This window comes from Medicago truncatula, chromosome 2 (assembly GCF_003473485.1).
Source record: "Medicago truncatula cultivar Jemalong A17 chromosome 2, MtrunA17r5.0-ANR, whole genome shotgun sequence".
Lineage (NCBI taxonomy): Eukaryota > Viridiplantae > Streptophyta > Magnoliopsida > Fabales > Fabaceae > Medicago > Medicago truncatula.
Window position 1 is genome coordinate 21,889,529 of NC_053043.1, and position 72,089 is coordinate 21,961,617.

Below are 72,089 nucleotides of genomic sequence, written 5' to 3' on the forward strand. Positions count from 1 at the left end.
AAAATGAGGTTGTAATAAGCTGTTTTGTATAAATAAGTTGTTTTGAATAAGCGGTTTTTGAAAATGAGGTCGTAATAAGCTGTTTTATATAAATAAGTTGTTTTTGAAAATGAGGTCGTAATAAGTTGTTTTGTATAAATAAGCTGTTTTTGAAAAAGAGATCGTATTAAGTTGTTTTGCATAAATAAGTTGTTTTGAATAAGCTGTTTTTGAAAATGAGGTCATATTAAGCAGTTTGGTATAAATAAGTTGTTTTGAATTAGCGATTTTTGAAAATGAGGTCGTAATAAGTTGTTTTGTATAAATAAGTTGTTTTGATTAAGCGGTTTTTAAAAATGGGGTCGTAATAAGCTGTTTTATATAAATAAGTTGTTTTGAATAAGCAGTTTTTGAAAATGAGGTCGTAATAAGTTGTTTTGTATAAATAAGTTGTTTTTAAAAAAGATTGTAATAATTTTAGTAATGTTTAAAATTGGAATTTTGAATTATTAAGAGGGCAAAATTGTCAATTTGTATGTTTAACCCCCAAAACCCCCCAATTTGGGGGAACTTTAAAATTGGACAAATGAAGCCCTTCAAAACTGTAACACCCCGTTTTCCCAACTTAAAATTTCAAACAATAATCAGAGTATAACATCACATAAACGGGATATCACACTTCTTAAAAATCTTAAATAGATAAATAATAATTTATCCTTCAACATAAATCATCAACGTAATAGCACCGGATTAAATTCTTCAACATAAATTGTCTTGACACGCAGGCCTCATCAAAACACCTCATAAATTCAGTTCAAACAACTTAATCATAATTCAATAAATCAATACGTAAAGGAATAGAAGCATGCAATCAAAGACCCCATCCCGTTACGTATCAGAGCAACCTAAGACTCAGTGAGGAAAGGCCACTCACGACAGCAAACACATCATCCTACTCTTGATCACCTGCAAGTTACTCATACGAAGAGCAACATTTCCAAGCAGAAGGGGTGAGATTTCACAAAACAATAATATCAAGCATATAATTCAACAATTATATTTAACAACATAAAAACATCTTATTATTCATCATAGATAATAATGTATCATAAATCACTTCGTTAACAATTCATATAAGTAATCACAACTTATCATCTTCGACTCAACAAATGCAACTATGCAACTTAGACCTCTTATATGCATGTGGTACCAATCCAGGGCATCAAGCCCCCATCGCTATTGAGTATTAATATACTTCCAGGGCATCAAGCCCCATCGCAATTTGAGCTAAAGCTCCATTGTGTTGAGTACAAAGCTCCAGGGCATCAAGCCCCCAACAATGAAATGCTAATGCATGGACTCGACCTCTTAAACTTCTTAATTCGACAACCTCTTATATAATTTGGAACATCATCATCTTCATCAACTTAGACCGACTCATGCAGCTTAGTTAAATAACAACAGCAACACAGGCTGTATATAAAAACAGCATGACATAATAATATCAAATGCAAGACAACAACATCTCAAATATACATTCATAATTCAAGTAATGCGTATAACATTATATCACATCATAATCAACATCAACATATCTTAAACAACTTCACAAATTATAATTAACATCATCATTAAGTCTTAATACTACTCCAAGGTTCAACTCTCAACAACTCGTGCAACAAAGGTCACAAAAACCTAACAAGACTCTCTGTTTCTGGGTCACTCGCGAGGCGAGAGCCTCTACTCGCCGTGGCGAATTCAGGTCAGAACTCAAAAAGTTTCATTCTAAATCTTTCCAGGTTCAATCTCATCCTACATTCTTTCCTAATCATTATTAGACATGTTCATACACTCAAAAGCATCTAAGGATCAACTCAAAAGTCAGAATCACGAAATCTTGCATGCTCTCTAGTCAAGCTCGCTAGGCGAGTTCATCTGCTCGCTATGGCGAGCTGCAGGGTGCATCTCACGAGGCGGGTAAGGTTTGCTCGCGAGGCGAGCGATGAAGTTCATCACTCGCCGTGGCGAGGATCATGGCTCGGGAGGCGAACGATGAATGTCGCTACGGGCAGAAGTGCAGTTTTTATGAAAAATCACTAATTCTCATGGTTTTAAGCCTAACATTGATTCCAGAATTCATCCTACACATTATCTAAGGTATAGGAACAGTTTCTACATCAACCTAACAATTTTCCACCGTTTAATCATCAATTCTACAATTTTGACCTAGTTTCCAATTCCTCTTAAACTCATCCTACATCATGTTAAACCTAACCATTGAATCACAGACTTAATAGAATTGCAAAGTTAGTCTCACCCTTACCTTATAGGATGAAAATCGCAGCCCCTTTAGGTCTTCTCCCTTCTCTTGGCTATTTCTCCATTTTCTCCAAAACTGATCGTACGTTATGTTTTTCTCTAAACTAGGTTTCCCTATTTATATCTCCTCCATCTATCTTATCTTATTTCTCTTTCTCCCCCAAAACTCTCTAAAATCTCAAAACAACCCCTAAACTCAATAATTATTTTATTTTCAAATCTTATTTTATTAAACAATAAAATAAGTCACAACTCCTCATAAAATCACATAACATCACCTCAATCATATAAATCATATAAATCACACATATATTATATAAATATAATATAAACTCATCTTAATAACTTCTAAACTCAATTAAATAATTCGAAACAGACGTTACAAAAACCACCAAAACCTTTCCCTTGTTTTTTTAAAACCCGCAAATAAGGTTTACCACTCCATAAGTCTTTCCTTCCCTTCCCTTCCTCTCCCCTTCAAAATCCAACTCGCAAACAAAGCCAAAGTTTATCTTTTTCTTATAAAGTAAAACAGTTTGGTAAAAATGTTACGTCTAATCTAATGATTATTTCATTTCACAACAATTTTTTTTTTTGGGTAGCACGGGCTACCCCTCCCTTATACTACCATCCGCCTCTGCAACAAACGGCGCCTTTTTTTCCTTGAAATTCATCTTTCTAATTCACCACTCCATGAACACTACTTCAACCACAAAACCAATCCCATCCTCACTCATAAACAACAACAAGTAAAATCAATGCTTCTTAAATGTTTCGTTCTTCCCTCTTCAAAAAACCCATTCTCCTCTCTCTCACACAACGTTCCTTCCACTCTTCCATTCCTCTTCAATGGAAGCTTCGTCAAGAAACAACAAACCTCCCTCACCCCGAACTCCTCGACCGAATCACCCGCCTCCTCATCCTCAACCGTCCTCAATCCCTCCACAATCTCACCTTCAAATACTCCGACCACCTCACTGATTCCCTCCTCCGTCGCCTCCGTCTCCACCCCTCCGCCTGCCTCTCCTTCTTCCATCTCGCCACACAAAACTCTCATTACCGCCCACATTCCCTTTCCTACTCCATCCTGCTTCACATTCTCACACATGCTCGTCTTTTCCCCGAAGCAACCACCGTTCTCCGCCAGCTTATGGACCTTCATTGCACGAATAATTACCGTGCATACGCGGTGTGTAATCATGTTTTCTCGGTTTATAAGGAGTTTGGATTTTGTTCTGGTGTTTTTGATATGTTGATGAAGGCTTTTGCGGAAAGAGGGATGACGAAACATGCACTCTATGTGTTTGATGAAATGTCGAGGATTGGTAGAGTGCCGGGTTTAAGGTCGTGTAGTTTCTTGTTGGGTAAGTTAGTTCAGAAGGGTGAAGGGAGGGTAGCGGTTATGGTTTTTGATCAGATTGTGGGGACTGGGATTGTGCCGGATGTTTATATGTGTAGTATTGTTGTCAACGCGCATTGTCAGGTTGGGAGGGTGGATGTTGCTATGGAGGTTTTGGAGAAGATGGTGAAGGAGGGGTTGGAGCCGAATGTTGTAACTTACAATGGTTTGGTTAATGGGTATGTTGGTCGAGGTGATTTTGAAGGAGTTGAGAGGGTGTTGAGGTTGATGTCTGAGAGAGGGGTTTCGAGGAATGTGGTTACTTGTACGATGTTGATGAGGGGGTATTGTAAGAAGGGGAAGATGGATGAGGCGGAGAAGTTGCTTCGGGAAGTGGAGGAGGATGAGTTGTTGGTTGTTGATGAGCGTGTTTATGGTGTGTTGGTGGATGGGTATTGTCAAATGGGGAGAATGGAGGATGCTGTTAGGATTCGAGATGAGATGTTGAGGGTTGGGTTGAAGGTGAATATGGTTATTTGTAACACGTTGATTAAGGGATATTGTAAGCTTGGTCAGGTTTGTGAAGCTGAGCGAGTGTTTGTGGGGATGGTGGATTGGAATTTGAAGCCGGATTGTTATAGCTATAATACACTTTTGGATGGATACTGCAGAGAAGGGAAAGTGAGCAAGGCTTTTATGCTTTGCGAGGAGATGTTAGGAGACGGGATTACTCCAACAGTTGTGACGTATAATACTGTTATCAAGGGATTGGTTGATGTGGGTTCCTATGATGATGCTTTGCACCTTTGGCATTTGATGGTGGAAAGAGGTGTGACTCCGAATGAGATCAGCTGTTGTACTATGCTTGATTGCTTTTTCAAGATGGGAGATTCTGACAGGGCCATGATGCTTTGGAAAGAAATTTTAGGTAGGGGTTTTACTAAGAGCACAGTTGCATTCAATACGATGATCAGTGGATTGTGTAAGATGGGGAAATTGATGGAAGCTGGGGCTGTTTTTGACAGGATGAAGGAACTTGGATTGTCACCGGATGAAATAACGTATAGGACTTTGAGTGATGGATATTGTAAAAATGGGAATGTTCAGGAAGCTTTTCAAATTAAAGGTGTGATGGAAAGACAAGCAATGTCTGCTTCCATTGAAATGTACAATTCCCTTATTGATGGACTTTTTAAGATTAGGAAGTTGAATGATGTTACTGATCTCCTTGTTGAGATGCAAACAAGAGGATTATCACCAAATGTTGTTACCTATGGAACCCTTATTTCTGGTTGGTGCGATGAACAGAAGCTGGACAAAGCTTTTCATTTATATTTTGAGATGATTGAAAGAGGGTTCACTCCCAATGTAGTGGTTTGTAGCAAAATTGTTAGCAGCCTTTATCGGGATGATAGAATCTCTGAAGCTACTGTGATCCTAGACAAAATGTTGGATTTTGATATTCTTGCAGTTCATAATAAATGTTCTGATAAGTTGGTCAAAAACGATTTAACTTTAGAAGCTCAGAAAATTGCTGATTCGCTTGATAAAAGTGATATATGTAATTCTCTTTCAAATAATATTGTGTACAACATAGCTATAGATGGACTTTGCAAGTCTGGAAAGCTCGATGAAGCAAGAAGTGTTCTGTCAGTTTTGATGTCTAGAGGTTTTCTTCCAGATAATTTCACATATTGTACATTAATTCATGCCTGTTCAGTTTCTGGCAATGTAGATGAAGCTTTCAAGTTAAGGGATGAGATGTTGGAGAAGGGTCTCATTCCAAATATCACAATATATAATGCATTAATAAATGGTTTGTGCAAATTAGGAAATATTGATCGAGCACAGAGACTCTTCTACAAACTTTATCAAAAGGGTTTGGTTCCTAATGCTGTCACCTACAATATACTAATTGGTTGTTACTGTAGAATTGGTGATCTTGATAAAGCCTCTAGACTGAGAGAGAAGATGACAGAAGAAGGGATTTCTACTCGTATTATACCTTGATCAGGGGTTGTTTGGAAGGACTATACATTATTGGATAGGCAGGGTTTAATCAAATTCTTGCCTGATGCTCATAAAATTTGCTATATGCAACATTGAGCAGCTGGCTCGGCACTTAGTTACAGCACACCCGCAGCACAAATTTTACTATATACAACAATTTTGAACCAACTCCACCAAAAAAAAATCATTTCTTCATTCGAATTTATAGATCGGCAATGGTCAAGTGGTGCTCCTGTTTTTTCAGCCATAAGCGCCGAAGCACCATACTTGAAAATTTCAGAGTTTCATTCTTTGTTCATGAAGTTAGGTGTGCTTCATAAATCTTTGCACTTTTGATCATTGGGAAGCAAAACAAGTTAGAAGGTACTCATATTCCATGTTCATATATAGCTAAATGAGATGCTTTCTGCAAGATTGATGTTATCTATCTTGTCACTTTCTCAGTACATTGACTCAGATGATATGCTGTTTATGTTACCACCATAGGAAATATATTGAAGAAGCTAGATGGTATTGGTCAAGCTGTGGCTTGAATTATGGTTGGAGGCTGAGTTCTCATCGACTCTGCATCAGCATTTCATCGATTAGAAAGGGAAACAGACCTTATTTCTAGACAAAGCATTGTATTTTGCGACACAGACTCGCTAGGTCAATGACCCTTCAGGCCTTTGAAATATCTTGAAGACAGACAACTTCTGCATTCTAAATTGTCTTGAATGAAGTCATACGGAAGTGCTACACATTAACAAACAGGTAGAATTGTGATAGAATTCAGCTAAGTTTATGGGCGGTTGTTGGATAATATAAAATTATAAGAACAACCCATTCATCATAGTCAATAAGCAACACCAATGCTCTTCCGCTCATGAAAACTGCATGATATGGATTCGAATCTGAGAATCATCCATTGGTAGGAAATTTGTATTCACATTGTAAATTATCACCGTGATGGGTGATTTTCTCTAAGCTTAGAATGGGGAGAACTTCACTCACCTTAATCTTTTTCGTTTGCCCAAAAATGTTCCTCGTCATTCTTTTGATACACATAGTTTGGCCAGCAATTATTAGAATTTGAGGCTAAACCACATAGATAGCTTTCCCAATGCACTGATTTTTTTTCCCATAAATTATTTATTACTGTTTTGACTTGTTAAATAAAAGTTCATTTTTATAGGCTCGATGTACCAACATTATCATTGGTTACCACTACATCACTACTATTTGTCAAAATTAGGACAGTCCTAGTTTTCTGTATGCTCACTGGCTCAGGTTCTTGATATTGTAATAACTGTGTATGTTGTGATTGATAACCCATGCTGTTATTATTTTGAATGCCCTGCAACAAAAGGGAGCATTTGTTGGTACCTCAATACTTTTAACTCCAAAATAGAAATTTGTCATATACCTACTGTCTGTGGTTACAATTTGAGTATTTCCACCTATGGTTTTAACACGATGACTTAGAAAGGCCGTTAACAGGATTACAATTGTTTGTAGAACTTATTGTCTGTTGACATTTTTGAACTGCCAAGGGCTCTTTCTGTATTTGATTTCTATTCGTAGTGGTTAGGTTGAAATGAAGCATTCATATTTTCATATTTATTTTTCCCGTGTATCCTGTTTGTTGGACTTGTTTGCTGAATAGAAATTGAAACTGGGATTTTCCCATGTCGTTTCTGTTCATCCCCTGTGGTATGTAGTTCCCTCATGGATGTAAACAAAATTAAGGGTTTTTGCTCTTGCATTCAAAGGGGGCTTTTCAGGCATGCCTGAATTTGGTCTGTTTCGTAGTGGACTAGTTTTCTTGATAAAGTAACAGAGCTTAAACATTGTTACACATTCTCTTCTTTTTGTTGCATTCAAGATTTTCAATCATCTACTAAGATACATTTGGTCCAAGTATTGTCCTCAAAATCCTTAAGCTATAAATCTTATTAGTTATGTGAATCAAGCATATTAAGGATGGGTTTCTTTGCTGATGGCTACTGGATTAGATTAAGGTACCTTATGATTAATAATAGCACCTTTCACATGACTGTTTGTCATTGGGTGTGGGTAAACTATTTTCTTAAATTTATTATCCATTTCCTATCTTTGAGATTCTAAGGTTAGTTTATAGAATAAACATCCTGATCAGATTAGTTTCATGTCTTTCTATTTTGATATTATGGATTGGACCAAGTAAGCTCTACGCAACTGATTCTTTTGTCACGTCCAATTATCAGTTCCTTTTATTTCCAAGCAAGGGCTGCAAGGTGTGTGATACCTTTTACTCTGGTTAGTTCTGTGATGATTTTCCTTTCTATTATGAATGATATGGTATTTAGACTTTCAATGACTTCTAATAGATGTTGTTTATAGTTCGTCTATCGATGCGTTTTTCTTCTTCTTCAGATTATGACAAACCAAACCATTCATTGGCTTCTTACTCAATTCCAATCTTTAGACGATATTGATCATAAGTATCATAATGTATGCTTTGCTTCATGCCTGTGGCCATCAATTTTCTTGCATAAATCATTAATTGTGTCATTTTAGATGTTAATATCCAAGAAAGATGAAATGGGCTCTTCTATTTAAACAGATAATCTTTCTCATAGTTCATAACAAGCTTTGCAATCTTTATTAATGTCCGAGCAGTTGAACTTCATATATATTGTATAATTAAAGTTTTGGTCTTTCATTGGCCAAACTCTGCTAATTTTTGTGAATTTTATAACTAAAGCACACACCCATATCTTGAATTATGACATGTCTTCATGCCTCCTTGCTTATGTTAAACATGAATGCAACAGCTGAACCCAAACAGAATCCTTTCAGATCTCACTAGTCATGTGAGTGAGATATGCTTAATCTGATTTGATTTTTTCTTTATATTGTTATTGCATGCTGAGGTATATGTATATTTGATGTTGTATGCGACACTGCAGGTCATGGGCTGGACCATGAGATTGGGACTAAATCTGATTCTCAATTGCTGCTTACTCCCGTAACACCTGAAAGGGGGCAAAACAAAGAATTAGAAGAGCCCCTTAGTGGCCTAAGGATTATGCATTAGCAGGAAAACGGTTATCTCACCTGGATTCTAGAGAACCTCCTTTCAGTTAGAACATTCCTCAATTTATGGGACACCCCACATCTCACCTTTCTGTTATTATTTATTGTTTATCCTGCTAGCTTTGTATTTGGATTTTTGCCAATAGCAAGAGATCCTAGCAGCAAGGGAAATCAAGTCTTCACTATAAGTCATCACAAATTCCACTATTTGCGTTTACTTCGAAAGTTCCCAAACTTGCGTTGATTTTAGCTCATCTCTTGTAAAATTGGAAGTCTCAGTTTTCTGCTTGAAAGCCGAAATGACGTTAAAGTTTGAGCTACGTAGCAGGTATCTTCATTTTGATTATACATTGAAATTTTTCAGCTTTGACTCCACCTGGTGAATTTAATCAAATACTATTTAGTTGTTGTGATCGAAGATTTTGTTGGTTTTTGTAAGTATTAAACGAGTGTATAAAGATTTATAAGTGAGTAAAGAGAATAAATTTTATTGGTTATTCTCTCAATTAGTAACTTTTGAAGAATACTAGAAGTCTCACATTGACTAGAATGAGCTAGATTTCTTGGGCAAGAAATTTCAAGCTTCCGAAAAAAATAGGTAACTCCCAAGCTTAGACCCATGCAATGGGCCAACTCCTAATTTTCAATGGTGTAGACATCTCACATTGAATACTATATGGCCCAAATAATGGTTATAAGTAGGGTGTAATCCTCGTCTTATAAGCCGATTTCGTGAAATTGTGAGGTTGAGTTAGGGTTAACCCAAGTTCCAAGAGTAACCTTACTAATAAATATATTATTTTCTCTTTAGAGGTGGTCATCCTTTTGGTATGTTAATACTTGATATACACTTTCAGATTAATGAACAATTATTTGATGTTGATTATGATGTTCCTTTAGTTCAGATATTTTTATATTTGATGCTATTCAATATGTATTGGAGAAAGTTTTTCCTTGCAATTATTAATATCATGATGGATTTTAATAGTATTACATGATAGAATACTGCTTTGTTTCTTAATAATTTATGTGCAGGTATTTAAAAATACATAATTTTGAAAGTAAGTTGCATAGTATTTTTTTGGGCCAACAGTCCATGCTAAATGATGTGCCCTTATTTTTTTTTTTGACAAGAATGATGTGCCCTTGTTTGTTTGTCAACTTATGAATTTCTTTAGAGTCATGCTAACTCGTGCTCTAAATGTATAAGTTAAGGAGCTAAAAAAGGAATTAAAAGAGAAGTTTATATTCAAAAGATAAATTTTTAAATGTTTAAAATATTGAATGCACAATTTCAAAGAAAATACTTAAATATTTAATTTCTTTAATTGTACCCTAAGGGCACAAATTAGCATTTGCCACATGTAGATATTTTAGTAATGATATTTTTGGTTCTATTATTACCTGGAAAACAAACAAGTTTGTGGGACATTAATACAAACGTAACATGTACATGATTGACTTTATGATGTTGGTGGTCTGGAACTGGTACACTGTCTTTTGATGAACAAAACCTAGAAGCTACATTGCTAGGATTGTCATAATCTCATAGAGGTACATTGCTAGCTAATTAGAGACCAAACTTTTAACTATATGATGGCTATAACTATATGATGGGTATATACACTGCACAGTGCATGAGAATGGAGACAAAAATTGGGAGGATAAGTCAAAAAGCACGAAGGAAGCTGACAGCAAAACAGAAAAGAGATAAACACATAAGTAGGGGATATAAATGTAATACAGGAAAAAGAAAATAAATTTTATAAATAAATAAATAAATAAATAAATAAAAGAGATAATAAGTGAAAGAATTACTAAAGTCTGGAGAAGACCAATGAGAAACACCCAGACGCAGTTGGTGCAACCATGCAGAAAGAACAGAGTTTTGAGGGTGTAAAAATAATAGAAAACGAGAAACGTAAGAACACAGGTATCAAAGGAAAAATTATAATTGCATTTCCTTTTGTGCTTTTCTTATGGTTCATAACTTTACTATCCATGATATCATCAAATTCATAATTTTCTGAAAGTTTTGTTAAAACCAAAAAAGATGTATTTTTAGTTAAAAACCATACGAAAAGCACATACGGAAATGCACCTAAATTTTGTCCCAAACAGTGAAACACAAAGACAAAAAGTTGGCAAGTATTACAAGTTACAAATAATGGGTGGTTGTCGAGTCCTGCATCCCTTCATTTGTGCTGTCCTTTATTCATGTTTTAAACAATTTGATACCTATGTCGTATGAAGTATGAACTATGAGTTTCATAGGTTATGAGTTACTAACACATCAGTAAAAATATAATGACATATATCAAAGATTTACCGGTCTCTACAACACATATTGCTAAGCATTAGTGATCAGAAAAAGTAATTTATCCTGCTGGTTGAAACCAGGTAATAATCATTTCTAACACTATGCCACTTAATGTAAGATGTAGATAGATCACTAATTCTTTTGGCATAACTGAATCAATAGTATACAACATTCTTATGTGAATGGAGAGCATTGATAATGGACGACATCAAGGCACCAAATGGAAATCATATGTTAATGCACTCTTTTTCCCTTTTTGATATAAGGTGATGGAAATAGAACCTCAAGCTGTTTTTTGGTGATAGAATGGAACGAGAGCTCATGGTAGTAGTACTATGAAAATTAGTGATGATACTTGTAAAGAGAATCACAATTTTGTGCCTCCTATCGGTTTGTTTTGGTCATTCAGTGGCTTATCCTCTGCATACATGTAACCAGGTTGAAATTTCTTCTATGCTATAATTATATTACCGTACATGTATGTTTATTTTAAATTTTTAACTTTCTGTTATAACACCTCTCAAAAAAATAAAATAAAATCTGTTATACCTCATCAGTAGTTGGTATTAAGTTAGGGATTGAGATTTTCTGTTGGTGTGAAATTGTGTACTTTATGCATGTTACATTGTGGAGTGTTCAATTTTAATTGGACCACTCACATATCAACTGCATAATTATGGATAAATTGTGTGATTGAATTTTTAGTTGTTTGGTTGATTAAACATTTCACAATGCACGACTGTTTTAATTTTCCTAACTAGATAGAATCCTGATCCCCTATTTTAGTTTTCGATTGATAGTATGTTTGGTTGAGATTTTTCCCAATGAAAAGGGAATAGTTTCTCCTCTCAATAGACTATTTACGCTTTGTAAGATGGTTTTTATTAAAGCGTGTTTTCTTGCGTTTTAAGCCTCTCAAATTCTAAAACAATTGTTTTTCTTGTAGCTGATTGTAACTACCTATCCTAATCTACTCACTAAGTTATTGGTTTATTTTCGCTCATATTGATTAACACACACAATTCGTAATATTCATCTTAATACCTATAAACAGGTTTTGAAACAAATTCGTTGGATGTGAGTGGTTCCAAGGAAATCCTTCTGGCAGTATGGCTAATCCAAATCAGGATTTAAGCATTGCCCCGCTTAACCTGCATTATTGTGTCCCTTCTTTAGAAGGAGAGCTTCCTCTGTTATCGGAGGTCACCCTACTAATCCACAGTAGTGTGATTGATCTGCCTTTCATTATACAACTAGCATCTATTATCTTTATTATAAACTGTACAGGAGTTAAACTTGCAACTGACAGCCATTAGTTTCATCATACAGTACATAGATATGTAAATACATCTGGCAGCCATTACCATATATCGATAGCACCAACATTATTAACTTTGCATTAACATAATCAACCCTAGTAGTAGGATCAATTCTACGCTCATTTGCAATGAAAATTGCGTTTCTGATGGTTCCTGGCGCCTGAACTCCAGCACTGGCTCTCTGCTAACCGGCACCTAGTGCCTTAACCCTGGCACCTAGCACCCAGGCTCTTCCTTATACTGACTTCATGAAAAATCTGTTGATATGTTGCTTAAGGTATTTGTTGAGAAAGGGATGTCCTTTAGTTCGGATATTTTGATAAAATTTTAGATATTTCAATATTGATACTATTCAATATGCATTGGAAAAAAAGTTTCCTGCAATTATTAATGTCATGATGGATTTCATAGTACTACATAATAGACTAATCATTCATTTCTTTGTTATTTATTTGGCAGGGTATGGAAAAATAGACAATTTTAAATGTAAGTTTAGATTCATAGTATGGTTCATTTTTGGGCCAACAGACCATGCTAAAGATATGCCCCTTGTTTGTCAACTTATGAATTTCTGTAAGGATCATGCTAACTTGTGCCCGATGCAAGTTATGGAAGTAAAAAAGGAATTAAAAGACAAGTTTTGATGTTGAAAATAATTTTTTAAACTTTTAAAATATTGAATGCACAATTTTCAAGAAAATATTTTTATATTTAGTTTCTTTACTTGTGCCTTAAGGGTATTACATTTCCGTCATTTAAATATTTTAGGATGATATTTTAGGATCCTATTATTACCTGAAAAACAAACAAGTTTGTGATGATGTTAATAGAGATGTACAATGTACATGATTGACTTGATGATGTTGGTGGTCTGGAACTGGTACACTGTCTTTTGATGAACAAAACCTAGAAGCTACATTGCTAGGAATGTCATAATATCATAGAGGTACATTGCTAGCCAATTAGAGACCAAACTCTTAACTATATATATAATATAATGGCAATATACACTGCACCGTGCATGTGAATGAGCACAAAAATTGGGAGGACAAGTCAAAAAGCATGAAAGATGTTGACAGCAAAACAGAAAAGAGATAAACACATAATAAGACTAGCTACAATGGGGTGTTGAATATGAGATTCAACATGTTGAAGCCTTGCAATGGAGGGTGTTGAAAGAAGGAAAAATCTGAGTTGGAGGAGGGAAGTGATGAAAGAGTTCAACTTGTTGAATGCTGCCACGGGGGACAGCTGTCGCGCGCTTATTTGTTGTGCCAGGCGCGTGCGCTACACGCGCGGAAGGAGAGAGTGGGCGACGCCCACGCGGAGAGAGAAGAGAGGAAATGGATAAAGCAAGACACATGGCATTATGTGATTGGCTGCTTGGATTTTTATCTTCTTAATAATTTGGACTCAATTATTTCATTGCAAATAATTTTTTTTTTTTTTTTTTTTTACCAAAATTCGTAATTTTTTTTTCTCTATAAATAGAGACTTGGATCATTTGATTTGGACACAGAAAAAAAATCAAGTTTTTCACTCTCTTAATCTTATCATTAGCTTTGTATTAGCCTTTCTTTTGAAGTTTTAGTGTTTATTTAGTGAAATGGATCCCACTAACAATCAATTCAACACCCAAAATTCTTCTGATTACCATTTTAGCTACCAAAATCCAAACAATTATCAACACCCAAATCAATTTCCCAACCAACATCCTCAAAACCCAAATCAATTCCCCAACCAACATCCTCAAAACCCAATAACTTATTTCGAATCCGTTAGTGTCGTCCACACAATGTACTTATATATAGGGACTCATGTCTACTTCCAATATCACAAATCTCATTCCTATCTATTTCCAATATCACAAATCTCATTCCTATCTACTTCCAATATCACAAATCTCATTCCTATCTACTTCCAATATCACCAAAGACTATCAATGGATCCTTTTGATATCGAAACCTACAAACAAAAACGTGATATTGAAGACACTTATATCGTCAACCGATTCATTCAGCGTCGAAAAGAAATAGAGGAAGGTAGTGGATCTCGTAGTAGAAAATATCTAAATAGAGATCATGCAGCGGCAAACCAAAGACTCATTGACGACTACTTTGCCAATGAGCCTACATATGACGATGCAATGTTTCGTCGTCGGTACCGGATGCAAAAGCATGTTTTCCTTCGAATCGTTGGAGACCTTTCAATTACTGATAACTACTTCACCCAGCGAGTTGATGCCTCCAACAAAGAAGGTATATCACCGTTAGCAAAATGTACCACAGCAATGCGAATGTTAGCATATGGCGTGGCAGCAGATGCGGTCGATGAATACATCAAAATAGGAGGTACTACAGCATTGGAGTGCTTACGTAGATTCTGTAAAGGAATCATACGATTGTATGAGGAAGTGTACCTGAGAGCACCAAACCAAGATGACCTTCAAAGAATACTGCATGTTAGTGAAATGCGGGGGTTCCCAGGGATGATCGGGAGCATTGACTGCATGCATTGGGAGTGGAAAAATTGTCCTAAAGCATGGGAAGGTCAATTCACCAGGGGGGATAAGGGAACCACCACAGTTATTCTTGAAGCAGTTGCATCTCATGATCTATGGATCTGGCATGCCTTTTTTGGATGTCCAGGAACGTTGAACGATATCAATGTTCTAGACCGGTCACCGGTGTTTGATGATGTGGAACAGGGAAAGGCTCCACGTGTGAATTTCTTTGTGAATCAACGTCCCTATAATATGGCATACTATCTAGCTGATGGTATCTACCCTTCTTATCCAACTTTCGTCAAATCAATTAGACTTCCTCAAAGTGAACCTGATAAGTTATTCGCAAAACATCAGGAGAGCTGTCGGAAGGACATCGAACATGCTTTTGGAGTGCTTCAAGCTCGATTTAAAATCGTCCGTGAACCAGCTCGCTTGTGGGACATAGCCGATTTGGGTATCATCATGAGGTCATGCATCATATTGCATAATATGATTGTTGAGGATGAACGCGATACATATGCTCAACGTTGGACCGATTTTGAGCAATCTGAGGGAAGTGGATCTAGTACAGCGCAACCATACTCGGCCGAGGTGTTACCCACTTTTGCAAATCATGTGCGTGCTAGATCCGAGTTGCGTGATCCAAATGTTCATCACGAATTGCAAGCAGATCTAGTGAAGCACATATGGACAAAGTTTGGAATGTTTCACGATTGAAGATGATTTGTATCGTACTAAGTAAATTACTTGTGTGTTGTGTGCTTGTTTGTTGTCTTACATTTTAAGCTATTTGTGTGACCCGTACTTAGTTTGTTGTATTGCATTTTATTTATGTTAAGAAAATAAAAATAAATTATTTAAATAAATTTTGTTTTTACAAAAAAAAAAAAATTGTTAAGTGTTTCTTCATTTTAATTTAATTATAATCGATAATTGTAATTTTATGTAATTATAAAAACAAAAATATAAAATTAAATAAGAATAAGAAATAAAAGGTGGTGGGGTAGGGTGTTGAATGAAAAAACCATTGGAGAGGTAAAAATTGAATGGGTGTTGAATTAAGAGAGAGAAAATGATGTGGAGTGTTGGGAATTGAAAAAGTGGGTGTTGAAGGTTGTTGAATATTGATTACCATTGTAAATGGTCTAAGTAGGTGTTACAGACAGATGTAATACATGAAAAAGAAAAAGAAAATTATCAAAAAAAGAAAAGAAAAAATAAGTGAAAGAAGAAGACCAGAAGAACACCCAGACCCAGTTAGTGCAACTATGCAGAAAGGATACACAGAGTTTTGAGGGTGTAAAAATAATAGAAAGCGTGATACGTAAAATCAAATGCATGACAATGTTGTGTCTAGTTCCTTGTTTTTTAGCAAATAAAACACACCCTACATCACCGTTAGATATAAATAGATCACTAATTCTACTCTCTCCAATCAATATTATAAGAAATCAGAAAAATTCACCATTTAAATTCATTGAATAACTAATGTATTCGACCTAATATAAATCAGATACATTAGTTATTCAATAAACCTTAAAAATTAGTTTTTTTTTTTTTTTGTTTATAATAAGAGAACAAAGAGAGTATTTGAAAGACTGAATAGCCAATGAACAACATTCATATGTAAACGGATAGTATGGATGATAATGGAGGCCATCAAATCACAAAATGGAAAATCCTATGTTGTTGTATTCTCTTTACTCCAATTTAGTATGAGGTGATGGAAATGGGACCTGAATATAACTTTTGGTGATTGAATGGCACGATAGCTCATTGTAGCAGTAACCATGGAAAACTAGTACCGATGTATGGTTGTCTGTAAATATTTTACTTTCTGTTGCTACGTAAGTAAGTAGTACTCCATCCGTTTCAAAATATAAGCAAAATTCACTATTTAGGTTCATTCATTTAATGATGTATGTGGTCTATATTATGAACCACATACATCATTAAATGAATGAACCTAAAAAGTGAATTTTGTTTATATTTTGACACGGAGGGAGCAGTTGGTATTATGCTAGGGGGTTGAGATGACCTAGTTGGGAAATATTGTATTTGATACAATTGTGCATTTTGGGGTGTACGGTTTTGATCGGACGGCTCACATTTCAACTGCATAATTAAAGATAAATTGTGTTATTGAAATTTAGTTGTCAGATTGATCAAACATTCCACGATACACGACTGCGTTAGATTTTCTCACTACATAGAATCTTCATCTATTAAGTATGTTTGGTTTATATTTTTTTTTCAATGCAAAGAGAATAATCGACCTTAATAGACTACTTACGATTAACGCTTATAATTAGGGTTTGGAAAATACTTTTCATTAAAACACGTTTTTATTGCTTTTAATTGATTTTTTGTTGTAAAATAATTGTTTTTGTTGTAGATAATTGTAACTACATGACTTGATGTATGAGTGATGTGTGCATGCTACATATCCTAATCTCCTCACTTCGCTATTGGTTTATTTGGAATAACAATGATATTTGTACATCCATTTAATGATAATTTTGGTGATAACCTTGTATTTCTCTCTTCTTATTGGTCGAAAACAATGAAAAGAGAAAAAGGAAGAGAGAGGATAACAACATAATGTGAGTATGAGAAAGAAAGTTGTCACAAAATGATTGTACAAATATCATTTCTCTATTTGGAAATAGATTATCTCCATTGAAAAAAAAAAAAAAAACTTGACCAAACAATATGAAATGTTGACCATTGTCTCTAGGTTATTTTTTTTCTCCAATGAAAAGAATCTTGATCCAGTCTATTTTTGTTCTTTTTCGATTTAAAAAAAAAAAAAAGTTTATTAGATGATAGTGAGAAAAGTACTATGAGTACTCAACCCACAACACAGATATATGTACAAGGGATACTCAACCTAAAAAAAACACCTTGCACTAATTGTTAAGGCAATACAATGGATTTGAACACCATTGATAATATAAACAAGGACCCCCTTTCATCCACCAAACCCTCCACATCCGAAATCCTTGAAGAAAAAACAACCCCATCACGCGCTGTCCTAATCTTCCAAATAGTTGTATGCCAAATAAGAGTGAGACATTTTTGGTGTTTCTTGTTGAAAGAAGATGAAGATAAATAGTAAGAGATACCATATTTTCAGGTATAATCATCAATGTTTTGATCCATTAAAAAATGGTATACCAAACTCTCATTGCAAAACCAAATCACAAAAAACATGATCCTCCACATCTAGATGTCCCGGACACCAAACACAATCCGAGATTAAATCTCCCACCAAAACACCCCTTTTAACTAAATTCTCCTAGTGAGAATCTCCCACCAAAACACCCCGTTTATTTTCGTTCTTCTAGTATGGTATCAAACAGGACTTAAACAAAATCCATGAATTTTCAATCATTGTGATAATTTGATACACTAAATTTAACTCCCTTAAAAGCTCTTAAGCTTCAAATTAAACAATTATTTAGGCTATAGAAGTGGTGGAACCTACATAAATTTCATCCTATGAGAGTGAATATTATAGTGAATGTTGAAAATAAAGTGTTTCTAACATTCTTCTTCAAAATAGTGATTAGTTTAGTCATTATTTACCGCAAATTACAACTTGATCCATATACAACTGGTGTTACCCCTTGATATAAATATCTTTAGCTAATTTTAATTATAAAACTTTTTATTTTTAGTCTTGTATGTTTTCTATTTATGACCCTTGAACTATCAATCAATCATAGTCCAAAACAATTATCTCTAGGCTTATAATTATCAACACGCTCTATTTAATGGTAAAACTAAACAGTTTTTTATGACACGACAAGTAGGATAATAACAAAATATAGAGAAGCACATACTTCCAAATCTAAAAGAGTCAGTCAAGAAGGTAACAAACATATTTTGCTGAAGAATTAGTGTTTGCTCGAACTGACAATTGCAACTTGCAACTTGCAACAATGACATTGTGTTTTATCACCTTTACACTATTATACTTGCACGGGGTTACCTTAACTTGTAATCAATCTTATCTAAGTATTGAAAAGTAGTCCAAAATATCAATAATATAATTGTCACATGAATATATAGGCTGGATAATTTGATCTAATAGGTTGATATGAATGGTATGCATTTGAAGCCAGATTGACAAGATCACTCTATGAGGCCTGATGGAACGTCAATATAAGTCCTATGAAGCACAATCTTACATACAAACACAACATTGACACTGACACGACTACACAATTTTGAAAAGATGACATAATTTAATGTAATTACAAATTCGCTTTCGTTTGATGTCGAACACGATAGATGTCGGGTATCGTGACACGCCTTCCATCAGAAGTGTCTATGCGACATTTTTTTTTAAAGTTATTTGGGGTTTGAACACCAGATCTTGCATATATTATGCATTGTCCTTACCGACTGAATTAAGTTCACGGGACATATAATATAACTAAAAGGTAAGTGATTGTATTTATCTATGATGACTTATTTAAAATCATTTGTTTTGTCCCCGTGAGCATAGCTCAGTTGGCAAGGACATGCATTGTTATGTGCAGGGGTTGAGTTTCGAACTCCAGACACCCCACTTATTCACCTTGCAAAAGGTGAATTCTAGCCACCAGATTATCTAAAGAAAAAAAAAACAATCATCCGTTTTTAATTGGATATGTTCCCTACTTCCCTTTTTCTACCACACCTAGTAGTTGAGGTACATAGTTAATGTCTGCTGAACTGTGTTTTTGGACCACCCGCATATGCAAACCATGTTGTGGTCCAAAAAAATTGGACAATTCCTTCATAATTCTAAGAACACATGTTATCAATACTAACAAATGAAGTATGGGGATCCTTACTTTTTCTCTTATGCTCAATTCATGGTGAAGCTTGAACCAAAAAGTTACGTGAGTTTAGATAAATTTTAATACAAATCAAATCTATAAATATTTATATTTATATTTATATTTATATATTAATATTTAAGTTGAAATGTTAGAAAAAAAGTTGACAATAAAAATAAAACTAAAGTAAATGACAAGATATTACTTTAAGTGGTGTTAATATGCACTCTATGAATTATTTGAAATAATCAATAAAATATATAATTGGATCAAAACTAAATCTTACAATTGTATATTCTTTTGAAGGTGTAGTTCAATGATATGAGTGAAATGCTAAAAGAGGTCAATATTTCAATCCCACTTACAAATTCTCTATAACTCACCAGCTCACTACTAGCATTTGTCTATAAATTATTTTTTCCTATAACTCTTTTTGTAGTTTAAACTATCATTCTAATCAACCAGAAGCTCAATTTGTTCCACAGTTTAATTTTGATGATTTTTATTTTTAATATCAGAATATTTGTGATAAAGCAAAATAGTATTCGATCAAGTAGTAAACTTTACGGGTGTGTTTGGATTGAGGGTTTAAGAGGGGATGATTCATTTTTATTTTTTAAATTACGAACAATGTAAAATGTTTTTTTAAAATAGATTAAGTGTTTTTGAAGTATTATATCATCATCAATCATTTTGTTTGTTTGTTCCTTAAAAAAAAAAAATTAATCATTTTGTTAATTCAATTTTCTAAAAATCATTTTATAAATGTCCGTAATTTAAAAAAGAAAAATGAACCCTCCCCTCCCTTCCCCTCCTAAATCCTCAATCCAAACACACCCTAAAAAAATGTTGCTATCAAAACAAGTATAGAATTCGAACATAGTTGATAAATTGTTTCTTGATGGGCATCAATAATGAATATGTCTAAGATGAAATTGCAAATTAATCATATTTTTTTCTCATTGAAACCCACATAACAATATTAAAACAACGATGCAAATTCAAAATGGTATATATGACTTTAAGACACATGTTAATGAACTAAATATAAAAATATTGATTTAAAAAGTTATGCGGTCGATATTCAAAAATTAAAATATTATTATTTTAAATATAAAATTACTAATTTTTTTATTTCTTAACATATACTAAGTTAGTAAGACCTATTTAAATATCGAAGACCCGATTATCATTAGGTCACACTTCCTTAAAAAATCATTAGGCCACACTCTTGGTTAATTATTATAGTCTCACACATGCAATGTATTGATTATTAAGGTCTCTCTAAATGGAAATATAAAGTAACAAAGCTTCTGAGCACAAATCAATTTAAGGCATGCATTGTCCCCTATAGAGATATCAACCATCTTTTCCATCACCTGCCCCTTAAACAACTTTATCTTCATCCATCCATACACATAAATCCACACTTCTTACATTTTCATCTTATATTCTATCTATCAAAAGCAACTATCAGAAGTGACAACATCTCAAAATATACACACACATACCTTATAAATGCATTTTATCCTCTTATTATTTTTCCTCATGCTTCAAATCATACACTCAACTCAACTATCATGGCTCTACAAATTCATATTAAAAACAACTTTGGCCCTACATTAAAAGAAAATTAAAAGCATAATGTAAAAAGGAAAGGAAATAAATAAAAAAACATTGAAAGCATGATGATGTCTGTAGGGACTTCCAATTCCAGCTTATGCATCTTTCCAGGTAATGAAAGCAATCAAGTCTACACACTATATTCCACTATATGCATTCCCCATCACTTATCACTACTAGATAATAATCATTCAAGAAAGCCAAAAATTGATCATTCAACAAACAAATAGCAATAATAGAAAGACTTTGTAATTAAGCAACCATCATCATGCTTTTCTACTTAAAATAACAGTTTTGGACAAACTAGTTTATATAAATTAAGCTCAACCAACAAAAGTTGATTCAGTTGATAATCAGTCGTCGACTCATATGTTACTAACAATCTTAATTTAAACTCCATTGTCAATATAAAGACCCTCGTTAGTGGTATAAATAAGTAAACATGTCGAAGTTTTTTTTAGATTTTCTTTGACTCTAATAAGCTCTCACAACCCAACTCATCAAGAAATGCACAAAAAAATTTAATTCAAGGTATTTTATTAACTAACTTGTTAACCTATATCTTTAGAAAACTTGTTAAGAAATAAAAAATTGGCGAAATAGAAGTTTTCTTGGGTACAAAATATAATTAGTTTTATGTTGGAATTGGAGAGAACAATTTTAAAACTATCAAAATTGAATACACTATTTTCAACAAAACACTTCTATATTAAATTCTTTAACATAGACGCTTGCATATTAAATTTTTCTAAGAATTGAAAACACTTATTTTAATACAATATTTTTATATTTAGTTCTTGAGTTAAATATTTTTTCAAAGACGCTTACATTCCCCATCACTTATCACTAGTACTAGATAATACTAATCATTAAAGAAAGCCAAAAATTGATCATTCAACAAACAACTAGCAACAATAGCAAGACTTTGTAATTAGGCAACCATCGTGCTTTTCTATTAAAGTTAAGCTCAACTGGATTTTTTTTGGTGGCCGAGGTTTGAACCCCCTGATCTTGCATATACTATGCATTATTTTTATCAACTGAGTTAAGCTCACGAGAACTAACAAGTGTGGATTTAATTGCTAAGGATTCGACTCATGTGTTAATAACAATCAAATTTAAACTCTACTGTCAATATGAAGACCTCATCGGTGGTAATAAATAAGTATACATGTCAACACCTTTTTAGATTTTCTGACTCTAATAAGCTCTCACGACCCAACTCATCATAAGAAAAATGCATAAAAGAATTTAAATTTAAGGTATTTATTATCCGTCTTGCTAACATATGTTCTTAGAAAACATGTTAAGAGATAAAAAAAATGGAAGAAATCAAAGTTTATCTTAGGTACAAAACATAAGTTTTATGTTGGAATTTGTAAGAACAATTTTAAAGCTATGGAAATTGAATACACTACTTTCAACTAAATATTTCTATATTAAATTCTTTAACATAGACGCTTACATTTTGAAAAAATTTAAAGAATTGAAAGCATTTTTTTCAATACAATATTTTTATATTTAGTTCTTGAGTTAAATAAACTTTTTGTCCCTACAAAAATATAATTTTATTGTTGTCTAAAAAAAAGCCACTTTTTGGTCCTAAAAAATATCTCCACAAAAATATATATTTATTGTAATATGATATAAACTAAATATGAAAATTTTGTACAATGAAAAAGTGTCACCTTTTATGGGTACGAAAAACCAATTTAAAGTATAAAATTTTATTTAGTCCTCTCTAACAAGTCTCTTAATTTTTATTTATTTTTTAAACAATCTAACAAGTGTCTTAATTACTAATTAGTGACCAAGTTAGTATATATTATGAGGCATTAAAACCTTATTTGAAAAATATTTGAACACAAACAAATAAAAAATTTAAAAGAGAAATAATTTAGTCACATTTTATTTTACTATTTGATTTTTTCTCTTTTAATTCGTTAGTATTCAAATATTTTTTACTTGTTTTCGAGAACTTAACTCAGTTGGTAAGGACAATGCATAATATATGCAAGATCCGCAGTTCAAACCCTGACCATCAAAAAAAAAAAAATTTTTACTTGGGTTGTGAACAATGAAGATTTGGTCACAAGATTTTTTTTGGTTAACTATGGCAATAACTAGTTGAAATATAATTTTTTCAAAAAAACTATAAAAAAATGTTCATAAAAAAAAGAAATTTTAAACAACTAAAGCATAAAGGAAGAGTAAAAGGCAATCAATGGCTTTTTTCACGAATCACTTTTTCCATTTCTTTATTTATTTATTTTGGTTCAATTAATATGTTATATTTCTTCAACTCTATATATAAACACATGCTACACTTTGTTTTCGCCGGTGAATTTTCCGGTCAGTAGAAAGAAGAACTGATCACCGGATAAACTCGCCGGAAAATGGACGAGTCATGGAGAATGCCAATGGGATTAACATCTGCACTTCCTCGCCGGCGATCCATGGAAGACAGGTCATCTTCACGGACACGGCAGTCCATCTTCTCCAACACCAACCTCTCCGTAACGGAAACCTTAGACCCCGACGACTTCGCCGACGTCTTCGGAGGTCCACCTAGAAGTCTCCTCACGCATAAATTCTCCAGGACCGGTTCTTTCTACGAAGAAATTTTCAAACAGCCGGCGTTTGTGTCTCCGGCGCCGGCAAAAAGTGGCCGGAACTTGCCGGTGTTCAGGATTCCGGCGAAGAATGATGCGTTTTATGGAGATATTTTTGGTTCCGATGATGATCGGAGATCGAGAGAACGGTCGGGGTCACAATCGAAAGCAAAATCAAAGTCGAATTCTTCGTCGGTGTTGAGTTCCGAGGAGCTGAGCCCTCTCCGGCCGGCGGTGAGTGATGACGTGGCACTGTCAGCCTTTACTTCAAAGCTAAGGTAGTTAAACTGAAATCCCAACTAATTAACTGTTTGTGCTTCATTCTGTTATGTTATGTTATGCTATGCTGGGAATTGACTGTTATGCCCTCTGATATATTTGGAGAAGTACTCTTGATGTGAAAATGTTATACAAATTTGTCACAATTTAGAAGATATTTTATTTTTATTTTGTTATGTTTCAGATATAAGATAATGGTTTGAATTGCGGTCATGTCGTGAATCGCGATCTTTGATGTTTAGAATAAATCAAGATCAAATATGACTGATGCGACTTTAATTTGAACCACTTATTAACCGGCAAAAATCTTGATATTGCGATCCAAATTGCTTGATATCAAATTGCTTTGGTGGATCCGACTCCTCTAAAAAAATCACTTGTGTGTTTGTTTAGTAACGAATATCAAACATTGATAAATAAACTAATATATGCTGTTTGATATCATATGCACATGCATAACAAATTATAGACATATTAAAATATCAACACATGATTTTCTATTTAATGGTTGAAATTACTTATTTACACTTAGCTTACTTTGGAAGAGCCAAATCCAAATCTCCTAGTTATTGCTATTCTAAGGTTTCTTTAATGATGTTACATTACAGGCCAATCAAAGTTCCATATAAATGGAACTCATCTAGTGTGATGTATGAGGAGCACCCAATTAAACAAAAGAGACATTATCCTGGAAATCAATCTTTTGATTTCCAGGATAATGGGTACTCAAGAAGAGTCACATCCCCGGAAACAATCAGTGTTGAATCCAATTCATATCAAAGCATCAAAGTATCATCCACATATGATTGGGAACTCAGTCCCCCATTTTCTGCCGTCTCTGGAGTTTGTCAAGAGCCTGAGCCAAAATCATCGGTTCATGATCATGCGCTTCCAGAACTAGTTATAGAGCAGGATGATGATGAAGATGAGGACGAAGTTATGAGTTCCTATGTTATAGAGATTAACTCTAACCTAAGAGAGGAAAACTTTGGAACTGAAGCTATCGATGAAGCGATTGCATGGGCCAAAGAGAAGTTTCAATCGGGAACTAATGAAGAATCGGATTTAAGAAATGATGGCGGTGTGCAAAATACAGAAATGGAAGGTGATTGTTTTAACAACACAAATAGGGAAAAAATTGTCTTATGCAAATTAGTGTACAATAGGTCTTTTGAAACAGACAAATGCAGACACTTTATATTTACCTCTGATCATCTATGCAGGAATGCCTAGTGCAGACGAATACCATGATGATGGACTCGGAATGGTTGAATCTCCAGAGGTAATACATTTTGTTGGACTAGGTCTAGGATAAGTGCATAAATAACATAAGATGCACTTGGTTTGTTTTTCTGTTTCCATTTTTAGTAGATATGTTCTCAATAATAATTATAAAAATGTCTCTTGATTATTATTTTGTTTCTTATTTTGCTGTTTTTTTTAAAAGAATACAAAATAACATATCGAAAGCACCCTAAATAAGCATATGCATGTGTTTCTTTGTAAACAAAGTTATCTTCCACACCAGATAATTGAAATCCTGGTAAGCAATTGGTCTCTCTCACCAAATGTATTTTCATACGCACAGGCCAAGGGTTCGAACCCTTGACCAAATGTTTATAGTACCCAAATATCTACTACTTGTGTCAAACCATGTTGGTCATGGGAATCTGCATGCTGTTACCGACAAAATTCTTACAAGGATAATGCTCCAATTTTCATATTACTTTACATGAAATGTTTGATAACAACACTTCCATTTCAAAAGAAATTAGTTCACAAGATTATTAAAACACCTGTTCAATGAAAGCAGTGGTAAAAAAAGGTTTATTCATATATGCATGATGTATAGTCATCTGGCAAGGTAGTAAACAATTTGTGCTTCTGCAGAAGTTACAGCCAGAAACAGAGAAGTTGGACACAGATATTAGATTGTGGTCATCTGGCAAGGAAACCGACATCAGGATGCTGCTTTCGACACTACATCGTGTAATCAATGTTTTCTTTTTTGCTGACCTTTCATCATTGACAACTTATTCAATACCATTTCGATGATGTATGCAGTTAATAACAGGAGAATTGACAAGGTTGTATGTTTTCGTTTGACAGATTCTGTGGTCTCAGAGTGGCTGGTCTGCAGTTCCTTATATGAGTCTAATAGAAAGTTCGCAAGTGAAGAAAGCGTATCAGAAAGCAAGATTATGCCTCCACCCTGACAAACTTCAGCAAAGAGGAGCAACGCTCTTACAGAAGTACATAGCAGAGAAGGCTTTCTCCATTCTTCAGGTTTGTAAAATATGCACATACCAGATATATACCTAACATAGCCGAGAAGGATTTCTCTCTTAGACCAAAGATTTAGAAATTGTAACAATGTGATAGAAATATAGAAACTGATGTGGCAGCTGTATGGCGTGCACTTCGACATTTATAGATTTGTAATAGATAGATATTGATAAGAGTAAGGATTAAAGTGAAAATTAGGGCATGATTAATTTCTAACAACCTTTTCAATTTTCATTTTTAAATTCTATTTTCTCTATGGTTTGCTGGGATGACAATTTATTATGAATTTTTATTTTGAATTGTGATAGTATTAGTAATAACCAAAGATAATATGAAAATAATATTTTGAAATTTATTAAGAATTTTAAATAACACTCATTGGTTTATAAAATGCATTTTGAAAAGCAAAAAATAATATTAGAAGTAAATGGGTCCTTAAGTTCACGTTTTCTATTTTGTAACAGGATGCATGGACGACATTCATTTCTGAAGATGTTTCTTTCTATACAGTAAATCACTCTTAAATCCGGGGATTACGCAGTTTTGGTTTAAAGCATGGGAACAAACACCAAGCATTCAGAATGATGGAAGTGTTGGTTTCCATGCAGCAGCAAGTACATGTTTAAGTACATTAGTTTTGATTTTGAAAACAGAAAATCCTTTGTACAAATAGTTGTCTGATGGAGCTTCAACTGTTTTATTTCTGTTTGTATCATCATATGTTGTTGATGCTTTTGTAAGTATTGTTTTGGAAGTATTTAAAAAGTTTTTTGATTGCTTGTATTGACTTGTATATGAGGACATGGAGCCCAAGAAATCAGTTTTTCTATTTAATTTTGATCTCATTCTTATCTACTACTACCAGTACTACAATCATTTAAGGTTAAAATTGTAGTTGCTTTGTGATCATTGAGATTACAGAGAATCACAATTTTTTTTTTTTGAAGAAGCTAAATTAACCCCCAAATTGGCACCGGAGGGAATCGAACCTTAGATCTTGAGGCGGAGCACATTCCCAAATTGCAAACCAATACTATCAGGCCAACTCAAGTGGATTTACATAGAATCACAGTTAAAATCGCAGTTGCAGTTTCTGTGATCATAGAAACATGACAAACTTTGACACCATGGACATGAGAAACTTCGACACCATGGCTCACACCGTGGTTGCAGAGCTTTTCTTAAATATGACACCAGGTTTCAGCTTCTACCTCCATTTAAATTTATACTCTTACACCTATTGTTGAAAGAAGATTAAGGAAACTTCTCTTACCTACATATACTAAAAAGGGCAGTCGGATGCACTAAAGCTCCCGCGTACGCAGGGTTCGAGAAAGGGTCATGCTATTTCCAGTACTTAAACTCTGACTTTTCTGTCACGTGACAACTTTACTGTTCGCCAACAACTAACTTGGATCATGAAATTCAAAGTTGCATGGAAAAACATGGAACTACTTATAACTTGTTCCTCCTAAATTTACATTTCATCTTTATTTGCTTCCCATATGCATCATCAAAATAGTAAACAAAACATTTATGTCACTTGAAGGAGTCAGTACAAAGAAAGTGGAAAATAAATACATAGAATATAAACATTTTCTCGAATTTTCTTTACTTCCTTAGGAAAGTATCCATTCACATATATATTACACATAAAATAATGCTCCTAATAATACAATAATCATCCAGCCCCCTTCTTTATCAACTCCCTAAATTCATCATCAGTACTTTTAAGCATCAATGACAAAGGCAAATTGATCCCACTTTCCACAACCTCCATGTGTCTAACCTTTATCCTATTTTCCAAACTAAAAGAGAAATACTGAGGAAACTCTTTCAACTCCTCCAATTTCCCCTTCATTTCCACAGAAAAATACTCAAACTTAGGCTGAAAATTATTCTCAATACTAAAAGTCAACAATGCAGGACACCTCAACACCATACACCTAGCCTCTTCTTTAGTAAATCCCAGACTCTCCAAATGCTTAAGTTTAGGAATAATTGTCCTTTCAACATTGGAAACCAAAAGAACACAATCTTGATAAGCCAATGCTTCTAAATCTCTTAATCCTAATCTGTTAAGATAAAACAAAGCTGGTTTAAGCTGATCCACCACACTAGAAGTAAGCAATCTTGGACACTTTTTGATAACTTTTCTAAAGCTATGATCAGGCACTTTAAGATCATGTATGAGAAAATCAAAAACTGGGTTAAGATCAGTTTTGATACTTGATGTGAGAATCTTAGGACACATGCCAAAGATTCTTGGAAGGTCTTTATGTTGGATACCTTTAGAGACAAGAAATGTGATAATGGAATGAATGGATTCTAAGGTAGCTGTATGAAGGTTAGGGTTTTGAGAGAGTGCTTTACCTGAATCAATGCCCATAACTTCAAGACAGAGAATTTTTTCTTTGAATTGAAGTGAGAGTTTTTCATTAGTTGGTGTGTAAAGTGGATGGTTTTGAAGGAGACTTTTGGGTTTGGGAGTTAAATTGGTTGAAGGAGGTGATGATGGTTTATCAGATGAGACTGAGCATAGAGATGAAGAGTGTAGAGCTATGGTTCTAGCAGCTGGGAACATGGTGTTGGAGGGTAAAAGAGTGTGTAGAGAAAGATGCATAGTGATGAGGATGTTATTGTGTTATGGGGATGTAATTGCATAGCATTGGAACATGACACGTGGGGATGTGTTTTAAAATTTGATTGGCTATGAATGGATTTCAGAGATTGTTATGAGATTGAGTATGATCCACCATGCAACAAGCTGCTGTTATTGTTTTTTTTTAATTTTTCACTTTAGCCCTTTTTCTTTTATGTATTTGTTTTCACTTTTTAATTGAGTTATAATGATATTTTGTTATTTGTAAATATATTATAGTTAAAATGCAACTAGAATATTTTTTTTTTGAAAGAAATTTTAACTAGAATATATACCGTATAAAAATTCATGTAAAACTAAAATAGTAGAAAGTATTTGTCACAATTCACAAAGTACAGTTTTAAAGATAACAAGGTGTAGTATCTCACAAACTAACAAATTATGAAGGATTTTATTTTAGGGTATGTATATAAATCCTTTTAATAAAAAACAACTATATTTTACTAGAGATCACTGCAACTAACTTTAATTTATAAGTTTCAAGTGAACTATTTGCAGCACATAAGAAATTTATTTGATGATTTGAACAATTTTCCAAACATTGTTTCTCTAAATTTGTCAATTGAGTTAGAGAGTCTTTAGAAAAAGGAAAATGATTCAAAGTTAAAAGTGTACAGAATATAACCCTTCAAAGATGGATTCTATATTGTCCCATCAAGTGTGATTTTTATTTATTTATACAAATCATATATCTCCTACAGAAATTGTAAAAAGTTAATCTCTCATATCGAACCACATCATGAATCCGTAGTAATACTGAAGAAGACCCTAACCATCTCATTCAAATGTTCTTTAGAATAGTTTAGTTCTTGAAATTACTCAGTGGGACATAATTGTGTTCTACAAAATACAAGTCCATAAATATATTATTCAAGAAAAGGACCAGCAGGAGAGGTGGAATTGATGTTGTGTCTCACAGAGCATACAAAAAGATAAAAATTTCACCAAAGTTATTGGACAAATAAGCTATATCAAAGTCTATTTTACACAATAGACATATCATACAGAAAAATGTTAGAAATCTCTTACTTCTATTGAGCCAGTTTTTCTTTGCATTTGTAATGTTTGACACAGCACCAAAAACTAAAATGTTGTTTGATATGCAAGTATCAAATAAATAAAAATCATATCCAAGGAAAAAAATTCAAGCTATTTCCCACTCTTACTCAATAATAATAATACACAACAAGTATGTGATTGTACTTTGTACAAAGATGAAGACTTGGGTCGGGTAACAATTATTTTGAGGTACTGGCACCTGTACATACAAATTGAAAGAAAGATTACATTAGAAGTCTGAATTAACAAAAAAATTGCTGCAAAAAATTAACAAAAAATGTGTTAACATGTTCATTCACATTAAATGGATTGAAGTGCATTAATACCCCACGCGAACAAAGTGTTGTTTTTCAAAACAGAGATAAGAATAGTGTAAGTTATGCATCTTACAATAAATGTTAACGTAGTTTGCTCTAAAATAATAGCTTTTGCAAGTTTAACTTTCTCTCTTGTTTCGTGGAATGTTTCTCAAGGGTTATTTCGAGTTCTGCCTTGACTTTTATGCTTTGGATGTGGAAATGCAAAACTTATCCTCCAAAGTATGTCAAAGAACTTGAAATTGCGTTTTAAAGAAACCACTACAAGAACATATAATCTACAGAACTTCCAAAATATCATTTTTCCTTGTACGATTAAACTCCTTCAGAAACTACTTATCTGTAACTAAACCAAATAAAACTTATCAAAAAACTCTAGCCCCAAAGAATTTCGATAGTATCCTTCTCACAGTATAACACATGGTGGCAGACATAGAGACAAACAAATCAGCAGGTTAAACTCCTAACGTTTGAAACCATCAATAAAATAATGAAATGTATGACGTATTGATGCCAGAATATTCACAAAAATGTTTATAACCTCCAAACGAAAAACAAAAACACACAAAAGAACATGCTACCATCAAGAACGATTTTCCATTGCCAAATTACGAAAAATCCTCACTTTGTCTATTCAAGTATCAGGATTGCTAGACTAGAAAACTAACCATCATTTTCTTCAGCAATAGGATCTGCTCTCCAAACAATATCTTTCAGCCCAGTAGTTATACTTTTGTAGAACTGCAAATAAAGACAACTTAGTCAGAGCATGCTCATAGACTAGAAGGTCTTGGACTCAACATGTATAATCAGCTTCTTGCAAATGATTTACACATGTATAACAATAGGATTGCCAACAATAGACCCATAATGGATCTAACCATTCCCAAGACACTACAATGTCAGGATGACATTGTTTGACTAGCTTGCATGTATACTCCAAGATTTTTCGGCCTAACTACAAAATCGACTTGTAAGTTAAGGATTGCAAAGCTTTACAAGGTCTATTTAGTGTTCTGAATTGAGCTTACCTTGTGAAATTCCAGAGTATCTCCTTCAGACTTTCGCATCTCAACCATGTAAATTGAAGGGGCTACCTCCAAGATCTGGAAAGCATTATTTACAAAAGCATTAGAAACAGTCCCGAGTCCGGAATACAAATAAATTAGCATGAAGGACACCTGTGATCATGGAAAAAAGAAATTAAAAACATATACCTCAGTAGCTACAGATAGATGACCTTTCCGTCCAGTCTTTTCCCCATAAATCCTTAACTGAAATGCAGAATAAGATATACTGTCAAAAATAGAAATTTAACAGCAAATCATTATACTCACAAATTGGCCCTTACATGCAATCTGACTATGAAGGAAACAAGTAATATAATGCTTTTCAGAATGCACAAGTGACGTGTAAATAAGGGCATGGGGTGCATCAAGTACAGATATTTTAACATCATACATTTCTCTACACTGATTGAAACTTTTTTTTTTTTTAAGAAACTGATTGAAACCATAAATACACTAAATATTGAAAGATTGGAGCGAAAATTAAATGGAAGTAAATATGGAGAGAGAAAAAAAGCATTGGTTCTTTTACCTTGCAGTTGTTCTTCTTGACATCAAAACCCAGAGGTCCTGCAGTTTTCTCGATTTTTGAAATTATCTCATTCGCTGAACATTTGGATGTAAATCTCGTTTCCCTTTTAACAAGTCCCTATTTACAACAATATACAGCTATCTTTAACCATGCAACTTACAATCAACAAATAGAAATACATAAAGTTAACAAAGTGAAATACAAAGAAATGTGATACATGTGATCCGATCATGATCTAACTTGATAAGGTCCTTGTAAGACAAGTTTAGTTTTCATTTCCTAATTCCATGTCAAACTTCTAGGATAGGAAGCCCTAATAAGCGTAAAGCAAATAATTCATTTTTTAAATTAGATACTCGTACCATTTGCTTCTCAAAAAGACTACTAAGGTTGAGGCCCTGAGACTTAGAGATAAGTTCAAATGCATTCATGGTCACAGGTGCAACAGGCCCCTCTTCTTGCCTCTCAACAACAATATTATCTGAATCCTGTGCACCACAGAGAACATCGGGATAAGTCTAAAATCCAAAGCTTAGATGAACAGAATTTAATCAAGATAACCAAAATATTGAAAGACTTACCATATAACCATTGAAAATAGAATTTACATCATCAAGACTAACATCAGCCTGTTCAAACACAGGAGGTTTATATCCCTTCTTGAACCACTCATTTTCAATGACCTCGGCAATTTTAATCCGCTGTTACAGATCAGTAAGAGAAAGAAAAACAGGTTGGTTTCAAATATTCAATTTCAAATTTAAAGAGGAAAATCTGAAATTAAGCAAAACTAACAAGTTACACATACTGTGATAGGACTGGGATCGAGAATTCTTTTGATTAGTTTCTTTGCACTTGATGAGAACCATGGAGGGCAGGTGAAGTCAGCCTTGAAAATCTGTCCCTCATAGGAAAAAACCCCCACATTAGGCAGCTTTATTATGAAACATAAATATATAGAACTCTTTTTAAGAAAAGATGCAAAAATTACTCTAGGTACAACCTCTTCATAAAGAGGTCCCTCCAATAAAATATCTAATTTAATGAAAGTATTTGCTGAACATAACAATTTCATGTCAGACAACCCTAATGTATTTGTATAGTATAAATTCCATTTGTCAATAAATGAAATAGAAAAATGATTATGACAATTAAGAGAAATAGAATAGCAATTATGAGCATGTGTATAGTCCAAATAACAATTTCATGATTATTTAACGCTAACACACTGCTACAAGGCTTGATCTTTTTGGCTTTTAAATATACAAGATTACAAAGACAATAAAGGTTCAAGGATGTCAATATGTCATGTTCCCCAATAGTAACATCATACACTTGAACTGAGGACAATCAGAATGATGGAAACAGAGTTCAAGTGAAAATCACCTTTTTATACAAAGCTACAAGATTGTCTTCTTCAAAGGGCAAATAGCCAGCCATTAAAACAAAAAGAATAACACCACATGACCAGAGATCTGCGATTGCACCATCATACCCTTTGTTTTGGATCACCTAGATAATAAGATAGCAAAGATTAAAAAAAATTGAGTAAAAGAAATGGTAAATGGCAGGTAGAACTAAAATACCTCTGGAGCAACATAATTTGGTGTACCACATGTTGTGTGAAGTAGTCCATCTTCCTATTAATAAATAATTATTAACATAATAATCAGCAGTTGTTTAATCATAATTATATTTACTCATTTCTAAAAACTAGCCAACAAACTCACCCGAACTTGTTGAGGCAATGCACTCAATCCAAAATCCGATACTTTGAGCGTTCCATTAGTATCCAGCAACAAATTCTCAGGCTTTAATAGATGAAACATAGTAACATGTTAATTTTTTATTCTTTTTTCCAGGCTTTTATCTCTTTCACACACACACACACAAGCTCTTCATGGTTAGGTATAGGATGTTATTCAAATGAAAGATCTCATCGAAAACTTACAGCAGCTTGCTAAACAAAAGCTAAGAGAAAAAAGAGTAAGGGTATTACTGGCATAAAATCTACAATTGGATTCAAAAAAGCGTAGGCTTCAAGTAATTTCGCCATATTCCTTCTGGGGAAAAATTAATTTTTTACTGAAATTATTTTAAAACATGTAATTTGAAGCCAACACCAGCACCCCATCTCCTCTTTAAAAAAGGAAGCAAAGGAAAAATGTGAAGGAGAAAGTAATACACACCTTTAGGTCTCTGTGGCAAACACCTCTACTGTGACAGTAATCCACAGCACATATAAGCTGCTGAAAATATTTTCTTGCTTCATCTTCTTTCAACCTCCCACTGCGAGCCTGTCTCAATTTAATAACAGAAAAAATCAACAAAATAAGAGGTAATAGAAGGACAACACTAATATAAGGAATTTAGGCCTTCAAAGCACACACGAAGGTAAAAACCGCCTTACAATTTTATCAAACAGCTCCCCACCAGTCACGAGTTCCATTACAATGAATATCTTTGACCTGTTAGCTATTACCTACACAAGGAATTTGTAGTTTACAATACAGAGAGCAGTTAGAAAAACTGAAAGAATAAACTGGGAAAATATGAGAATAGAAGCAAACCACACAAATGTAAAATACATGGAAGCAATCATTTACTGCCTACTAACCTCATGCATGCGTATGACATTTGGGTGTCTAATCAGTTTCATTGTTGATATTTCTTGTTTTATCTGCATAACAGTGAACAACAGAATATCAGCAAAGACTAGAGTATTTATGCTTCAGAAAAACAAAATAAACCCCAAAATTTAGCAGAAGTTGTTCATACTAAGATTTATTACGGTCAAGCAAACCATGCCTACGCGAGGAGGATTTCAACAACAATGTTTCATTGAAATGTAACTTCAAAACTATAGACTACTAAACGTTTTCTCAATACCACACAAAACACAGTTTAAACTCGAATAGCTGCCATGTTTAACTGTTGCCAACACATAAAATAATTAGAAAGCAAGTAATTAATTAATAATATTAAGAAATGTCTTACAAATAATTATATGAGATATAATCAATCAAACAAATACTTTATATGATTAATCAGCACCTCATAATAAATGGCGACTGAGGTGGAAAAGTGAAAAGAACCATCCCAGAAGCATAGACCACTTTTGCTTTGGTCAGAATGATGAGATAAATAAATAAGGTTATGGTTAATGAGGGGTAACCTTGGCCCAACTGGTAAAGTTGTTGTCATGTGACTGGGAGGTCACGGGTTCAAGTCCTGGAAACAGCCTCGTGTAAAAACAGGGTAAGGCTGCGTACAATACACCAAATGGTGGGACCCCTTCCCGGACCCTGTGTATACAACAACAACAACACCCAAGCCTTTTCCCACTAAGCCTTTTCCCGGACCCTGCGTATGCGGGAGCTTTAGTGCACCGGGTTGCCCTTTTATGGTTAATGAAATGGCAAAACAGACTTCGGTTATTCATGTTCGTCCCTGGTTTGTACTGTCATGGATATGTTTCATGAAGACCCCACTAGTTTCTTTTAATTGAATGATGATGGCACCCATTAGTTTTGTTTCCTTCACAGCAATATTCAAACTTCTAGATTTTTCTTTTGTCAAAGTTTAAGTTATCAGAGACACTAGCAAGTAACTGAGAGTTTCGATGTAACATCCAACACGTTTAGGGAAATGTCTTAATAACTAACATCTTTTTCCCTAATTTTATTCATATTTTTAAGCTAAATTCTGATGGGAAGTTTGAAAATCCAACACACTTTCTCTAAGTCCAATTTCATTATTCTTGACATGTTTATGATTTCCATGCCTCGTAAGTCAGAAAGTGTAAACTGTTTCTTTTTTGCCTAGTAACGAGGATACTGATGAGAAGAAGAACCTTTTTGAAGTTTTATAAAGAACAAAGGTATAAACAAGAAACATTTTTGCGGCTATCAGCAGTGTATGACGTCTCTTGGTTGGAGCACAATGTTATCACCTTTGTCAGTTTCGTATACGGATATTCTTTTGAATTCTCTTCAGTAATCTACCCAAGAATCAAGACGCATTATTGTTTCAACAGAGATAATCTCATAAATTTCAATGACAGAAAACTATTCCAACGAGAAAAATCAGATAATAACATTCCCTACACATAACACTAACAGAACTTGACACCAAAACTAAGAAAACAAAAAAAGAAGTCAAACTCTTTAGTGTCTCCAATGATGATCCGTGTTCGAATCTCAACTCTATCTTGGTCAACCCTAGTATTCCACACTTAATCAATTCATTTTCATATTTACATTTATTTTTTATTTATTAACTTTCCAATGAATAAGATCATGGTTCTTGTGGAAGAACAGTTCTTTCAGTTGACATCCACAGATGAACTTGCTCCAGTAGTCAAACCGGAAAAGAACAAATTATCATCGGTAGGAACCCATTTAAGAGCCACAACCAAGGATGGCTAATTCAATGAATTTAAAAAGTTGTTTTTCTTATAAATATGATCGGAGGGAGTATCTATTAAGCCTCTATTTGGTTCTGCAGCAAATTTTCCCGTTAGCTCAAAACCTCGACAATATTTTCAGAAGCTCTATTTTCTAGATTCTAAAAATCACGGCAACTTTGCATTGATATCACTGCAAACGTATATATTCGATTATCAAACATGCAACCAAACAAGTACTAAGTTTGTTCTACAACATCTTTTCTTACCAGCCAAGAAATAAAAAAATCAAACCAAAAACACACAAAATTAAATTAATAATTCCATTAAAATAAGTAAATTAATAGTCAAACCCCAACACCAGCTTAAAAACTAAACAAAAAGATAAGTTAATAAACAGTGGTAAATGATCAATTAACATCTCTAAACGAAGATTAGTCAACGCTTACACAACAACAGTAGAAACTTCGTATCTATAACATAATAACCCAGAAAGCTAAGATATAAAAACAAATAATTGATTTAACAATTAAAACAAAGAATTAACCTGACGAATCATTTTATGCTTGAGAATTTTCTCTTTATCAAGTATCTTGATAGCAACATGATCACCAGTTTCAATGTGTCTCGCAAACTTCACCTTCGCGAAATTACCTTCACCTAACGTCCTACCCAGCTCATACTTTCCCGCCTTCGCTCGTCCGCCGTTGCTGCTTCCTCCGCTGATATGCGACGAACGTGACGTCATCTTTTTTTTCTCTCTCTCTTTTTTCTTTCCTTTTCTTTCCTTCCTTTTTCTCTCTATATTCAAACTATTTCACTATGATTATATGATTATATGATTATATATTAGAGCCTCTTCTTCTTACAAGGTTGCCACACTTGAGATTTTGGGAGTCTCATTTTTTCTTCTTTCTTTCCTTTTTTGTTGTTTCTTCTCTATCCAACCAAACAAAGGAATCAGAAATGGAAGAATCTAAAAGATTTAACGTTTGTGATTGAGGTAAATGGTCGGTGGTTGATCGTTGACCGTTGGATCAAAAGAGAAAATCATGATGATGTTTCAGCTGTGTGGAATAAAAACACAAAACAAGGGGAAGGAATTGAGAGAGAGAGAAATAATACTAAGATTTTGATGGTTTTGAAAGAAGAAGAAGAAGAAGAGAGAATGGTCAATGAAATGAATGAATGAAATGAATAAGAGGTTTATGTGAGGAAGGCTCATCTAGCAAGGTCACATGTGTCATAATTGTCAAAATCGAATATGCCATTGGATTTGGATTTTTATCTTTTCAATTTAATGCAGTTGGATTTGGATTTTGTCTTAGGTTGCATTGAAATTATAAAATTGTAGTAGATCCTCCGGTCACTAATATAAGCAAAAATATATTTTTTAAATATATTCAATTAATGATGTATATAACATATAATAAAGACCACATACATCATTAACTGAATGTATCTAAAAAATTAGATTTTTGCTTATATTAGTGAGCGGAAGGTGTATTTTTTTACTACTATATTATAGAACACGTATTCCCATGACAAATATATTAATATTTTTATTTTTATTTTTTTGATATTAAAATATATGTTTTTTTTTTCTACAATAAAATAAAATATAAGTATTTATAATATCAATCCACCCATTCTTCAACAAAGAAAATATCATTCCGCCAATGAAAGTCTTACCAATGTCTTATACCAAGATGCGGACCATTGAATCCAGCAAACAAAACCAGTCCAAATGAAAAGCAAGACAAAACAAAACACATGGGTCATTGATTTTTTCTTAAAAAAAATAAAATTATACCTATTCTTTTTAGAGGAACTACTTACAAACCCGTGCTTCAGCACGGGTTGAATAACGTATCTTGTAAAACAATTGTACAAAAGGAAAAATGAACAAATTATGGAAAATAACTACATATTTCTACAAATTTCCTACCTTTTAATTACAAAGCTTTGATGCATTAGAAGAGCATATCCTAATTAGGAAAACAACATTATAATTAGCATGTTTTTAATTGGAACCAATGAAGGGACCAACGATATGTCATTACATAATAGGCTTAATTACACTTTTGGTCCTCGTGTTTTGGCCTACTCACGAAACTGGTCATGCCCTTTTAAAACAGAACAAAACGGTCCTTCAATTATCATTTTTGTTGCATTTTTCGTCCTACCCCCCATTTTATTCTCCAAAAACGCAAAGAAATGATAGTTTTAGACCTAACCTCTATGCTCAACTATGAAATAAACAAGGAATAAAGCATGTGGGTACAAAGAATTCACTTTATTCAACACACTAACCAAAAAAACCCTAATTTCTAAGATATGTTTCAAATTATGGTTTTTTTTTTTTTGTTAGTGTGCTGAATAGAATAGATTCCTTGTGCCCACATGTTTTATTCCTTGTTGATTTCATGGTTGAGCATAGGGGAAGGTCTAAAACCGCCTAAAACTGTCATTTCTCTGCATTTCTAGAGTTTGAAAATAGGAGGTAGGACGAAAAATGCAACAAAAATGATAATTGAAGGACCGTTTTGTTCTGTTTTAAAAGGGCAAGACCAATTTCGTGAGTAGGCCAAAACACGAGGACCAAAAGTGTAATTAAGCCTACATAATAAGTGAAGATTTATCAAAAAGAGACTAACCAAAAAGGGAACTTTGCCAAAATTTACATCAGTCAAAAGGAAACAAAAGAAATGGCATCCCTACAATAGAAACTGATGAGCATCTACAATAGAAACACCACTCTTAAATACTCCCTCCGTTCCAAATTGTATGACGTTTTGGCCATTTCACACGTATTAAGAAATGTAATTAATATTGTGTGGGGAAGAGAAATTATGAGTTGTTTTACAAAATTATCTTTAATAAATGGTATGGAAAAGATAAATGAAATAATTGAAAGAAGATGAAGTAATTAATAGTTAAGGATATAATAGGAAAAATAACATTAATATTTCATTGGTATTGTAAAGCGATATATAATTTGGGACAAATTTTTTTTCCAAAGCGACATTCAATTTGAGACGGAGGGAGTATAAAATTTCTTTATACTACATCAATGTTTACTAATTTAACTTATTCCAAAAGTGAATGTAGAGTAATTTACTCATTTTGAAAGTAAACTAATATGTTTGGATCTGCTTATGCAATTCATTTATCACTTTTCAAGACACATTCTTTCTCTTTAAGGCCTAAGAAAACTCATCATGTTCAAAAGAGGCTAGATTGGACAACCCCATCATCCCAATATCTTGTTACACTACCTAGAAGCTGAACCCTTGACCTTCTCAACTTGCTCTTCAATTCGGGCAAACATGGCCTTCTTCTCTTCGTCATTAGCAGCTCCAAACTCCTTTACCAATTCGTCCAAGTCTTCCACTATACCAGCCTATATAGAAATATCAAGTGTGAGCACAATGCTAAATGCAACAATTTGAACTCTTTATTTCTAAGTATGATTATTCCTTTATAACAAAATATCTAAAATTTGAAGTAACTTGTGAAAAGCCAATAAATTTAGCACATTAGTATTCTAAATGTGGTGGGAAATAAGTCTCAATGCTGCTACATCCATTATGCATACGAAAATACATTTCAAGGTTGTTGAATTAGTTTTTCTAATAAAATGGTGTGATTGGACCGTATGAGAACTACTTTACTTAGGGTCTATTTGGTAAAGCCATCAAACGAGCTTATAGCTTATAGCTTATAAGCTCGTTTGAGATGCATCTTGTGTGACATGCATAGGAACACTCTACTATATTAGTTAGTGCACATAAGGTTTAGCATTTTCCTTTCCTAACATAGTTGCAACTTGCAAGCATATGCTATAATATCAATATCCTTGATCTCCAAATAACCCAATCTTCCGTGAATATTATAAACCAAAAATTATATATAGATAGTAGACTTCAAATGAGCAAATTAAGGGAAAAATATGCAGGAAAGAAGTATTGCACACGGATGATTAATTTTAGGACGCACATGTCTATTTAAAAATATCACCAAATATTTTTGTTTTGTGTTAACCTCTGATTTTTAAGGGAAATGAGACCGGATAATTTGGAGTTCAGTCGGAAGGTAGATAAAAGTCTGACCAGTAATTTTTTTTGGTGAAAGTCCAGACAAAAAAATTTCACCCAAAAATCGAACTCAAATTCATCTGAACAATTCGTCATTTGTTGCCACTCATTAACCACGTGAGTCTAATTGTTCGGTGTATCACAATTTTTTTATAAAAAAGATACAATATTTAGATAAAAATTTCCTTATATTCACCTTAAAGGCATTAGGGTTCTACTTAACCTTTCAAACGGATTAGAAAATAGAAAGCAAAATGGAATTCATCAGACATCAATGCCTATCGGCTTAACATTTTTTACTGGTGCTGCATAAGAGTGATGAAATCAGATATAGTTGCTCACGGAAAATTGAAAGAAAGTTATATTATCATTCTTCTCAAAAATTGAAGAATAAGATCAAAGATAAATACTCAATTTATATAGATAAATGTTCCCTAATGAAAACTATATTACTTACATTTAAGGCACGAATGTTGAGAAAGAAAAAAAACAACACAGCACGATAGTCATTATTATTTATGTTTAGAAATATAGTGAAATATTTAGCCAAGCAATGGTTGTATATGTCTTATAGTTATATATATATAAATTGTAAAGAAATTTCATAGCACAAACACGGCCGAATCTTCAACCTAGATAGACTTCACTAAGCTGTATATACATCATGTGATTTGTGAATCTAATCTAACAATCACCAAATGAGTAAAAATCAAAACTATTCTGAAATATCAAGAGTGCAAAAGCTAAATTAGATAAATAAATATTAAATCAACCAACAATATCACACTGAAACCGTATACTTCAATGTAGAATACATCTAACAATGAAAAATTAGATAAATCGCAACATTAAAGGACTATATTAGAAATTGTCAAAACTAACTACAATTTAGATTTATGATGCAATATAAATAAAATGTACAACCTGAAATATACTGAGGGAAAATGTTTCTAGGAAAATTCCACATATGATATTATCAAATAAGAAGCCTGAATTAATTTAGAGTTCAAAGCAGTGGTAAAATGATTGGTCGAGTTTTAAAAGCCATATACATTAAAAAGTAAATCATGTGCTTTTTGAAAGTAAAACATAGGAGAATGGGATCTGTCAAAGATTCCTTGCTGTCATTAACATTTGTAGCTGCTGAACAAATCTTGCTTACTTTTTTGCTACAATGTTCACCATGATATAAGAAACATAATTGCAGATTCACACATTAACATCAACAGTACTTCATTTTCTGCATGTATGAGTGTCAAGGCATGGCAGAGCATTTTGAATATGAATCAAATAAAAAAAAAACAATAAGATGAAAAATATAATCAGTCAAGATGAAAGAAACATTAGTATGACTGTGAAGGCATGGCAAGGTAGGACATTCATGAATAGTATATGCAGAGCTCTTGACACAGTTTATCCCAAAATATATTCAATTAATTGCTTGACTGATCATCCAAGAAATTACCATTTCAAAATTGAACACAGTTATTTGCATCCATTCGTCTTTATCTCCAAGTATTGTCCTTATTTTCAACATAAATAGATCAAAGCATATATTAATAATAGAGGCTAATCCCAAGCACAAGATGTATTCAAGGCTAACCAATGAAGATTCAAGACATGCAAATCACATTCTTTCCCAAATCTTTGCAATTTTAGGGGTTTTTTTAAGTAATTCACGAAGAAATCATGCAAATGAAGAACAACTGAAGAATTGTCAAGACCTTGGGAAGACAAAGAATGAAGATTCAAGAGGCCTCAGGAGACCTTACATAGGAAGGAATTTTGTTTCCAAGTTCCGAGTCAAATTATTTCAAGACGAAGACATAAAAACGACGAAGATCGAAGAAACTGGGCCCGAAAGCACAATCAAATGCGCCTAGGGCATGGAATTGCATTACAATGCACCTGGGGAATCAAGAATGCGCCTTAAGCATTTCTAAGAGGCAATATGCGCCTCAAGCATATACTATGCGCCCCAAACATCTTAAAATGCGGGGGCTCAGGGTTTAGCCCGCGTTTTTAGCCCAAACCCAATTAGAAATCTCCACTCTAAATACTAGCCTTCCTCATTCAAAATATCTCGTTGAGAATTGTGGCAGTTCAAGAGGAAGGCTACTTTGGAGCTTCGGAAGAGAATATATCTTCTCATTGCTTTTTTAGGGTATGTTTTTATCTTTAGTAATTTGTTTTTAGTTACCATGTGTAACTTAATCTTTTTAGGTTACAGTTCTAAGATGAACTTCTGTACATTTTTGTTGGATACTTATTTAATTTAATATGTCGTTTTTTTATTTATTTATTCTTTTGTTCGCTATTAAGTGTTATTAGGAAGTAGTTTATTTATGTGATAGGTGCAACCCTAGATTAGGTACTTAGGTTGTGACATGACCTAATATTGCTACCACTAACTGGATGCTTATATCTTGATATTTATATCCCTTAACTGATAATTATCTATCTAGGAAGTAAGTGATTATTAAGTAGCCAAAGATACCATAGGAATTGTTGACCCTAGACGTAGGTACTCAATGGATGATGCCCATTGAGTCGAGTAGTGCCTTACCGAACCTATGAATTAACTGGTTAGTAATTAGGTAAACAAACACCTAACTGTTCGATTTAAGCTATAACCTAATAAAACCATTATCTTGAAACCCTTAGTAAGGTAGACGTAGATTAGGACTGGCCGTTTGTAGAACTACTAAGAAAGTGTAGAGAGAGTGTCCTAAGATTCATAGATGGGCAGACCTAACGGAACCTTGGCCTTCATTGCCTTGGGAAACACTGGAAAGCCAATATAAAGTTTATGTTTCAATTACCTTTCAATTAACAAGACCTCGCACGTAAGGATCACCGTGTGATCAACATGTGCAGTTAGCCATTAGAGGGATAAACCTTTTTTTTTTATATTTTAAAACAGATGCAAAGGGCATCAATTCAATAGAAAAACCAAAAAAAGAGTACAAGAAAGAAAAGGGGGACTATGCCAAAACCTTTTCAGAAGGTGTTGAATCTAAAGTTGGGCATTCCCAACCTATTCCTAGTGTACTCTCCCCTAATGAAATCAGGGACACTATCAGACCAAAATAAATCAAAAGAACCTAAAGATAGGCCAAGGTTAGCTAATTTGTCAGCACAAACATTGCCTTCCCTATATATGTGAGACACAACAAATCTCATGTTTCTCAGTTTTACAAGACAATTCTGCCATCTATTTCTTAGGCTCTAAGGAATTGTAGAGTTTGTCTTGAAAGCCAAAATGACCAGTTGAGAATCTGACTCCAGCCATACATTCTGAAATCCTCTAAGATGAGCAATCTCAATTGTTGTCATTGCAGCCACCAACTCAGCATGTAAAGCAGAAGCTTTATTTGGATTTTTGGTGGAAGCACCATCAGTGTTCACCTTGATCCAAGAAGAGAAAGGAGGAAACCATATCACTTCTTTAATTGTAGGAGCTCTAGGAGGTTTGATGTTGACTTTGAAAGCTTTAATGATACTAAATTCCAATATGTCCCCTCTAGCCGTTTCCTTTGAGTTGTTTCCTGCAATAGAAGTTTGAGCAATGATATTGGAAATGGCTGACCTCCAGTGCAAGGATTTGTCTTGGAATCTAATGTTATTTCTTCTATGCCATATGATATTAATAAGGCTGAAAATACAGGCTTTTATCACCAAGTTACATTGAGGGGACCAATTTCTGTCTAATAGAGACCAGAAATCCATTGAAGAGTTGAACTGAATTGAGGTATTAAGAATAGCAAATAACCAGTTCCAGAGTTGCATTGCAAATGAGCATTCAAAAAAGAGATGAAAAGAAGTTTCACTATGAAGTTTGCAAGATGAGCACATTGAGGGAGAGTGAATACCCCTTGACATCTAATTCTCATCTGTCGGCCTGCTATTATGCATCAATCTCCACACCAGCAGGGACTTTGATGGAGGGATGTCAGGACTCCACACCTTTTTGGACCACCTGATGTTTTGTCCAATACCATATTTGAACTCAAGAGCATCCTTAGCAGAAAGGTTTCCATTAGTAGTGTTCTTCTAAATCAATTTGTCATCATAAGCTTCAATGGGGATGATTACTTGTTCAACAATTTGTTTCACATCAGGAAAAGTGTTTAGCACTGATGAAGGTATGTTCCACTGCAAGTTTACAATGAAATCACTTACCTTAGCAGTTAGATGAGGGTGCAGATTATCCGGGATGTTCAGTTGGGAAACTAAAGGTGCTCTACACCATTTATCAAGCCAGAAATTCACATTGCTGCCAGAACCAAGTTGCCAACTAGTATTATCAGTGATTGAATCAAATTCCACCTTAATACTACTCCAGATAGAGGAGAAAATGTGATGTGAGATCACTCTTCTACCTCTTAGAACCTTGCTTCTGATCAATGTTGCCCAGTCTTCATGAGAAGTTAAAAGCTCCCAGCATAGCTTTAAATTTCTTGATTCATTAAGAAGAGTAAGAGACCTGATGCCTAAGCCGCCTTCTGACAATGGTTTACAAATATTTTTCCAAGAGACAGTTACAAGCTTCCTCTTAGAGATATCTCCACTCCATATAAAGTTCCTTGTCTAAGATTCAATTTCTTTAATAAGCTTGGTGGGCCAAGAGTACACAAAGATTGAATGAACTAACATAGCTTGTATAACACTTTTCACTAGGGTGACTCTACCAGCAATGCTAAGCAAGGAAGCTTTCCAAGAGGAGAGTTTGGATTTTATCTTGTCTGCAATGGGCTGCAAATGAGATCTTTTGGGTTTACCTTTGAAAATAGGCACTTCAAGGTAAACAAATGGGAGTGTGCCCTTCTTAAAACCACTCAATTCAGTTATTTGATCGATTCTAGTTGTGGAGATTGAACCATATAAAACTGTGGATTTGGAAGGGTTGATGACTTGACCAGATTCCATAGCATAAGAAGTAAACAGTTGCATGAGTGCCTGTATAGATGCTATCTTCCCTTTACAAAAAATCATTATGTCATCAGCGTAAAGGGAGTGGGAGGGAATCTGAACTGATCTGGTACCTTTGATGAGCTCAATTTTTCCTTGTTGAGCAAGCTTTGTGATGTTTCTACTTAACACATCTTCAGCGATGCAAAAGAGAAGAGGAGATAGGGGGTCTCCCTGTCTCACTCCTCTCTTACAGTTGAAGTATCCATTTTGCTTGCCATTGACATATATAGAGAGAGTTGCTGATTTGAGGATGGTGTGTATCCAAGAGCAAAATTTGTCATTGAATCCAAATTTGCTCAAAACTCTAAGAAGAAATTCCCATTCCAGAGTATTAAATGCTTTAGAGATATCCACTTTGAAGGCTAGGTTCCCTGCAAAAGATCTTTGGTGAAGATGTTACTATATAACTTAGGGGAGGTTTCAAAATCCTCATCATTCTACCTGTTTGAAGCTGGATTGTTTCACTCGAAAAAGACGTTATGCTTGTTGTTGCTGCAACGAGTTGTTGGTTCTTGGATTCGTTTCATGTTGACGGTTGGTTCATACAACACACTTTAGACATCCACTAGTGCTGTTTTATTTTTTCGTATTACCTGATTGGGTTGACATACACTTTGTGTGGATTCACTGGATTAGGTTTATGTCCATCCCAATTTTTTTTTTTTTTTGTATTCCTTTTTTTTAGTAATATATATGAGCATCTGACAAGGACTGGAATCTGCAACACATCCCAACTTAGTTGAATTGTCTTATATTCTTTTTTTATGCCATTGTGCTCTTGACTTATAAAAAAAAATTAATTAATTAATTTTATATCTTCTAAAAAAGGTAGAATATATTCTTCATGTTTTTTTATAATTATTTTTTTATTTTTTTTTGAAAAAGGTAAATTAGCCAATCCAAATTAGCACCGAGGAGAATCGAACTTGAGACCTTGAGGATGAGCACTCCCAGGTCCAAAGTCAATACCACAATGCCAACCTAAATGGGTTACTAATTTTTTTTTTTTGGTAGATAGACGAGATGACAAAACCATCATAAACTCACATACACAAAGTGGAGGTGTCGGGGTTCGAACCCCGATCATGACGTCCGTGTTGGAACAAAATGTGTTTCACAATGAACCTTATTAAGTTTTGATGATAACAAGGTATTAAAAATTGTCAATTGGTTATTACTAATAATTGTTCAAGTGTACAGGACCAAAGGCTACTCAAGTTATTTCAATAGGTCTTGGAAGAACAATGGAAAGAAAAAGAAATTCTGAGCATCTGAAGAAAACTGCTCCTGAAGCTGAAGTGCTTCTGAAGAGATGACGTCATCAGAAGCAGAAGGTCATCAGAAGCAAAAGTTTTCATCAGAAGCAATATCTTCACCAGAAGCTACGTTTGATCCTTTAATCAAACTGAAGATTCAAAGTAGCTGATTCTCAATTCAGTCTTATCAAAGAAGAACGAAGAATTGAAAGGGAGGTATCAACGGATATATGGATAGCACTGAGCACTTGTCTCTCATTAATAGAGTTGACAAAGTACAAGTGTACAACCACTACCTCCACTACTCTGTTTTCTGTCTACGCTACAAGACAAAACAATAGCCATGCCTGCAGAATTTGTACACTCAAGATGGGAATGAATTTGAAGCTTATTCTTCAAAGGACTACACCCAAATCAGGCAAAGGATCACTGGTGGATAATCAAAGGATTTCAAACGACTCTTTAGACGTGCTGATTATCTCAACGTCTCTTTCACGCCTCTATATAAAGGAGTGAAGACTTGAAGATTGTATATAGAGATACATAAGTTCAAAAACGCCAAAACTCTGTCAATTTGATTCTACAAAGCACACTGAATTTCTGCACTGATTTGATACATCTTAGAAATTCAAAGTCTAGAGTCTTTTCTGTATTGTATTGTGAACACCACTGATTGTATATCAAGTGTTCAATTCAAACTCAATTCTCTGTATTTTTGTTTGATTAGAAGTCTCTTGCCTGCGTGCTTGAGCATTAGAAGTCTCTTGCTTAGTGCTTGAGCATTGGAAGACTCTTGCGTGTGTGCTTGAGCATTTTTGTGAAGTCTCATACTTAGAAAGTATTGAGCAGTTGTAATCTTTGTGATTATAGTGAAATCTCCTTGGAAGTGCAAGGGGGACTGGACTACTTCCGTGTTGTGGAAGGAACCAGGATAATTGCTTGTGTCTTTGTCTTTCTTTTCTCTGCTCTGTTCTTTTCCGCTGCAATCTGACTCTGATCATTTCATCAGAAGCAATCAAACTGCTTCTGAAGTTTTATCAGAAGAAGTATTTTTTAAGAGAAATAGAAAACACAATTCAACCCCCCCTTCTTGTGTTTTTCACCTTCAATTGGTATCAGAGCCTGCTCTGTTATCACAGCACTTAACCGTGTTACAGTTCAAGATCTATTAGAAAAACATGTCTGGAGATGAGGAATCAGTTACTACAAAATACACAAGTGTCAAGCATGACTATGATACTGCTGACAAGAAAACAGACTCTGGAAAAGCTCCAAAGTTTAATGGAGATCCAGAAGAGTTTTCATGGTGGAAAACTAATATGTACAACTTTTTCATGGGATTGGATGAAGAGCTATGGGATATACTGGAAGATGGAGTTGATGATCTGGATTTGGATGAAGAAGGAGCTGCTATAGACAGAAGAATACATACTCCTGCTCAGAAGAAGCTTTATAAGAAACACCACAAGATAAGAGGAATCATTGTGGCTTCTATACCTCGCACCGAATACATGAAAATGAGTGACAAATCTACTGCGAAGGCTATGTTTGCTTCTCTATGTGCAAACTTTGAAGGCAGCAAGAAAGTAAAAGAGGCTAAAGCTTTGATGCTAGTTCATCAGTATGAACTTTTCAGAATGAAGGATGATGAGAGTATAGAAGAAATGTACTCAAGATTTCAAACTTTAGTTTCTGGATTGCAAATACTGAAGAAAAGCTATGTTGCTTCTGATCATGTTAGTAAGATTTTGAGAAGCTTACCTTCAAGATGGAGACCCAAAGTAACTGCTATTGAGGAAGCTAAGGATCTAAATACTTTAAGTGTTGAAGATCTTGTTAGCTCACTCAAAGTGCATGAAATGAGTTTAAATGAGCATGAAACCTCTAAGAAGAGTAAATCCATTGCTTTACCATCTAAAGGAAAGACCTCAAAATCTTCCAAAGCCTACAAAGCCAGTGAATCTGAAGAAGAATCACCTGATGGAGATTCTAATGAAGATCAATCTGTAAAAATGGCTATGCTGTCCAACAAGCTTGAGTATCTGGCAAGGAAGCAGAAGAAATTTTTGAGCAAGAGAGGTAGCTACAAGAACTCCAAGAAAGAAGATCAGAAGGGATGCTTCAATTGTAAGAAGCCTGGTCATTTCATTGCTGATTGCCCTGATCTTCAGAAGGAGAAGTTTAAAGGCAAATCCAAGAAATCAAGCTTCAACTCCAGTAAATTCAGAAAGCAAATCAAAAAGAGCTTGATGGCGACCTGGGAAGATTTGGATAGTGAATCTGGTTCTGATAAAGAAGAAGCTGATGATGATTGTTATCATGGTTTTTGGGTGCCAAGCCATTAATTGGACTTGAACCTTTTGACCGTTGATATTCTCTATTTTTTCTTGGGAAGGGCAAAATTGAGAAAAACCCTTAGATTCTAAGTTCGGGGGTCGTTTTCGCTACGGGAAGGTGTTAGGCACCCGGAGCGATTATGGTATTCCATAAGAACCGCTCTCCTAAGTTTATTTCTACGCTTTAGTTTTATTGCTTATTTGTAAAAAAGGAAAGTGTGATTAGTTAAGAATGGGGGTGAGAAGAAGTAGAATTTGATTTTATTTCGGCTTGGATGAGTTTTGACTCATTGCCTACGTACCGTTTTACGGGATCAAAACCGGCGTAGTTCTTGCTAAAAAGACTTGTTTTTTGTTTTAATTGTTTGATTTTAAGTTTTAAAAAAAAAGGTTTTGAAGAAGGAGATTGGGAGGCTTCATGAGCATTAGATTTAGCAAAAAAGTGAGGTTTGATTAGTGATTAGAAAGAAAGTCTAAATGATTAAGATGAATTGAATTTTTCTTAAGAAAAAAAAGAAAGGAAAAAAAAAATGAAGTGTTGACTTCATATTTATTATGAAAATTTTTGAAGTGAAGTTCAATTGTTTTTTTTGAAAAAAGGATGGATTTTCTCTAAGTGTTTAAAACCTAAACGCTTATTTAACCATACAATCCTATACATACATCTAAGGTGAGTGTGTGCGTGTCGGTGCGCCATAGTGTCCATAGTCCATATTACAACATTTCCTAAATACATTCTATGGCCCCTTTGCCAAGCTACAAAATAATGATGACAAATTACATCTCTAAAACGAATTAAAACTTGCAAGAATAAATGCTAGGCTAAAGAAGGTGGAGGGAATACTAAATGAGATGCATGAAACATGGAAATAAACTTGTTAGTCAAAAGAAAGAACATAATAAGCACTAAGAAATGAAAGCATGCAAGATGGCACAAAAAGTTAACAAAATGACATTAAACCCTAAAAACTTAGGTATGAAACCTAAAGCATTCTTGGCCTCTAATTCTCATGCTCTAACAAATTTTGAAAGAGTTTTCTTTATCTCAAGTTATAGCATGGAATTATTGGAAATATGCAAGCATGGTTTCATGCCATATTTTCTAGAATAAACTTGGCATTTCATATCTTTCAAAATATGCATATATTGTTTATAAAATCAAGAACTTATGAACCAAATCAAAACAGCAAATCAACATGAAATTATAGGCACAAATCTCTCATATTAACACATCAAGTAGTTTTTATCACATATTCTCACATCAAGGACAAATGTGTGAAGAAGAATCCATAACAAATAATTCAAAGAGAATTAAATTGTTATGAATTAATTGTACAAAAAATTTCATGGATCCTTAATGTGCAAAAATGTCATAAAAACACTAAGAAAATATCAAGAAACATGTATGAATTTTTCTAGGAATTTTATCACAATTTTAATCAAGACATAGGTGCAGGTAACAAAAAAAAAGGGGTGTGAATAGCACTGGAAAGACAAAAACGCAGAAAATCAAAGAAAACAAGCCCAAGCCCAAACCTAAAAGATCCGGATGCACAGGAGCCACAGGATTGATCCAGGGTTCTGAAACCCTAGATCAAACGGCCAGGAATCGAAGGGGAATGGACCGGACTGGACCGGTCCGGTTCGCTGGCTTATAAAAAGGGAGGAGCTCCGGTTTACTTCATTTTGCTGCCCTCATTCTCTCTCTAACTCTTCTCTCTTCTCTCATCTCTCACCTCTCACTAACCTCGCCGCCGGCGAGGATGAAGCTACGGCGGAGACCTTGAAGGTCCGCCGGAAACTTCATCTTCTCCGGCGAGTTCATGCAGTTTCCGGCGACCTAAATTTCCAGATTTCAAAGATTCTTACTTCATTTGATTCGTCCTTTAACCCTAAACACGAATCCAGTAGCTGTTTTTTCAAATACGGTTTGAAACGTTGTAGATCTAAAAAGTTCCGTACGGTTTTGAAACTGATTTTTTTGGTTTTTGAAAAGAAATGTTTAGATCGTTTAAAGATCTACATCGTTTCGTTGTTTGATTACGCTTCTAGTACTCGTTCTTGCTTTCAAAACTTAGATCCTTATGGATCTAGGTTTCGTGTTTACGGTTACGGTTTTCTTTGAATTCTGGAAATTCTTTTTGATGTGCTTTGCTCGCGTGATTGTTTTCTACAGGTTTAACAGTGATATTACTTTTGAGAAAAGATTCTGAGTTTTACCTAAGGTTTTGGTTGAAACCTTTAATGGAGGAAATCTTTGGGAAAACTTGAATGTTCTTGCTGGTTTTTGATTCCTTTGCTTGCTCTTGGACCGAAAATAAATCGGTGATTCTCCTTTTCTCACTGATTCCGTTTCTTCATCTTCTTCGCCGGTTTAGAACTTTGCTTCTTTCCCTCTTCTTTTCACGCTCTGTGATCAACGCTTGAGCTTGCTTCAATGCGAGCTCGCGTTTGGAATTGCAGAGAATGATCAATTCGATGATGAAGATTCAACAGAATCTCTGAGAATTGATCCAAAAACTGTTGATTCTGATGAATTTGATTTCTGAAGAAACGGTTAGAGTTTCGTGTTCTTGGTGATTTCTCTGTGACTTTCTGTTTTGATCTAGCTAATTGAGAAAGAGAAATTGGAAATGTGTTTATGAGTTGGCGTGTTGTTATTGCTTCTGATTCTGACTCACTGTTTATATAGTTGACATGTGTACACTTGAGCCAATAAAAATGTGACACCTGGATTTGTATGGAAATGGCACGGCCTGGACCTGAAAAATGAACTTTGGACTTTTCTGCAAAAATAAGAACTTGAGGACTAAACTGCAAAATTAAGAAACTTGAAATGAAATAAAAAAAGAAATTTGGACAAAAGTGCAATTTTGGGACCTCAATTGAGGGACCAAAATGCAAAAAATAAAATTTGAATAAAAAACAAAATTTGACCAAACGTAAAGTGAAACAAAAAATAAAACTGACAAAACGGACTAAAATGAACCAATGGCTTAAATGAGGTACTTCAAAGTAACCTCCCCATGCCAAAATTTTATGTGAAATGACCAAAATGCCCTTAGGGCTAAAAACGACCTAAACTGACTCAAACAGACTTGACACTGACTCAGACGCAAGTTTGAAATGAAATTAGCAAGGTTTACTGATGAAATGTTAAAAATGAATTTGAAAAGACTCAGAGACAGTCACAAGGATGAAAATGGGTCCCACTGCAGGAAACGACCAAAATACCCTTCTGTACGACTTTTTGCAAATTTTGAAATAAACTGTAGAAAAAGCAATGTAATGATTCAGAGACACTTTTGAATGACTTACAAGACAAGTAAAGACATTTCGAAAGGTTTTATGCAAGAAAAATATAGGTAAAATTGTGATTGAAAATACTGCGAGGCAGAGACAATTTGAACTATGCAGTTGAAATTTGATAATTGACAAGGTTTGAAATGAAATTGGGCCCAGTATTTTTAGGTCCAAAAAACAGGGTATAACAGCTGCCCCTATTTAAGTTTCTTTGTCTGGAGAGTCAAGAGACGGAGTCTTTGGCTTGACAGGACGAAGATACTTAAATATTAGCATTTGCACTGTGTTTGGACGTAAAAATACGCCTACCCATTTTCAAATAATATGCATGCCATGCATCATTTGGATTATGAATGCAAGACCTCATGGGGATTGGAATTAACAAAATATGTCGTATCCATTGCGGGATTGGTAGACATTGACAAAGACAGTGAATAGCAGAGTAACGGGAAACTAGAAACAAGTTGGACAGGTACAAGCTGTTCTTGGATTCAAACTAGCCACTTGACCGGGGATGAAACAAACAGACAACTGCGAGTTGTTCTTATGGATTCGAACTGGTCACTTCACAGGGGATAGAGGTTACTGGACAAACATGAGTTGTTCTTATGGATTCGAACTAGTAACTCACTTGGGGATATTGGAGAGTGCGAGTTGTTCTTATGGATTCGAACTGGTGACCCGACTGGGGAAATTGACAAGTACGAGTTGTTCTTATGGATTCGAACTGGTTACTCGACTGAAAGCAAGGCAAATAGACAGGTGCGAGCTTATTCTTGGATGCGAACTGGTTACTCCACCGGAGACAAATACAAAATAGACAGGCGCAAGCTGCTCTTGGATCGAGCTAGCCACTTGAGCGAACAGAGACAAATAGGCGGGTACAAGCTGCTCTTGGATTGAGCTGGGCACTTGACCGATAACATAAGCAAATTGGTAGGTACAAGCTGTTCTTGGACTTGAACTAGCCACTTGACCGAACAGAAACATATTCACAGGGGATTGGTTTGTTGACAAAATATAGATTGAGATTGACTTGACGTCGATTTGAATTGAAAGGTAGAAATTGACCGATATTATTGGCTCACAAGGTTTTGACAAATGACCTGTCATGAGTTTTGAATTGAGACTGATATTGACATTGGAAATGCAATATGCATGGATGATATAACAATTTTATTAAATGCATGGGTACGTAATATGCATGATTATGCATGTATGAATGCTTGTAATGCATGACTGTTGGCATTTTGTAGGCACGACTTCACGGGGAAGACAAGACATCAGAGTATTGGGCACGTAGTGGCTCGTGCTATATTACACATTCTTGGAAATCCTCTTTGGAGATGACGTCGTTGGGAGACGTGTCGGAACCATAGCTGAGGGCAGGTAGATATGCAACTTGCTGGAGATAGAATCTTGAGAGGCTCCACTGGGGAAAACGCCGTTGTGCTGGGCATTTCAGTGCTGGGTATGTTGTAGACATTGCATCTGTGGTCAATGCTTTTTGCATGTTATATTCTCAATTTCATTCATTCATTTTTGCATCCCATTTTTGCCTGGATCGCCCTTTCGGGTTTTCGATCCACCGGGGAAATAAATTCTTTTTAATGCCCCATTTTTGCCTGAACTGCCCTTTCGGGTTTTCAATCCAGCGGGGTGCTCATTTTTGCCTAAGCCGCCCTTTCGGGTTTTCAACTTAGCGAGCTCATTTATTTTCATGCATTTTCATTCTGTTTTTTCATTCTTGCCATTGACCACAGACTATCCTGGAGGAGAACCTGCTTGTAACATATATTGAAATAGACATCAACATACTCTCGCTCATGCATGTTTCATTTGAAGGTACCCTGTTGCTCAGGTTTGCTTTTCAAAATAGACAAAAGGTTTTCAATTTTCAAAATGTTTGTTTCAAGCATTGTCATTATCAAAATAGAAAGAAAATGTTTTGTATATAGCTTTGAAAGTAGAAGAACAAAATAGAATTTTCAAACAAAAGCAAAGGCTCAAATTGATGTATAAGAGTGGTGGTCAGCCGAAGGCGTGACTCCACGGATTCACAAAGCTTGGAAAATGGTAATTTTATTGGTTGGTGGTACATTGAACACAGTAATCATTACATTTCCCAAAAACTTTGATTTCACAAATGCGGAAGCTTCAGATGAAGATGGTCATTAACAGCTGCAGATGCCCCAAGGGAGACGGTGGTTGACCAGATATAGTTACTTGCCTTCTGTTTCAATCTCATTCTTGCATGAACCGCCCTTCCGGGTTTTCGGCTCATCGAGACGCTCATTCTTGCCTGAGTTGTGTACAATCTCAGCGAGCTTTTCATATTTGTTTTTTTTTTTGTCCCTTATTTTTGCCTGGACCGCCCTTTCGGGTTTTCGATCCACCGGGAAGCGCATTTTTGCCTAGGCCGCCCTTTCGGGTTTTCGACCTACCACGCTGTTCTTTTCATATTTCTAGGCAAAGTATTTCTTGACTATATCGGCATTCACTGGATTTGGAAGTTCTATACCATCCATGTGTGTAAGGATTAAAGCACCACCGGAGAAGGCCTTCTTGACAACATAAGGACCTTCATAGTTAGGCGTCCACTTGCCCCTTGGGTCGGGTTGCAGGCTTATCCTCCTTTTCAATACAAGTTCCCCTACCTTGAATCCTCGAGGATGGACTTTCTTGTCAAAAGCAGTCTTCATTCTGGCTTGATATGAATGTCCACGAGCCATGGCATCCATACGTTTTTCCTCAATCAAATTCAACTGATCATACCGGCTTTGGCACCATTCAGCCTCAGATAACTTTGCTTCCATGATCACACGGAGAGATGGGATCTCCACTTCCAAAGGAAGAACTGCTTCCATACCATATACAAGAGAGAAAGGGGTTGCCCCTGTTGAACTGCGCACGGTAGTGCGGTAGCCATGCAGAGCATAGGGTAACATCTCATGCCAGTCCTTGTAAGTGGTTACCATCTTCTGGACAATTCTCTTGATATTCTTGTTGGCGGCCTCAACTGCACCATTCATCTGAGGTCTATAAGGAGAAGAGTTATGATGCTCAATTTTGAATTCTTCACAAAGAGCTTGCACCACATTGTTGTTCAGGTTGGTACCATTGTCGGTAATAATCTTGCTGGGAACACCATATCGACAGATGATGTTGTTCTTGATGAACTTAGCTACCACTTGCTTGGTCACATTGGTATAAGATGCTGCTTCAACCCATTTGGTAAAGTAGTCAATTGCCACTAAGATGAAACGATGACCATTTGAAGCCTTCGGTTCAATTCTTCCAATCATGTCGATGCCCCACATTGAGAACGGCCATGGAGATGACATAACATTGAGAGCGTGCGGAGGCACATGAATCTTATCAGCATAGATTTGACACTTGTGGCATTTTCTGGCGTACTGGTAGCAATCATGCTCCATAGCCATCCAGTAATAACCTGCCCGTAGCAACTTTCTTGACATAGTATGCCCTGTAGCATGGGTCCCGAAGGTACCGTCATGTACATCATGCATTAACTGCTCTGCTTCATGTTCATCAACACACCTTAACAATACCATGTCATAGTTCCTCTTGTACAGAATATCTCCATCTAACAGGAATCTACCGGCCAATCTTCTCAGGGTCTTCTTATCTTGTTTGGAAGCACCCGGCGGATACTCACGGCTCAGCAAGAACTGCTTGATGTCATAATACCAAGGTCTATAGTCAACCACATTTTCACCAGCCTGATCGATCACATCCCCAATAGCAAACACATGCGAAGGTCTTTCAAGGCGTTGCACTTTGATTATTGGCACATCATTCCAATGGTTTACTCGAAACATGGAGGATAGAGTAGCAAGAGCATCAGCCATTTGGTTCTCATCACGAGGAATATGATGCAGCTCAACCTTTGTAAAATATGTCAGCAAACGTCTCGCATAATCACGATAAGGAATCAGCTTAGCATGGTGTGTCTCCCATTCTCCCTTTATCTGATTGATGACGAGCGCAGAATCTCCATAGATGTCGAGGTGTTTGATTCTCATGTCAATTGCTTCCTCGATCCCGAAGATACATGCTTCATACTCAGCCATATTGTTGGTACATTCGAACAGAATTCTGGCGGTAAAAGGAATGTGATGCCCCTGCGGGGATACAATGACTGCCCCGATTCCTTTACCATAAGCATTGACAGCACCATCAAAGACTAAACCCCACTTGCTATTGGGATCTGGACCTTCATTAATCAACGGTTCGTCGCAGTCTTTGGATTTTAAATACATGATCTCTTCATCGGGGAAATCGAATTCAATTGGTTGATAATCATCAAGAGGTTGGTAAGCAAGATGATCGGCAAGAATGCTACCTTTGATTGCCTTTTGAGTTTTGAACACAATATCATATTCAGACAAAAGCATCTGCCAGCGTGCAATCTTCCCAGTAACAACAGCTTTCTCAAAGATATACTTTATCGGATCCATTCTGGATATCAACCAAGTTGTATGATTCACCAAATAATGACGCAGGCGTTTGGCAGCCCAAGCTAGACCACAACAAGTCTTCTCAAGCATTGTATACCGAGTTTCACAGTCGGTGAACTTCTTGCTCAGATAGTAGATAGCATGTTCTTTCTTTCCAGTCTCATCTTGTTGACCAAGCACGCATCCCACAGATTCATCAAACACTGACAAATACAAAATCAAAGGTCTTCCTTCCACGGGAGGGACAAGGATAGGTGGTTCCAGCAGGTAATTCTTGATGCTATCAAAAGCTTCCTGGCATTCATCGTTCCATACAATAGGTTGATTCTTGCTCAAGCAGTCGAGTGATCTCATATGGTATATCATCATCCTCTTCATCTTCGGCTTCATACACAGGGAATTCAAAATTTGGAGGAACCGTAGGATTACTGTGTTCAACGGGTTTATTATGGTTCAAACTGCATAGAATGATTGAATGATTTTAGAAAATGGTTTTTTTTTTTCTTTTATGCAGTTCTTTGAAATTGATAAGAAAAATAAAGATGTTTTGGTTTTTTCTGGTATTACCATTATTTCCAAGAAAAAGAAAAAAAAATCACTAAAAAATAAAAGTCGTGAAAGAAACGACGATTTTTGTTAATAACGGCGATGCCGAAACAAACACGCCCTTCCAGAAATATCACTTTCGCTTCGGGCAGAGCGAGAGGATGGTTATTTTGAAAAACAAAACACTTAAGCAACAAGACACATTATTCGGAAACATGCATGATTGAATGAATGTTGATGGCATCACAATTTCTCGCAATGCCTCCTGGTATAACAAACATAGGCCTAGGACTACATCCAGTCGCCTCTTCAGTAATTGCATTGATAAACTCAGCACTGTAGAAGATTCATGTGGCATTGTACTTGTAAGGAATAGCCTTTGTAGAAGTATAAGGTACTGGTCCGGGCAGCCTTATCACTAGAGGCTCAACATTCTCTTTTGAAGGCACGCTCTTGACGGGCGGATCATGAAAGACTGGCACAATCACACAGACGTCGCTGACAGTCAAATGATTGTTGTTCATCAAGCTCTGGATGTCATTTTGAACAACGCAGCAACCCAAAGAATTACAGAATCATTCTTGGCAATTGGCATGATCATGGTCAAACAGAGAGGCTTGGCATAACTTGATGTGTAGTGGCACCAGAGGAGTTGTAACATTACGGACGTCAAGTCCGGGAGCTTCCTCATATACCTCAATCATGTTCACAGCAGCGTGATTTGGTAGCGGATTGTCGAGGACATGTGGAACATTATTCTCAAAAGTCAGCTTCCCTTGATCGATGAGCTTCTTCACGATATACTTCAAAGCATAACACCCCTCGACGTCATGACCTAAGGCACCTTGATGAAAATCACATTTGAGATCAGACCTGAACCTTGGAGGCAACGGATCAGGTGGTGGCTTGCCCTGTCTAGTTGTACAATGCCCTCTCTGGAGTAAAGTTGGAAGCAACTCAGCATATAACATCGGTATCGGAGGGAAAGTAGGCCTAGCTTGCTGATTTTGTTGTTGTTGTTGAACCGGCATCTGTTGTTTCATCTGTTGGGCAATTGCATTGACGGGCACTTGAGGCTGGCCCGGCGGCAAAGGGTACTGATGATAAAACGGTGGGAAGAACGGATGCTGAGAATACGGCATATATGGGTATGACGGAGGCATTTGAGCTGCATTGATAGGAGCGACGGTAGCCATGGATTGACCGGCTCCCGCTGACACCATCCCCACTTCCGTTTCTTTCTTCTTGTGGTGTCCATTACCATACCTCTTCGATGCGCTCGTAGAAGATTCAGCTTTCTCAAACACAATGATTCCATCCCTGATGGCTTCCTCAAGACGGGTTCCCATAGTGACCATCTCCGAAAAGTTGTTCGGGGCAGCGATGATCATCCTCTCAACATAATCTTTCTTCAAGGTCTTTAAGAATGTCTGGGTCATTTCTTCTTCATCTAAAGCAGGAGTGATACGGGCAGCTGCCCCTCTCCACCTTTGCGCATATTCACGGAAACTTTCCTCCTTCTTCTGAGATAGGGACCTGAGAAACTCCCTATTTGGCCTCAGTCGAGTGTTAAACCCATAATGGCTCTTGAAAGCGGTGGCTAACTCATCAAAGGTATGGATGTCATTCTTACTCAAACTAGTATACCACTCTGCGGCATCCTCCATCAGACTATCCTGAAAACAGTGGATCATAAGGGAATCATTGTCTTTGTAATTGCCCATCTTCCGGACGTATTTGATGATGTGATTTTGAGGACAAGTCAGCCCGTTATACCGGTCGAAGTCCGGAATCTTGAACTTTTTAGGAACATCCACTTTTGACACTAAGCAAAGGTCTTGAGTTTTGACAGAGTCTGCATTCCCTCGATTGGCCTGGATCTCGTGACGGAGTTCTTTAGCAAGTTCCTCCATCATCTCTTCCATAGTCTTGGTTACGGGGATGCTCCTGTGCTGTGTGTTGATGTTAATACCTTGAGGCAGAGTGTGTACCAGGGGCTCAGTGACAGCTGCTGTTGTTTGTGGCAAAGTAGCAATGGTGGAGGCGGCATTTGTTGCAGGGACCAGAACATTGTTAGCAGTGCCCGAGGTGCTTGCTGTAGCAACGGGAGTGAAGAACGGTGGAAGCCCATACGGAAACCCCACTGGCATAGTAAAGCGATTGTCTGCAGAAGTGGTAGGGAGCACGCTTGTAGTTAATGGTGCGGCTGTGGTTGTAGGGATAGCTGTAGCTGATTGCTCTTGAGCAGCTAGTAGAGCAGTCATGACGTCATTAGCTTTAGCCAATTCCTCCTTTAGAGAGGCTAACTCGGTGCGAAGCTGAGCGTTCTCTTCTTCCATAGCCCTTTTCTTTCTTCTGTATTCTCTGGTTCGATCGATTCTATCTGGTTCGTAAACTCTCTGAGCACGAGCCACTTTTCACACTGCGGCAGAGGAACCAGGAGATAGTGAGCACTTGGAAGCCTTTGTGACCAATGCATGATGCATATGATGCATGATATGCAAATGCGAATGCAAAAGACTTATTTTTTTTTCATCGAAGGATTTTAAAACAAATTAGAAATCTTGCAAATAATCAAAATTACACAACATTTTCAACAAGGTAAACAAATAAAGCTCTCAAGCATAGGAAGTAGTCGGAAGATCATCGGACTCGGAATCTGAATCACAGTATCTGGCAAAGAAGTCTCGTCGTCCTCGAGCTCTCTTGGAATCCCTCATAAGCAGCTCGTCTTTCTCTTCCAATTCCCTCCGGGCCTTAGCTAGTTCTTTCTTCAACATCAGATTCTCATGAGTCTTCTGCTCATCTCTACCATCCAAAGTCATGATTAGATTCTCGGCTTGATTGTACCGAGCTTTCCACACTTGCTTCTCACGACTCTCCATAGCTAGATGCTCCTGATACATATCCTGAGTTGCGGGAAGTAGAGGTAAAGGCATAGACGGAGTGGATGAAGACACATATCTCATAGCTGGATAAGGCATACCAATCTCCTCAGCTCGATCTATCACCCACTGGGTATAGGCCTCATGAGCGACACCGGATCTCACACCTAGATGCTTCACACTCTTCCTTCGAACCTTGGACCAAGCATCCACGAAAGCTTTCCTTTGTCCGGTAGGAGCATTCGTGTAGAAGAAGAACTCTGGAGATGTAGCAAGATTGATGGGCTTCGACTTCATAGGAAAACCAAACTGTCTCATAGCAAGCTCGGGATTGTAGTTGATTCCTCCACGAGTACCAAGAAGAGGTACATTGAGAAAGTCTCCACAACCCATAATGATTTCCTTCACCTGAGCGGCCGGAGTGAGCCAGACGATCTCATTAGGAGTAAGGGCCATAATCCGCTGCGAGTAGGACCAGTTCTCCGAGTTGTCATGGAAGGAACTCGGAAGGTGCGAAATAAACCACCTATACAAAAGAGATGTGCAGCAAAGAATATACCCACGGCCCTTGAGAGTCCTGTCATGAATGGCGTGGTAGGTATCTGCTAGTAAAGTAGGAACCGGGTTCTTGGAATGAAAGATCTCGATAGCATTCATGTCCACGAAGTTGTCGAGGTTCGGGAAGAGAATGAGCCCGTAGATAAGCAAAGCAAGAATAGCCTCGAGTGCATCCTGACGAGTAGTACCGAGATTAGCCTGATCAAGAAGATACTTCGAAGTGAACCCCCGGATGTGAGACTTGGTAATAAGATGGTTGGAGACGTCGGAAGTCTTGAGGTAGAGATCCTTAGCAATAACCAGAGGAGTAAGAGAAGCCCCGGGACCGGTGAAAGGTGTCTTCTCGGCTATAGGCAGACCCACTAGATTGGAGTAAGCCTCGAGAGTAGGAACCAACTGGAAGTCCGGGAAAGTGAAGCAACGGAAGCTCGGATCATAAAATTGCACTAGAGTGTGCACTAGCTTCTCGTCCACATCGGTTCGGAGCAAAGTAAGCAATCCCCCATACCGGAGTCGGAACCCTGTTTGACTCTTGACCTTGAGTGCCAACTCTCTCAAACCAACCAAATCCACTTCCTTGAACTTGTAGCACTTAGTCTTCTTCATACCTGTGATTATTTACAAAAAATTCTCATTTGTTTAAACCCTTCGATGAATGCATGAAAAATGTTTATGCATGAATGCATGTATGCATGATTGTGTTGTTAAAAGTGGATTGAGTTTCAAGGTAACGGGGCCACGGGTGGACACGGCGTCCGGTGAACTAAGGCTTTGGATAGTAGTAACCAAGGTTCTAACACAGTTCCCAAACTGCAACCTCTCTCACATATATCATGGTAGTACAGGACGACACCCGTTCCATGATTATTTGTGAGAAGGTCTAGTTTGAGTGTAGTATCGCGTGACGACTAAAGTTTGAGACAACACTCAATTTAGCCACCGCACTACGTCCTAAAAAGGCTAGGATGGGTTTGGTAACTACGGTTCATAGCTTCGTCGAACAATTGAAAGTGAAGTGCCTAAGCATGACAACACACGCCGACAATATCACCTTCAAAATGCCTCAGCTATGTGAGATTGATCGCATAATCCAATACACGAGGCAACCCCCGGATCGAATTGTCGATTATATCTCTACCTAAACATAAGTTCACTCAGCCCGGGTATAGGACTTTTGATATTCTCACCCCACACGTCAGATGAAAATAAACAAGTATTCACATATGTAAGCAATAAAACAAAGCGTAAATATAAACTAAGGAAAACTAGGCGCGACCCGCTAAAAAGAATTCCCCAGTGAAGTCGCCATTTCTGTTATCATGGTTTTTGGGTGCCAAGCCATTAATTGGACTTGAACCTTTTGACCGTTGATATTCTCTATTTTTTCTTGGGAAGGGCAAAATTGAGAAAAACCCTTAGATTCTAAGTTCGGGGGTCGTTTTCGCTACGGGAAGGTGTTAGGCACCCGGAGCGATTATGGTATTCCATAAGAACCGCTCTCCTAAGTTTATTTCTACGCTTTAGTTTTATTGCTTATTTGTAAAAAAGGAAAGTGTGATTAGTTAAGAATGGGGGTGAGAAGAAGTAGAATTTGATTTTATTTCGGCTTGGATGAGTTTTGACTCATTGCCTACGTACCGTTTTACGGGATCAAAACCGGCGTAGTTCTTGCTAAAAAGACTTGTTTTTTGTTTTAATTGTTTGATTTTAAGTTTTAAAAAAAAAGGTTTTGAAGAAGGAGATTGGGAGGCTTCATGAGCATTAGATTTAGCAAAAAAGTGAGGTTTGATTAGTGATTAGAAAGAAAGTCTAAATGATTAAGATGAATTGAATTTTTCTTAAGAAAAAAAAGAAAGGAAAAAAAAAATGAAGTGTTGACTTCATATTTATTATGAAAATTTTTGAAGTGAAGTTCAATTGTTTTTTTTGAAAAAAGGATGGATTTTCTCTAAGTGTTTAAAACCTAAACGCTTATTTAACCATACAATCCTATACATACATCTAAGGTGAGTGTGTGCGTGTCGGTGCGCCATAGTGTCCATAGTCCATATTACAACATTTCCTAAATACATTCTATGGCCCCTTTGCCAAGCTACAAAATAATGATGACAAATTACATCTCTAAAACGAATTAAAACTTGCAAGAATAAATGCTAGGCTAAAGAAGGTGGAGGGAATACTAAATGAGATGCATGAAACATGGAAATAAACTTGTTAGTCAAAAGAAAGAACATAATAAGCACTAAGAAATGAAAGCATGCAAGATGGCACAAAAAGTTAACAAAATGACATTAAACCCTAAAAACTTAGGTATGAAACCTAAAGCATTCTTGGCCTCTAATTCTCATGCTCTAACAAATTTTGAAAGAGTTTTCTTTATCTCAAGTTATAGCATGGAATTATTGGAAATATGCAAGCATGGTTTCATGCCATATTTTCTAGAATAAACTTGGCATTTCATATCTTTCAAAATATGCATATATTGTTTATAAAATCAAGAACTTATGAACCAAATCAAAACAGCAAATCAACATGAAATTATAGGCACAAATCTCTCATATTAACACATCAAGTAGTTTTTATCACATATTCTCACATCAAGGACAAATGTGTGAAGAAGAATCCATAACAAATAATTCAAAGAGAATTAAATTGTTATGAATTAATTGTACAAAAAATTTCATGGATCCTTAATGTGCAAAAATGTCATAAAAACACTAAGAAAATATCAAGAAACATGTATGAATTTTTCTAGGAATTTTATCACAATTTTAATCAAGACATAGGTGCAGGTAACAAAAAAAAAGGGGTGTGAATAGCACTGGAAAGACAAAAACGCAGAAAATCAAAGAAAACAAGCCCAAGCCCAAACCTAAAAGATCCGGATGCACAGGAGCCACAGGATTGATCCAGGGTTCTGAAACCCTAGATCAAACGGCCAGGAATCGAAGGGGAATGGACCGGACTGGACCGGTCCGGTTCGCTGGCTTATAAAAAGGGAGGAGCTCCGGTTTACTTCATTTTGCTGCCCTCATTCTCTCTCTAACTCTTCTCTCTTCTCTCATCTCTCACCTCTCACTAACCTCGCCGCCGGCGAGGATGAAGCTACGGCGGAGACCTTGAAGGTCCGCCGGAAACTTCATCTTCTCCGGCGAGTTCATGCAGTTTCCGGCGACCTAAATTTCCAGATTTCAAAGATTCTTACTTCATTTGATTCGTCCTTTAACCCTAAACACGAATCCAGTAGCTGTTTTTTCAAATACGGTTTGAAACGTTGTAGATCTAAAAAGTTCCGTACGGTTTTGAAACTGATTTTTTTGGTTTTTGAAAAGAAATGTTTAGATCGTTTAAAGATCTACATCGTTTCGTTGTTTGATTACGCTTCTAGTACTCGTTCTTGCTTTCAAAACTTAGATCCTTATGGATCTAGGTTTCGTGTTTACGGTTACGGTTTTCTTTGAATTCTGGAAATTCTTTTTGATGTGCTTTGCTCGCGTGATTGTTTTCTACAGGTTTAACAGTGATATTACTTTTGAGAAAAGATTCTGAGTTTTACCTAAGGTTTTGGTTGAAACCTTTAATGGAGGAAATCTTTGGGAAAACTTGAATGTTCTTGCTGGTTTTTGATTCCTTTGCTTGCTCTTGGACCGAAAATAAATCGGTGATTCTCCTTTTCTCACTGATTCCGTTTCTTCATCTTCTTCGCCGGTTTAGAACTTTGCTTCTTTCCCTCTTCTTTTCACGCTCTGTGATCAACGCTTGAGCTTGCTTCAATGCGAGCTCGCGTTTGGAATTGCAGAGAATGATCAATTCGATGATGAAGATTCAACAGAATCTCTGAGAATTGATCCAAAAACTGTTGATTCTGATGAATTTGATTTCTGAAGAAACGGTTAGAGTTTCGTGTTCTTGGTGATTTCTCTGTGACTTTCTGTTTTGATCTAGCTAATTGAGAAAGAGAAATTGGAAATGTGTTTATGAGTTGGCGTGTTGTTATTGCTTCTGATTCTGACTCACTGTTTATATAGTTGACATGTGTACACTTGAGCCAATAAAAATGTGACACCTGGATTTGTATGGAAATGGCACGGCCTGGACCTGAAAAATGAACTTTGGACTTTTCTGCAAAAATAAGAACTTGAGGACTAAACTGCAAAATTAAGAAACTTGAAATGAAATAAAAAAAGAAATTTGGACAAAAGTGCAATTTTGGGACCTCAATTGAGGGACCAAAATGCAAAAAATAAAATTTGAATAAAAAACAAAATTTGACCAAACGTAAAGTGAAACAAAAAATAAAACTGACAAAACGGACTAAAATGAACCAATGGCTTAAATGAGGTACTTCAAAGTAACCTCCCCATGCCAAAATTTTATGTGAAATGACCAAAATGCCCTTAGGGCTAAAAACGACCTAAACTGACTCAAACAGACTTGACACTGACTCAGACGCAAGTTTGAAATGAAATTAGCAAGGTTTACTGATGAAATGTTAAAAATGAATTTGAAAAGACTCAGAGACAGTCACAAGGATGAAAATGGGTCCCACTGCAGGAAACGACCAAAATACCCTTCTGTACGACTTTTTGCAAATTTTGAAATAAACTGTAGAAAAAGCAATGTAATGATTCAGAGACACTTTTGAATGACTTACAAGACAAGTAAAGACATTTCGAAAGGTTTTATGCAAGAAAAATATAGGTAAAATTGTGATTGAAAATACTGCGAGGCAGAGACAATTTGAACTATGCAGTTGAAATTTGATAATTGACAAGGTTTGAAATGAAATTGGGCCCAGTATTTTTAGGTCCAAAAAACAGGGTATAACAATGATGCTAAGGCAACCGTGGGGTTAGTGGCAACAGTATCATCAGAAGCAGTATCAGAAGCTGAATCAGATTCAGAAGATGAAAATGAGGTATATTCCAAAATCCCTAGACAAGAACTTGTTGATTCTCTAAAAGAACTTTTATCACTGTTTGAACACAGAACCAATGAGTTGACAGATTTAAAAGAAAAATATGTTGATTTGATGAAACAACAAAAGTCAACTCTATTGGAACTGAAAGCTTCTGAAGAAGAACTCAAAGGGTTTAACCTCATATCAACAACATATGAAGATAGACTCAAGAGTCTTTGTCAGAAGCTACAAGAAAAATGTGATAAAGGTTCAGGCAATAAACATGAGATTGCCTTGGATGATTTTATTATGGCTGGAATAGACAGAAGCAAAGTTGCTTCTATGATCTACAGCACATACAAGAACAAAGGCAAAGGGATTGGATATTCTGAGGAGAAATCCAAAGAATACAGTCTCAAGAGCTACTGTGATTGTATCAAGGATGGATTGAAATCCACCTTTGTGCCTGAAGGTACAAATGCTATAACTGCTGTTCAGTCAAAACCTGAAGCTTCTGATTCACAGGCTAAGATCACATCAAAGCCAGAAAACCTTAAGATCAAGGTAATGACAAAATCTGATCCTAAGAGTCAAAAGATTAAAATTCTTGTCATACCCCAAATTTTGACCAAAGGTCCCACTGACACACGTCTTCGAACTCGAACCAGACTCACATTTCAGTGAAAAATTCGGCAGGGAGGTATTTTAAAATACCTCATTTTGTTTCCGAGTCGGGCCCTCTTCTCTCAGTCTTTAATTATTTATTTCCATCTTTCAAATTTTTAGTTTAGAATTCTAATTTTAATTTTTAGTCCAAGATTAGATTAAATTTCTTTTAGTCCCATTTTAAATTTTTCTTTTTTATTTAAAACCAAAAATGTAGATATTATCCTTTTATTATTAATTTTTTTCTTTTTTTAATTAAGTCCCAAAATTGTCCAAAGCCTCAAAAATGTCCAAAACAGTCCAAGTTCACGCGCATCAAACACAAACCGTCTTCCTTCATTCATCCTCATCCAATTTACACAGCCTGTCACACAGAGGCAGTCCCAATCCAATTCACGCGCATCAGTCACAAGTTCAGGAACGGAAATACCTTTTTCTTCTCCTCAAGCCACAGCTTTTATGCTCGTATTTAACAAACCCTAGCCTCAACCTCACTCTATAAATAGAGACCTGCACAACACAAAGAAAACACGAAAAAAAACACAGAGAGAGGCGCGCAACACAACAAACACACACGCACAGGAAGCCATACCACAACACAGAGAGAGGCGCGCAACACAACAAACACACACGCACAGGAAGCAACACCACAACAACAGATCAAGCACAACTCGACGTGCACACGGAACCAGACACATACACTACATCGCAAGCCAGCACCATAAATAGAGCCGGATTCACAAGAGAAAAAGAGGTAGTACTTTCTTTTACCTTTAGATCTAGGTCTCTGTGTGTACGTTTTCGAAAATCTAGGTCTAGAACTGAAGAAAGAAAAGGGAGTAGGAGAAGATAAGCGAAAAAAAATGCAAAAAAAATTAAATTAGGGTTCCGGCGTGGTGGCGCCGCCGCACTGGCCGGCCAACCACCGCCGGAACCACCATCCCACCGTCGGAGAAGAAGAGGGAAGAGAGAGGACAGAGAGCTAGAGAGAGAAGGAGGCGGAAGAGAGAGAAGGAGGAAAAGAAAAATGAGGAAATTAGGGTTTACACCCTTTATATACCTCTCAAATCCGGGTCGACCCGCCAGGCTTAACCCATGACCCGCTCCGTCTCTATCTAGGCCCAAACCTGTTTTTTACTTTCTGCACACCCCATAATACTGCTACACCTCCTACCTTGTGATTGAACCTTTTATTTATTTCTTTCAAGTCTTGCATACATTTTATTTATCGTTTAGCATTGTAATTATTAATTTATGTTCTCTCATGCATGTTAGAATGTAAATTAGGCCTTGATGTAAATAATTTATTTACTTTTTCTTGTCATTTATTTTTTTGCAGACCTTAGAATGTAAATAGGTTTTTTTGTAATAGTTTAGGTGCATGTGTGCGTGTGTGGGTGTATGCTCTACTTTTCTGCTTAGGTTATTACGTTTTATTTTCTTGCTCCGTTAGTTTAGCAATTATTCAAAAAATAACAAAAACATGCAAATAACCAAAAAATCATAAAAATACTTTTTTTATAATAAACCTTGATCCTAAATCAAGTGATCGTCCTTTTTATTTTATTTTCTTAATCAAATATCAATCAATTTAACTATACTTTGAGTCTATTTTCATTTAAATTAAAAAACACAAATCCATTCCTATTTTGCCACTTGGCTTTTATTTTTAAAACCTTTTTCAAAACTAATAAAAAACACAAAACCAATCAAACGTCAATTTCTACCCCGAACTACGAGGTTTTGATCCTTCACGGGTACGTAGGCAGAGGACCATGTCCTTTCAAACAATAAAAAATGTAGATAAATTAGGTCTCACCTTATTTTCTTTTTCATCACATTAATTCCTTCTTTTCAAAAGCAAGCAAGTTATAGCACATTGAATTAAATAAAACCAAGAGGTTCCCGTAGAGTACTACGGACATAAAGGGTGCTAACACCTTCCTTTTATGTAACTAACCCCCGAACCCAAAATCTTTTCAAAATGGGGTAGTTTGAACTTTTTTCCCCTTTTCTTAATAAAATTAAATGTTCAGTCGTGAAATAAATTAGCGAGTCAAAAGCTAATCAAATAGCCTTGATCTCCAAAAAATGACGCGACAATTCTGAAAAGATCAGAACCTGTTCATCAGAATCTGATTAAACCAGAATCTAAAATCCCAAAACAAAAGGATCAGAAGAACAAAGCAGCTACTGCTTCTGAGAAAACAATACCAAAAGGTGTCAAACCTAAAGTATTGAATGATCAGAAGCCACTCAGCATTCACCCTAAGGTACAAGGGAGGAAAAGTAAAACCTCCAAAACTAACCCAAAAGGACCCATGAAGATATGGGTACCTAAATCTGAATTGGCCAAAAATGCAGGTGTGCTTAAGGGCAAGAGAGAAACAAAGGTCATGGTACCTAGACAGCGGATGTTCAAGGCACATGACTGGAGAGAAAGCTTTGTTCCTTACCCTTACAATGAAAGATGGAGGAGAAGTGAAGTTTGGTGGCAACCAAACTGGAAAGATCATTGGTACAGGTACTATTGGTAATTCCTCCATCTCAATTAATAATGTGTGGCTAGTAGATGGTCTGAAGCATAACCTATTGAGCATTAGTCAATTTTGTGACAATGGGTATGATGTAACGTTCAGTAAGACCAACTGCACACTAGTCAACAAGGATGACAAATCCATTACATTCAAGGGAAAGAGAGTTGAGAATGTCTATAAAATAAATTTCTCTGATCTGGCTGATCAGAAGGTAGTTTGCCTTCTGTCAATGAATGATAAAAAATGGGTATGGCATAAAAGGTTGGGACATGCTAATTGGAGATTAATTTCTAAAATTAGCAAGTTACAACTGGTCAAAGGATTGCCTAACATTGATTATCATTCAGATGCACTTTGTGGTGCATGTCAGAAAGGGAAAATTGTGAAAAGTTCTTTCAAATCTAAAGACATTGTATCAACCTCCAGACCCTTAGAATTACTCCATATTGATCTTTTTGGTCCAGTTAACACTGCATCTTTATATGGAAGTAAATATGGATTAGTCATTGTTGATGATTACAGCAGATGGACTTGGGTAAAATTCATTAAAAGTAAAGACTATGCATGTGAAGTGTTTAGCAGCTTCTGCACTCAAATACAATCTGAAAAAGAATTGAATATTTTGAAAGTCAGAAGTGATCATGGTGGAGAATTTGAAAATGAGCCATTTGAACTTTTTTGTGAAAAACATGGGATTCTCCATGAGTTTTCCTCTCCTAGAACTCCACAACAAAATGGGGTTGTAGAGAGAAAGAACAGAACATTACAAGAAATGGCCAGAACCATGATCCATGAAAACAACTTAGCTAAACATTTTTGGGCAGAAGCAGTCAATACTTCATGTTATATTCAAAATAGGATCTATATCAGACCTATGTTGGAGAAAACAGCATATGAACTCTTTAAAGGAAGAAGACCCAATATCTCTTACTTTCATCAGTTTGGATGTACTTGTTACATCTTAAACACTAAAGACTATCTGAAGAAATTTGATGCCAAGGCTCAAAGAGGAATCTTTTTAGGTTACTCTGAAAGGTCAAAGGCATACAGAGTGTATAATTCAGAAACACAATGTGTTGAAGAATCTATGCATGTAAAATTTGATGATAGAGAGCCTGGAAGTAAAACTTCAGAGCAAAGTGAAAGTAATGCAGGTACAACTGATTCTGAAGATGCATCAGAATCTGATCAACCTTCTGATTCTGAAAAGTATACAGAAGTTGAATCTAGTCCAGAAGCTGAAATCACTCCAGAAGCTGAGTCTAATTCAGAAGCAGAACCTAGCCCAAAAGTACAGAATGAAAGTGCTTCTGAGGACTGTCAAGATAACACTCAGCAGGTTATTCAACCTAAATTCAAGCACAAATCTTCACATCCTGAGGAGCTAATGATTGGAAGCAAAGATAGTCCTAGAAGAACAAGATCACATTTTAGACAAGAAGAGTCATTAATAGGACTGCTTTCAATAATTGAGCCTAAAACTGTTGAAGAAGCTCTCTCAGATGATGGATGGATATTAGCTATGCAAGAAGAGCTAAATCAATTCCAAAGGAATGATGTGTGGGATCTGGTACCCAAACCTTTTCAGAAGAACATTATTGGAACAAAATGGGTATTCAGAAACAAACTGAATGAACAAGGAGAAGTAACCAGAAACAAAGCCAGACTTGTTGCTCAAGGCTACAGTCAACAAGAAGGCATTGATTACACTGAAACATTTGCTCCAGTTGCAAGATTGGAAGCAATCAGGTTACTTCTATCCTACGCAATTAATCATGGCATAATATTATATCAAATGGATGTCAAAAGTGCCTTTCTTAATGGTGTCATTGAAGAAGAAGTGTATGTTAAACAACCTCCTGGGTTTGAGGATCTTAAGCATCCTGACCATGTTTATAAACTTAAGAAATCACTATATGGCTTGAAACAAGCTCCCAGAGCTTGGTATGATAGACTAAGTAATTTCTTAATTAAAAATGATTTTGAAAGAGGACAAGTTGACACAACACTCTTCAGAAGGACTCTTAAGAAAGATATTTTGATTGTGCAAATATATGTTGATGATATAATATTTGGTTCTACTAATGCATCTCTTTGCAAAGAATTTTCTAAGTTAATGCAGGATGAATTTGAAATGAGTATGATGGGAGAACTGAAATTCTTTCTTGGAATTCAAATCAACCAAAGTAAAGAAGGAGTATATGTTCATCAAACAAAATATACAAAGGAGCTTCTGAAGAAGTTCAAGCTAGAAGATTGTAAAGTGATGAACACTCCAATGCATCCAACCTGCACCTTAAGCAAAGAAGATACTGGAACAGTAGTAGACCAGAAGCTATACAGAGGTATGATTGGTTCTCTGTTATACCTCACTGCATCTAGACCTGATATTTTATTCAGTGTATGCTTGTGTGCAAGATTTCAATCAGATCCTAGAGAATCTCATTTAACTGCAGTTAAGAGAATCTTCAGGTATCTGAAAGGAACAACTAATCTTGGACTCCTGTATAGGAAATCCCTAGATTATAAGTTGATTGGATTCTGTGATGCTGATTATGCTGGTGATAGGATTGAAAGAAAATCAACCAGTGGAAATTGTCAATTCCTGGGAGAGAATCTGATATCTTGGGCAAGCAAAAGACAAGCAACTATTGCTATGTCTACAGCAGAAGCAGAATACATTTCAGCTGCAAGTTGTTGCACACAACTACTTTGGATGAAACATCAGTTGGAAGACTATCAGATTAATGCTAACAGTATTCCCATTTACTGTGATAATACTGCTGCTATTTGTTTGTCAAAGAATCCAATTCTACATTCAAGAGCCAAGCATATTGAAATCAAACACCATTTTATCAGAGACTATGTTCAAAAAGGGATTTTAGATATACAATTCATTGATACTGAACATCAATGGGCTGATATATTTACAAAACCTTTGTCTGTTGAAAGATTTGATTTTATTAAGAAAAATTTGAACATGCATTTTGTGTCTGATTGAAAAATTGCTTGCCTCTGAATAAGAAGTTT

At 35.7% G+C, this 72,089-nt stretch overlaps 5 protein-coding genes across 6 annotated transcripts; 3 read left to right on the forward strand and 2 right to left on the reverse strand.

Annotated features, from left to right (window-relative positions):
* The first annotated feature begins 2,791 nt into the window (after positions 1 to 2,791).
* LOC11418300 (putative pentatricopeptide repeat-containing protein At1g19290) lies at positions 2,792 to 13,780 on the forward strand. Of its 2 annotated transcripts, XM_024777518.2 has the most exons (4): positions 2,792 to 6,010; positions 6,134 to 6,400; positions 8,578 to 11,462; positions 12,079 to 13,780. In XM_024777518.2, exon 1 carries the CDS (start codon positions 3,068 to 3,070, stop codon positions 5,645 to 5,647), a length of 2,580 nt encoding a protein of 859 aa, XP_024633286.1. In that variant the 5' UTR covers positions 2,792 to 3,067; the 3' UTR covers positions 5,648 to 6,010; positions 6,134 to 6,400; positions 8,578 to 11,462; positions 12,079 to 13,780. The 2 variants fall into 2 exon arrangements, with proteins under 2 accessions (XP_024633286.1, XP_003595590.1); XM_003595542.4 differs by lacking the exons at positions 8,578 to 11,462; positions 12,079 to 13,780 and having other exon boundaries at positions 6,134 to 7,011.
* Positions 13,781 to 14,285: 505 nt separating this feature from the next.
* Positions 14,286 to 17,262, forward strand: LOC112419385 (uncharacterized). The gene is made up of 2 exons (XM_024777023.1): positions 14,286 to 15,263; positions 17,245 to 17,262. Exons 1-2 carry the CDS (start codon positions 14,286 to 14,288, stop codon positions 17,260 to 17,262), a joined length of 996 nt encoding a protein of 331 aa, XP_024632791.1.
* A 6,344-nt stretch (positions 17,263 to 23,606) lies between these two features.
* LOC11427886 (uncharacterized) lies at positions 23,607 to 27,318 on the forward strand. Its single transcript, XM_003595544.4, has 6 exons — positions 23,607 to 24,191; positions 24,801 to 25,297; positions 25,416 to 25,474; positions 26,083 to 26,181; positions 26,302 to 26,478; positions 26,943 to 27,318. Exons 1-6 carry the CDS (start codon positions 23,698 to 23,700, stop codon positions 27,000 to 27,002), a joined length of 1,386 nt encoding a protein of 461 aa, XP_003595592.1. The 5' UTR covers positions 23,607 to 23,697; the 3' UTR covers positions 27,003 to 27,318.
* Positions 27,319 to 27,940: 622 nt separating this feature from the next.
* On the reverse strand, positions 27,941 to 29,151 carry LOC11415133 (transcription termination factor MTEF1, chloroplastic). The gene has a single exon (XM_003595545.4). The coding sequence runs from the start codon at positions 29,099 to 29,101 to the stop codon at positions 28,160 to 28,162; it is 942 nt and encodes a 313-aa protein (XP_003595593.1). The 5' UTR covers positions 29,102 to 29,151; the 3' UTR covers positions 27,941 to 28,159.
* A 912-nt stretch (positions 29,152 to 30,063) lies between these two features.
* Positions 30,064 to 37,682, reverse strand: LOC11412700 (CBL-interacting serine/threonine-protein kinase 23). Its single transcript, XM_003595546.4, has 15 exons — positions 37,068 to 37,682; positions 34,733 to 34,795; positions 34,526 to 34,597; positions 34,305 to 34,412; positions 33,846 to 33,926; positions 33,702 to 33,755; positions 33,502 to 33,627; positions 32,924 to 33,013; positions 32,697 to 32,816; positions 32,478 to 32,603; positions 32,116 to 32,232; positions 31,734 to 31,790; positions 31,548 to 31,622; positions 31,185 to 31,257; positions 30,064 to 30,398 (listed from the first exon to the last, which is right to left on the reverse strand). The coding sequence occupies exons 1-15, from the start codon at positions 37,266 to 37,268 to the stop codon at positions 30,379 to 30,381; spliced, it is 1,383 nt and encodes a 460-aa protein (XP_003595594.1). The 5' UTR covers positions 37,269 to 37,682; the 3' UTR covers positions 30,064 to 30,378.
* Between the last annotated feature and the right edge of the window lie 34,407 nt (positions 37,683 to 72,089).

Bases quoted from the DNA above. Each gene is read 5' to 3' on its own strand.
- LOC11418300 (XM_024777518.2), top strand. From the start codon at position 3,068: ATGTTTCGTTCTTCCCTCTTCAAAAAACCCATTCTCCTCTCTCTCACA.
- LOC112419385 (XM_024777023.1), top strand. From the start codon at position 14,286: ATGGATCCTTTTGATATCGAAACCTACAAACAAAAACGTGATATTGAA.
- LOC11427886 (XM_003595544.4), top strand. From the start codon at position 23,698: ATGGACGAGTCATGGAGAATGCCAATGGGATTAACATCTGCACTTCCT. The intron at 25,298-25,415 runs GTGATTGTTTTA...TCATCTATGCAG, and splicing joins GCAAAATACAGAAATGGAAG to GAATGCCTAGTGCAGACGAA. The intron at 26,479-26,942 runs GTTTGTAAAATA...ATTTTGTAACAG, and splicing joins AGGCTTTCTCCATTCTTCAG to GATGCATGGACGACATTCAT.
- LOC11415133 (XM_003595545.4), bottom strand. From the start codon at position 29,101: ATGCATCTTTCTCTACACACTCTTTTACCCTCCAACACCATGTTCCCA.
- LOC11412700 (XM_003595546.4), bottom strand. From the start codon at position 37,268: ATGACGTCACGTTCGTCGCATATCAGCGGAGGAAGCAGCAACGGCGGA. The intron at 32,233-32,477 runs GTACGAGTATCT...TGTTGTAAATAG, and splicing joins GTCTTTTTGAGAAGCAAATG to GGACTTGTTAAAAGGGAAAC. The intron at 30,399-31,184 runs GTTAGTTTTCTA...TTGTATGTACAG, and splicing joins TATTGCTGAAGAAAATGATG to GTGCCAGTACCTCAAAATAA.